At 35.9% G+C, this 72,089-nt stretch overlaps 2 protein-coding genes and 1 pseudogene across 2 annotated transcripts; 2 read left to right on the top strand and 1 right to left on the bottom strand.

Moving 5' to 3' along the window:
- The first annotated feature begins 27,614 nt into the window (after nt 1–27,614).
- On the top strand, nt 27,615–29,626 carry LOC149174132 (uncharacterized). Its single transcript, XM_089422540.1, has 3 exons — nt 27,615–28,683; nt 29,032–29,285; nt 29,450–29,626. The coding sequence occupies exon 1, from the start codon at nt 27,979–27,981 to the stop codon at nt 28,681–28,683; it is 705 nt and encodes a 234-aa protein (XP_089278666.1). The 5' UTR covers nt 27,615–27,978; the 3' UTR covers nt 29,032–29,285; nt 29,450–29,626.
- A 10,631-nt stretch (nt 29,627–40,257) lies between these two features.
- On the bottom strand, nt 40,258–42,640 carry LOC149174131 (putative pectate lyase 5). The gene is made up of 4 exons (XM_089420750.1): nt 42,415–42,640; nt 41,253–41,283; nt 40,462–41,095; nt 40,258–40,365 (listed from the first exon to the last, which is right to left on the bottom strand). The coding sequence occupies exons 1-4, from the start codon at nt 42,638–42,640 to the stop codon at nt 40,258–40,260; spliced, it is 999 nt and encodes a 332-aa protein (XP_089276876.1).
- A 17,095-nt stretch (nt 42,641–59,735) lies between these two features.
- Nucleotides 59,736–61,188, top strand: LOC149174130 (transcription factor WER pseudogene; annotated as a pseudogene).
- The last annotated feature ends 10,901 nt before the right edge of the window (nt 61,189–72,089 follow it).

The following is a 72,089-nucleotide window of genomic DNA, read 5'->3' as shown; positions in this document are numbered from 1 at the left end:
AATCATCCTTGGTGCAACAAAATAGTCTCATCCATTTATTGCAAGATCTGAAATTCCAATTCTGATTTGATACTAGCTTTATCAGAAATATGGAATTTATGTGAATGATGGAAGAAAGGAAGTCACGCCTCATATTGTTAATATAACATCTTGTACCATAGAAAATTTATCTGAGTTCAGAATATTAGTAGCTAAAGGTGGAGGGAACTTGGTCATAGTTTTGAACATATCATGGAAAGGTGTTGTATCCTTGCTACAACTAGAGTTTGGCAAGGAGATTATGGCTAGCAGGGTGAAAATCTCAAACATTATTTAAACGTTGATATCTATGGCCACTGAATCATTGAAGCTTTCAACAAAATTATGGACACTACAATCACTAGTTGACAACATCAATTTTCATGTTGGAAGTAATGCTTCCATGTCATGTGTCATGTGATTTACAAGTTTTCATTATGAGTTTCGAGGTGTCAATATAGAAGATGTTGTTTTTTGTGTATGAGTAGTTGTTGTGTCACGTCCGAGTTGTAGATCCACTTTCTTAGGATCTAGACTTATCGAAGTCAGTGACTTATATATATGTATATATAGAATTTGGAGTGTGATTTGTGTTGTGTGTATTTTTTTTCTCTCTCATATTTCTATCATTACATTCTGTCATAGATATTGAAGCGAGATTTTGTCATATCATGAGCTTTCAGAGTCTATCATGATATCATATCATGTGTCTTGTCTTTGTGCTAAGGAATCAATAATATTTGATGTTGGAAGTAATGCTTCCATGTCATGTATAGTTGTCATTGTGAATCCCTAGGCATAGATCTAGAAGATTATGATTCCTATGTTATGAGTTGGAGTCATGATCTAGACGTTTCGAAGTCAGTGTGTTATGTCTTATATATTTGTAACTGATGTGATCAATAATATCAAGTGTGATTTGGTGTTGTGTGCAAAATCTATCTGATCTCTTTCCATTTTATAACATGGTATCAGAGCAGGTTCTGGCCTAACTCCCTGAGGGAGAGCCAGGAAAATGTGAGAGAGCCTTGAGTTTATTGCTATATAAATAGATTAGAGTAAGAGCGTTGTTTTATGAGTGTTTGTAAAATCTATAATCCTTTATAAATATTTGTGTGTGTATTGTGATAAAGCCATAGCCATAACTTTTCTTATCTCTGAATATTATAATCATCATTGAAGACTATTTCAAGCACAAGATCTGAAGGTGCCAAGGTCAAGATGAACGAGTATTCGAGGTCTGCACTACTTCAAAGCACTGGAATCCAAATTTGTCCTTTTTGACATTCACGGTGTTATTGATCCTCTGGTCCCATCTATTTCCACATTATTGAGAGTCATGACAGCCCCAAAAACAATCCTGCTCGTGCTCTGCTTCTCTTTTCAGCCATTGCTTATGGAGATTCAACTTATTTCGAGGGGACCTGCGTTTACACAGTGCACATTAGGACAGGCAACATATGGACAACAGGAACGAACTCCAACGCTAGTCTCGCTCTGGTAGATCCGCTCGATGGAGAGGTGTTCAGTGCAGAATTGGAGGATGACCAAGCATCCAGATTTCAGATCTAGGCACACGAAAGAAGGGGACGACCTGCTTGAAAGCCTAGCATCAGATATCTAAAACGCTGCAATGTCAACGACTTTCAATCGCTGCGCATCAACAACAATAAATAAATCGGTAGATTGCCAGACCGCTCAATAAGGTTTTGCTCGGGGGAAAGGTGTGTTTCTCGTTAATGGTGGCCTTATCAGCATCGAATGTTGCAGCCAACGATAAAAGATGCTAGAAAACGACTTCTTCACATCAAAGCCACCACATTATCGCGAATTTTGGGGTGGATCGTGGATCCGTGTGAGATAAGGCCATGTTGTGCCTTCGGAAATAGTCAAGCTGTAAAGCGCAGGAGTTCTAGAGACGATGGGCCAATCATCCATCTGAATTACTTGATAATGTCATTTAGTGCCCAGAAGCTAGTGGATCGTTTGATTCATTCCATCCAGATAGCCAAAGCCGCCACTAGAATACGAAAGGGCATATAATGGGTTCGATTTCACTATTTTATAATCCATGTGGTAGATATTTAATGATTCTTGGCAGCAAATTGTGTTGAGAAGATAGTGTGTGAAATTATGTTGATGTTTGTGGTGGTTCTATTGATTTTTTATTAATTGAAGATTGTGGGATGTGGGGTGTGGGTGTGGGTGTGGGTGTGAGTTGTAAAAATATTTTGGCTTTTAAATAAGAAATAAAATAAAAATGATGTAGAACTACAAAGAACATGCCAACGAACAGATTAATGTGACCTATCATGCTCCGGGAGCATTAGTTACAGACAGTTCTTAATAAAGTCAAGTTGTAGAATTGTCTGCTAAAGGCATTCTGTATCTAGAATGCTATCCTAGAACATCGATGAAGGTTGTGGAGGGCCGTGGATTCACAGATGGTGGCAATTCCATAGGATGGTTTAGTATCGAGACTGACCCATTGCGCTCTAGGAGGTTGAGAAGCGTCAATTCTGCAAAGTTCATCAACGACGGTCAGAGGCGGTTACGTTTTAAATGGAGGTCAAGTGACAACACGAAGATGTGGTAGTGAAATAGCGGTGCTTGCGAGATTCCAAAGTAGATGTGGGAACTGAAAAAGACCATATCAAACAAATCTGACAAAGATTTATTTATTGTTGTAATATGTGTGTTTAATGTTTTCCATGTAAGCATTAAGGGAGAGTGTTGGAAGTAATGCTTCCATGTCATGTGTAGTTGTCATTGTGAATCCCTAGGCATCAATCTAGAAGGTTATGATTCCTATGTTATGAGTTGGAGTTATGGTCTAAATGTGTCGAAATCAGTGTGTTATGCCTTATATATTTGTAACTGATGTGATCAATAATATCAAGCGTGATTTAGTGTTGTGTGCACAATCTATCTCATCTCTTTCTATTTTCTAATATCTTGAAATCTACATACATCTTAAGCATTGGCAGAAATTTTAAAGGCCACATCTTTAATTTTTCTATGTTTGTTACTAAGTTCCCGTGAAGCAGGGTTGGAATTTCAATGGGAAGTTCTTGACATTCTGTTTCCAAACATTAACGGTGCATCATCAGAGGAAACATTAATGGTACAACATCTTTCATTTTTCTATGTTCTACCAATACTTGCGATGTTCTAACCACTTTAGATGGCCTCGTTACCATTGATGACTCAACTTTGGATGAGGCACTATGAGAATTTAAACCGACACTTCATTTCTTGTGAGTTTATGTGCGGTGGAAAAAGCTCACCAGGTCTTTACGTACAATTCTAAAACATGCACCCCAATCCATTCTGGAACTTGTTTACCCCAATCTTCGTTACCACTGGTGATTCAACCGTGGAATTTAAACCAGCAGTTGGCTTCATTTCTTGTGAGTTTAAGTGCGGTGGAAATACCGGGAGCTGAATGAAACGCTGCAATTAAGGCATTTTGGTAACTATACCATCTATTATTAAGAGAACGACATTGGGCTGGTGTTCATCTTGGCCTTTCTTCTTTTGGGTACTTTGTTGCGCGAACTTCCTATAATGAATTGTGGTGCTTTGTACATTTGGATGCATCGCTGTGATTTGACATTGAATTAAATGATGTTGAACAATTTATGGATGAGTTGAAGTACTTTGTAGTGAAGAAAAGAGCCTTGAACACCCTTTCTATCAGTAAGGAGGAGAAGAATCTCCTCAAAAGAAAAGGCTCGTTACAAATGAAATCGACGAGTTAGTGTAGCGCCCCAGCACACAGGGGAAGAGTATGCAACTTGTAGGATGAATAAGTGAAATAATGAAGAAAACAAGAAACTCAAGGATGAATAACCAAGATAAGAAACTGAATTAGAAACTGAATGTGTTATTCAACAATAATTCTCCGCACTACATTTCATGGGCATTCGATAGTTTTATATCACCAACTATCGTTGCATAACTAATTATTCGGTATACAACTGTCTATTTACAATTTTACCTAAAGTTACTAATTCGTTGTCAAACTAACAAACTTCACCTTGACAACAATTTCATCATCTTCCCTGCAAGCCAAGAGAAGCTAAACACCACCGCAGCTTCTCTACTGTCACTGGCTTTGTGAATGTGTCTGCACAATTTTCTCGCGTATGGACCTTTTTAAGAGCTACTTTTCCGCCATCAATCACATGTCAGAAAATGATACCTTACATCAATGTGCTTGGTTCTGCTGTGATAGGCAGGGTTTGTAGCCAAGTGAATAGCGCTTTGACTGTCACAAAGTACATTCACTTTCTCTTGCGTCCTTCCAATCTCATCAAGCAGACCCTTTAACCAGATTGCTTCTTTACTGGCATCTGAAGCAGCTATATATTCAGCTTCGGTAGTGGACAATGCAAACGTGTCTTGAAGCTTTGACATCCAACTAATTGCTCCACCTGCAAGAGTAAAGACGTAACCTGTAGTAGATCTTCTTTTGTCCAAATCACCTGCATAGTCAGCATCTACATATCCGCAGACTGATCCTTCACTACCATTAAAGACGATGCAATGATCACTTGTGCCTCTTAGATATCGAAGCACCCATTTCATTGCTTGCCAATGTTCTTTACCTGGATTTGCCATGAACCTGCTGAAAACTCCAACTGCATGTGAAATGTCAGGTCTTGTAGATACCATCGCATACATTAAGTTGCCTACTGCATTTGCATATGGTACATGAGACATATACTGCTTTTCTTCATCAGCTCTAGGACTCAAAACTGAATAAAGCTTAAAATGGGAAGCTAAAGGAACATTAACAGGTTTCACATTATTCATAGAGAATTTTTCAAGTACCTTCTCCACATATTTCTGTTGTGATAACCAAAGCTTACCATTTTTCCTGTCTCTGTGTATCTCCATGCCCAAGATATGTTTTTCTACTCCAAGATCCTTCATATCAAACGTCCTAGAGAGTTGAGCCTTTAACCTGTTGATTTCTTCCATGCTTTTGCTTGCAATAAGCATATCGTCAACATACAAAGCTAAGATAATGAATATGCCATTGAAACTTTTGAAGTACACACAATGATCATACTCACTTCTTATAAAGTTCTGGCTCACCATGAAGGAATCAAACTTCTTGTACCATTGTCTGGGAGACTGCCTCAGACCATACAATGATTTCCTGAGCTTGCAAACTAATCTTCTAATGCGACCTCGTACAAAACCTTCTAGTTGTTCCATATATATCTCTTCGTTCAAGTCACCATGTAGAAAAGTTGTTTTAACATTTAACTGTTCTAACTCAAGATTAAGCAACGCGGTTAATGCCAACACAGTACGTATAGAAACAAGTTTTACAACTGGAGAAAAAATCTCATGAAAGTCTATACCTTCAACCTGAGAATACCCTTTTGCTACCAGTCGCGCCTTATACCTTTCAATACTACCATCAACTTTCCGTTTCAGCTTGAAGACCCATTTAAATCCAATAACACTTCTCCCTTCAGGAAGCTCTACAAGATCCCAGGTATTGTTCTTGGCTAAGGAGTCCATTTCTTCTTCCATAGCCATTTTCCATTTCTCGCTATCTGTATCATCTACTGCTTCCTGATAACAAGAAGGTTCCCCATCTTCAGTAACCGAAGCAACAGATGAAGCAGAATCTTCATACCTTTTGGGAGTTTTCCTTTCCCTTGTAGACCTTCTCAGAGCGACTGGTTGCTGAACTGGTTCAGAAACTTGCACTGGTTCAGAAGCTTCAACGGCTTCCTTTGTGTCTTCAACACCTTTGTCTCCAGAAGTCTCTCCTTCCTTTCGACTATCACCGAAAGATCTAGCCTCCAACTGAACTCGTTGACTCGGCAATACTTGTTCCTGTTCAATTCTTTCAACATTTGATTTTAACAAAGAGGATTCATCAAATGTTACATCTCTACTAATGACTATCTTCCGCAATGTAGGATCCCACAACATATATCCTTTCATTGCATAGTCATACCCAACAAAGACATAACATTTCGACTTTGGATCTAATTTTGAACGCTGATTTTTCGGAATAAGAGAATAAGCATCACAGCCAAATGTCCTCAAATGAGAATAGTCACAAGACTGACCTGTCCAAACTTCTTCAGGAATTTTACAATCAATTGCTACTGAAGGTGATCTGTTAACTAAATAACAAGCAGTAGATACTGCTTCTGCCCACAACTCCTTTTGCAAGTTAGCATTGCTGATCATGCTTCTGGCTCTTTCCATAAGAGTCTGATTCATACGCTCAGCAACACCATTTTGCTGAGGAGTATAAACAGCAGTTTTGTGTCTAACTATGCCCTCATCCTTACAGTATTGTTCAAATTCAACAGAAGTGAACTCACCACCATTGTCAGTTCTTAGACATTTAATAGACTTGCATGTTCTTTTCTCTACAATTACTTTAAATTGTTTAAAGACATTTAATACATCATCTTTCCCTTTTAGCATATAGACCCAAACTCTACGGGAGTAATCATCAATGAACGTTAAAAAATACAATGCACCTCCATATGAAACAACAGGGGAATGCCCCCACAGATCAGAATGAATGTAGTCTAAAACATCTTTACTATTATGATTTCCAACTTTAAATCTCTGTTTACACTGTTTTCCATACACACAATGTTTACAGAAATCTAAATTCAAGGATTTCAGACCTGGAAGAGATTTACGTTTCATCAGTATATGAAGACCTTTCTCGCTCATATGACCCAAACGCTGATGCCACAGACGAGTACCTGCTTCTTCCTTTTCTGACGCAACCGCTGCTTCACTGACCTGAGTACTTCCTTTTAACCTGTAAAGATTTCCGACCTTTTCTACCTTCATAACCACAAGGGCTCCTTTAAAGACTTTCAAGATGCCATCCTGACCTGTAAACTTATAACCATCTGAATCCAACACTCCCAAAGAGATTAAATTTTTCTTCAAATCAGGTACATGTCTAACACTAGTTAATGTCCTAACTGTGTTATCATACATCTTAATCTTGATATCTCCCATCCCAACAGTCTGACATGACACATTGTTACCCATAAAGACAGAACTACCGTTTACACTTTCATACGAGGTAAACCAATTTCTATGTGGGCACATGTGATGCGAAGCACCAGAGTCTAACAGCCAGCTATCAAAACTCTGAGAGACATTACATTCAGGTGAAGTTTCATCTATCATACACAATTCTTCAGCAGATAAAACTTCGTCTACCATACCTGAATCGGCCTGATTCGCTTCGTTCTTCGGGTTTTCGGATTCCTTCCGTTTCCAACAGTCCTTCTTCAAGTGTCCAACTTTACTGCAGTTCCAACATTTTGCCTTACACTTCTTGCCCTTCGATTTCGACCTGGAAGACCCCCTTGGTTTTTCTCCTCTTTCCTTTGAGCGTCCTCTAGCGACCATGGCTTCTGATGCAGCTGTTTCAGTGCTAGATTTCCTTCGTACTTCTTCAGACAGAAGAGCTCCCACGACTGATTCAAACTTCAAAGAATCAGCAGAGCTGAAACTGATTGAAGTTACGAAGTGATCCCATGATTCAGGCAGAGAACACAGCAAGGTTATGGCTTTATCTTCTTCCTGTATTTTGACTTCCATATCTGTTAATTGACAAATTAGTGTATTAAAAACATTCAAATGTTCTGCAACATTTGAACCTTCTTTCATTCGAAGACTGTATAACTGTCATTTTAGATAAATTCTGTTGGTTAATGATTTTGTCATATAGAGTTTTTCAAGTTTTTCCCACAATCCTGACGCCGTAGTCTCTTCAACAATGTTGAAGAGAACTTCATCCGCTAGGCATAACCGGATGGTACTGAGAGCTCGGGCATCCAAGTCCTCCCAGTCTGAAGTATTCATGGTTGCAGGTTTCTTAGTTACCCCATCCAATGCCTTGTGCAACCCTTGTTGCACAAGAAGATCGTTAACCTTCAGCTTCCAAAGAGCAAAATTTCTCTTTCCGGTGAATTTCTCCACCTTGAATTTTGCATTTGACATCTTGGCCATTTTCTAAGACTTTCAATCTTCAGTCTAGGGTTTAAAAAAAAATATTTCAATTTTCTTCTTCCAAAAAAAAAAAAGAAAATTCAAATGCCAACCAAGGATTTCCCAATTGTTGTAACTCTCCCTACTTCAATTTTTTTTTTTTAAATTGAATATTTTTCAGGGAAAAACCTTTGTTTTTGTCAATTCAAAGAAAAAACCCTTAAAAAAAACTTTCGTTCTCCTTTCCTTTAAAAAAAAACTGTCTTCTTTTCCTCACTATCTCACATTCACCACTGTATTCAAAACAATTTCTGAAACAAAAAAAATTTCCTCTTTTAAAAAAAAAAAAAAATACCCGGATTTCTTTTGCTGATCGAAATCCTGATAGCACGCAGAGTAGTCAGCGAATGTCTGGCAAATAAGGAGAAACTTGACAGCCACTAGATTAACACGCAGCACTGAAAAGCTCCTCACGCAGGTCACGCAGCACTGAAAGCAGCCTCACGCAGGTCTTTCAGCGGGCTTGACAGCCACCAGCTTAACACGCAACACTTAAAAAACTCCTCAGGTGTCCACCTCACCGCAATCGAATGCTGAAAAACGTGGGTACTGCAAACGTAACAGGGGTTCTCAACTCGCTTCACGCAGAGCACACAGCTGCACACACAGGTCTGTCTTGGACTCACGCCGCCTTCACGCAGCAGGTGGGTCTTCGCCTTCACGCAGGTCTGGTCTCTTCTCAGCGCAGGCGCAGGTGGGTCGCACCAAGTCTCTGGTCTCTTCTTAGCGCAGGTCTGTCGTTTTTTTTTTTTCAGCGTTCTTTCAGCGCAGGTCACGCTGGTTCTTACAACAGCAAATCATTTTTTTTCAACGTTCTTCTCAGCGCAGGTCACGCCGATTCTTACAGCAGCACGTTCTCACGGCTTCTCATGCGGACAGAAAAACAGCATCACGCCTTCACGCCCAATTGCTCGGCCTTGTTAGGCTCTGATACCACTTGTAGGATGAATAAGTGAAATAATGAAGAAAACAAGAAACTCAAGGATGAATAACCAAGATAAGAAACTGAATGTGTTATTCAACAATAATTCTCCGCACTACATTTCATGGGCATTCGATAGTTTTATATCACCAACTATCGTTACATAACTAATTATTCGGTATACAACTGTCTATTTACAATTTTACCTAAAGTTACTAATTCGTTGTCAAACTAACACAACTGGCCGAACCGCTACGAATTTTGAATGCGATGGAGCCGATTGGTATGGAGTCCAATGAATATGAAGAGTATTCAAGTAAACTTAAAGGAATGTAGATTTAGTAATTTAGTATTGTGCTGGCGTTGCATCTTCTTTCCCATCAAAAGACCATACCTAGTTGTACCTAGCTGTTAAAATGATAGCACTATTGGAGGTACTACACACCTAGGATCTTCATTATTGGCATATGGGGACACTTAATTAGAACATGGGACACTACAACATCATGGGCACTTTTAAGACAAAAAAAATCTTTTGTCTTAAAAAGTCACTTTTTATTTTAATTATTTTACATTAAAATTTAATATCCATTGAATTGTCTTACATATAAAATTTAAGACAAAGAGTTTGAAACAAAAATATTTTGAGACAAAACTTTATATTTAAAACAAAAACAGTTTAAGAAAAATATTTTAAGAAAAAACTTTAAATTTAAGAAAAATACAATTTGAGACAAAAATATTTTAAGACAAAACAATTTAAGACAAAAATATTTTAAGGCAAAACTTTATATTTAAGACAAACCAATTTGAAACAAAAATATTTTAAGACAAAAAGGAGTCTAAGACAAAATTATTTTAAGACAAAACTTTATATTTAAGGCAGTGACCACTTAAGACGAAACTCATTTAAGAAAATTAACAATTAAGACAAAAACATATCAATTTAAGACAATATTATCTAACAACTGCAAAATTGACTCTGACAATGCACCCCAAGTCCACCAGCTTGCAAGCTACTATTGTCTCACGCCTATACCGAGGTTGTTTTTTCACTTACCATTCATGTTATCTTCTATAAAGACAACGATTTGTTAGGTTCTTTATTTTGTGGGGGTAACTGACTCCGAAGAACGTGAAAACTTTTCCTTGCAAGATTTCCTGGACATGAATTCCACTTTTGTCCCTTCGATCTTTGTTGGTACGATTAGAGAAAATTTGTTTGTTGTTGCATTCAACGGTGAGTCACTTTGGTGCTTACTATTGCAGAGCAATTGATAAACTAACTAAATTGTGGACTCCTTCTCCTGGTTATGTGATTAAGCCTCAAGTTTAAATTTCCCTTAATATGCATCCCCTTAGACTTTGGATCTATCTTAGGGTAATCATCTGCAAGAAAGATTGCAATGTGGCTCGATTACAATTGGGTGGGGAGTTGAAGTCCTTCCTTCATTTTTCAGTCATCATTAAACACACAAATCGATAAGTGTACATTTCTTATGTGTATTTCCTTATCGAGTGTGATGAATCTTGTTACATTGTGAATGGTGCAATATCTTGCGTGTTTGTAAATGTAAATGAATGTTTGAGTTTTGATGCTCAATATGTCTTTGTGAGTAGAACGGTGTCATGTATGGCCATGAATTTTAAATTGTGCCTAGAATATGCTATTCATTATTATGTGCATGGTGAATGTGAAATTATGTGTTCATATTCAATCAGTTGATTTCAAAATTTATGGGTATACTTAGTTTAACCAATCCCTATGCTAGTTATTCTGCCAAAACTAAGAATTTAGGTATCAAGAATTGGGCCATGAGTCTCCTTGAAACTTAGAAGGGTGGGCGCACAACATTGTAGTTCTGCTTTATGAACCTAGCCTAGGTTTCCTTCTAGTCCATATACGCTATGTTTTCAAGGTCGAGAGGAAGTGGGAGAACATGACTTTGTTGACATGTTAGAAGGTCCAACACCTAGTGGGCATGCTGAAACCACACCCTAGTGGAACCATGTTGTGTATATAGACACCAACCATAATCCATCGACCCCGGTGATCAAATCTGAGGTAAGGGTAGGGTCTATACACTTGGCCAAATGTTGTTTTATTTTAGGTGAGAATCCTAAAGGCTAAGAGTGTGGTCCAAGCAGAACTGGGCGTGTTGGGAACATTTTTAGCTGCCCATCATTGAGATATTTGTATCCTACAACACCATAAGAGTGTAAAAAATAATATAAATTTTCTACTACTGATGTATTCGAACTGAAAACAAGAGATTACAATTTTCTTCTATTATTTTGCGAAATGGAAATCACAATTTAGAAACACATGCAATGGCATGGAACCATAAAAAAAAAAACACAAGAACACAATTATTTATAGGGAAACCCAACAGGGAAAAACCCTTCCACTACTTTTCATTAATCATATGAGAATGAGAAACTATTACAATGTCTTGCTTCAATCCTAAAGCACACCCTGCACAGTAAACCTGTTATCCTATTGATTGTCCTTCTCTGGCCAACCCTTTGTCAATTCAAGGCCCCATTTTTCTCTTATTTCCTTGCACGATTCCCGAGGAAATTAGCTCCTAAATAATAGGGGAATTCACTATTCCCTTGTGCAAATCCCAAGTAATTGATCGCCTGCCTCAATTCCCAACATGTACACTGAACTAGTGTACAATTAATAATTACAATGTGCCTTTTCCTCCACTTTAGTTTGGAAATTCAAATTCCATGCATGTCTGGGTTATTTTTCGTTGATTCACTAGTTCAACTGAGAAATCATTGAGTTAACAACAATTCTACTATTCAATTGACTTACAACTGACTCAACTAGTTGCTTGAGCTCAGTTAACTGAGTCAAACTGATAATAACTGAATTAGATTGCTAAATTATAGCAACATTGTATGCACAACTCTACTTCTAGCCTGTAACTAGAATTTGTTGAGTAAACAACTAGACAAGGCCATGTCACACAAGTTAACTTCCATCCAAGTCATAATGTTGATTTAGAAAATCAAATTACTAAATTTGACTAAGGAACAAGTCAATTTTAGCCTTTCTTGCTACATTTTCTAACACTCCCTCTTAGAAAGAAAGGGATTTTGAACCACCCATATTGTGCACCTGTGGAATTTGAATTTGCCTGTTGACAATGCCTTTTTCAATATATCTGCATCCTGCTTCTCACTTGGAATATATTGTAACATCATAATTCTCATCTGCACACAATTCTGCAAGTGATGGTACTCGATATCAATGTGCTTGGACCTATCATGAAATACTGGATTCTCAAAGAGTTTGATACAACTCTGATTATCACAATAAATCATTGTCAAATCCATCTGTTGACTGAAAATACCCACAAGTATTTTCCTCATCCATATGGCCTCACATGCTTCTTGACTTGTAGCCATGTGTTCAACATCTGTTGAGTTGAGTGCCACATACCTTTGTTTCCTACTATACCAGGAAATGGCTGGAGACCCAACGCTAAAGATAGCACCCAAAGTATTGTTCTTGTCTGATGGACTCCCTCCCTAATCTACATTAGTGAAGCCTTAGAGCTTCACTCCCTTTGTCCTCCTCTACCATACCCCATTCTTAGTTGTACCTCTGAGGTACCTCAACACATTATTTGTCACCTTCCAATAAAGCTTGGTGGGCATAACGTATGTCAGGACTTGTGTTCACCGGATACATCACAGATCCCACAAGTTGTTTGTAGATGGTAGCATCTACTGCCTCTCCTAAAGAAGCACTCTCCTTCCTCCAATTTGTAGCTAGAGGTGTCTCCATAGGCTTACAATTCTCCATGTAAAATGTCTAATGTATTCGGAGGCATACTTGCCCTGACTCACAAACATCTCACCATCACCCTGTCATACTTCCAACCCAAGGAAGTAATGTATCAATCCCATGTCCTTCATCTTCGAATCACTACTCATCTCCTCTAAGTATCAAGTCATCAACATACAATACCAAGATAAGCAACTTGACATATATCACAATGTGATAGAGGTTAGCATTTGCTTCACTTTTGGTGAATCCCAATCAACTAATATATGTATAAATTCAAGTGTACCATGCTTAGGGTGCTTTTTTGACACCATACAGGGCCCTTTTGAGTCTACACACGTCTCTGAGTCATATGTCTCAAATCCCTTTGGCTTCTCTATGTAAATTTCTTCCTCATTAACACCATCGAGAAAGGTGGTATTCACATCCATCTGGTGGATCTTCCACCCCATATGTGTAGCTAATGCTAGAATGGTTATGATCTAGGAATTTCTTTCCATTGGTGCAAATGTTCCCTCATAGTCCACTCCCTCTACCTCAGAGAAGCCTTTGGCCACAAATATAGCCTTGTACTTCTCGATGCTCCCATGAGCTGCATGCTTCACTTTGTAGATATATATGGAACCAGCTATTGACTTGTTCTCTGGCCTCAGCACCACCTCCCATATAGTGTTCTTCATGATGGATTCATACTCCTCCACCATGGCATCAACCCACACTGGTTGAGAAATTTCTTCCTCAAATGAAGAAGGCTCTGATTCAATGAGCTCTGTAATGAGAGCCATATACCCAATGTACCTATATGGTGACATCCTCTTCCTGTGATAAGATGAAGGAGCTCCCACATGCTCCCGTGCATCTTGTACCAATCTGTCAGCTTCTCTGGTTCTCTTCCTCCCCTCAACGGAAGATTCTGGTTTTGTGGGTGCCTCCACTAGGCCTCTTCTCTACTCCTCTGCATGTGGCTACTCCAAAACCTCCTAAATATCTGCATGAGGCTCCTCCTTAGGAACTATAATCTCCTCCTATGATGGGATACCCAACTCTCACTCTAGAGAGCATCTCATAGCCTTCTCCTCATCAAATTTGACATCTCTCCTCATTACTATCACATTGGGTGATGACAAATACACCCTAAATTTATGTGGTGCCTCTATGTATCCTACAAAGACTCCCATCTGAGTTGTAGGCTCAAGTTTCTTCTTGTTATCCTTAGAGACATGGAAATACACAATAGCTCCAAAAATTCTAAAATGAGATACAACTGGCTTCCTCCCATAAATTGCTTTGGGTGTGATCATTCCAAGTATTCTATGAGGACTCTAGTTTTATAAATAGACTACACTCTTGCATGCTTATGCCCATAGGTGTAATGGCAGCCCCTGATCATGCAACATAGCTCTTTCTACTCCCGCTAGTCTTTTCTTCTTTCTTTAAACTACCCCATTTTGTTGTAGGTTATGGGGTGGTATCAATTCTCTTCTAATACCATATTTGGCACAAAAGTACTTAAAGGTGCTAGATACATATTCTCCTCCATTATCACTTCTCAGGGCTTTCAATTTATGACCAGTATCCTTTTAAACCAATGCTTTGAATTCAACAAATTTTGAGAAAACTTCATCCTTCTTCCACATGAAGAAGATCCAACATTTTCTTGAAAAGTCATCAACAAAAATAACATAATGTTTGTGTTTTGTTGTAGAGGTTGTAGAAAATGGTCCACATACATTAGAGTGGACTCACTCCAAGATTACTCCAGCAATGTTATCTCGACCCTAGAAGGTGAATTTGACATACTTCCCCAATGTGCATCCCTTGCATACATCATATTGGTCAAGGGTGCATTTCAGGAGACTGGTGGTAATCTACTGCATGATTTTTAAGGCCCTATGGTGTAAGTCTCCCATGTGTCTGTGCCAGAGTTCTCCAACATCCCAACTCTGCACTTCTCCTACCTTTCTACTTAGTGCAACACAAGCTTCCACCTCAAGTTTGTATAGGTTGTTCACACAAAATCCAATTTGTTTCACTTTCCTGGTAGCTACATGTCTCAGAAAGGATTTCCCCTTACTGAAAACAACATCATAGCCATGATCCTCCAATACGACTATAGAGATCAAGTTCTTCTTCATCCAAGTACATACATGGCATCTTTAAAATGAAGATGGGAGCCTGAATCCCTCTTAAAGGTTACAGTACCATTTCCTTTGGTATTGTACCATCCATCATCCCCAATTTTTATGTGCATCTAGAGATCATTCTCCTCTATGCTACTAAAGAATTCTTCACATCATGTCATATGGAACTAGGCACCTGAATATAGATAGCACACACTCCCCATTATAGTGTTTTCCATACATGCAATCAAGGTGAAGTCTAATTTGAATTTTGAGGCAAGTGCTTCACCTCCTACACCTCTTGAAGGCTTCTTGTTATACTTCTTGTGCGAACACTTTGTTGCATAGTGCTCGAATTCATGGAAACGAAAACATTTTATCTTGCTCAAGTCCTTATTGCCATTGTTCTAACTAGTCTATGGTTTTCTTTTGGCCTTCTTTCCCTTTCCCTTATTTCCCTTTCCAACCGAGATAAAATTCTCTTCCTCCTCAGATATGGATGTTACTCCGTCTCCAGTGTTCCGTTGAATTTCTTCCTGCACTAAATCAAATCGAAGTCTCTCCCAATTTGGTAATTTTTCCCTTCCATTTACAGAGTCCCAATAGTTGTGTGAGGATTTTAGAAGCCCTAGGAGGGCTAAGATCATCAGTTCTGGAGAGGGAATATTTTCTCCAACTCCTCCAAGCTCATCTCGACACTAAGTGAACCCAAAGAGTAATTTGAAATGGTTTCTCCTTTTTGCAATCATATATTTCTAAGCTTGCCCCTCGATGATAATCCTATTGGTGTGTTAGGATTCAAAGTAACTTTTCCTTCCCCTAATTTTACTTTTTAACTTGAGGAGGTGGAGGATTTTGACAATGACATATTATGTTCTTCTAATCAATGTGAGTAGGCCTTTTACTTAGATGTTCTAGGTAAAACAATTTGTTCATATGTTGTTAGATACAATCCAAGAGGAAGGTCTATAAAGTATAAATAATTGTGGTTGGATAAATATATTATTTTGCAGCATATTTTAGAGTGGAATATTTGGAGGAATCAAATTTATGTGTCATTTTTACTACTTCTCCCACCTTGAAAATTTCTAGAGAAAAGCTTTAGTATCCATCTTGAGGCCTTAAATGACCACATTTTTTGGTCTCAACCTTATTATGGACCTCAATTCCATAATTCACATACCTGTTGATAGAAAAAAAATTCCCAATAATAATTTGTGACTCTTTGTAGATTTTCCCACTGTAGATCACCTGGTAATGCAATGTACTAAAGCAAACACTTGATCTACTTCTAAAGACAATTGAGCGGAAGCTTAATCGAACATGAGCAACATCAAGCATGAATAGATATAACTGAGAATGAGAAGTAATCAACCATAACATAGAAGATATAACATTGGGGAAAGCACCAACCTAAAACACCAACTCTATATTATCATACAAGTGGAAATCTTGTTCATGTTACAAAAAGAATCAACTCTCAAGCTATCCTGCTCTCTCTGTAATCAAACAATACAACTCACAGACTCAATAGAAATAGAATATATCTTCCTCAAGCCCTCCAAGCCTCCTATTTCCTTGCACAGTTTTGATTGGGGTCCAATGGTATCACATGTGTGAATTGGCCTCATCACACTCACTGTAACCTCAGGTCCAACTGCACAATCCTCATGGAATAATATTCCTTCTGCATGCAAGGAATATTCACCAAGGAATATCCTAGCAATTGATAGTACATTGTCCCTCCATCTTATCTCAAATAGGTCTCTGACTGAACTAGCATGCATGAGTTATCCATGAGTGAATCTTCAATTATCTGAAATACAGTAGTTACATGCATGCAAGCATTAACTAACTGAACTCTCATTAATTTAACAAACTGTTAAATTAATCTAACTGGACTTGACTTAGTTGTCTGAGCCAACTAATTACAACTCAATATTACAACTCACTCTTATCTCTTTAACTGATGGATAAATCCCTCAATCAAAGGATAAATTGTTGCATTTCCTCACATAGACTTCAAGATCATAATTCCTCAACTAATTAACTCAATATGAATTAATTAATCAATTTACAAACTACTGTTAATATCAAATTCGAATTTTACTTCCTATGTTTAGTCAGGGACTGACTAAAATAAGAAGGGATCCCAAAATGCTTTTTTTTAAAAAGCTATTTTTAGCACTTTCACTTTTCACCCATTGTAGTTAAGATCTCCAATGGCTGATCTGCTATTTATAGCAGTGCTATTTTTAGCATCTTCTATTTTTAGCATTTCTTGTTGCACATTTCAACACTCCCTCTCAACAAGAAAGGGATTATCAGTAACCCCGATCCTGTCTCTATGGAACTCAAACTTGCATTTTGACAATGCCTTAGTCAAAATATCTGCATCCTACTCCTCGGTCGAAACATATTGCAACATCAGGATCCTCTTGACCACACAATCCCGTAGATGATGGTAACGGATGTCTATATGTTTGGACCTGTCATGAAACACTGGATTCTCAAAGAGTTTTATGAAACTCTGATTATCACAGTATATCACTGTAGGATCCATCATCTGACCAAACAATCCCACTAGAATCTTCCTTATCCAAATGGCCTCGCATGCTGCCTGACTGGCAGCCATGTATTCAACATCTGCTGAGCTAAGTGCAGCTGATCTCTGTTTCATGCTATACTAAGAAAATGCAGCTGAACCAAGGTTGAAGATTCCTCCAGAAGTGCTCTTCCAGTTTGATGGACTACCAACCCAATCCACATTCGTGAAGCCTTGCAGCTTCACTCCCTCTGTCCGTCTGTACCACAATCCGTACTATGTAGTGCCTCTGAGATATCTCAGCACATGCTTCACTGCCTTCCAAAATAGCTTGGTAGGCTGAACCATAGCTTGACTCAGCTGGTTCACCGCATAGCATAAGTTGGGTCGTGTGTTAACCAAATACATAAGTGAACCCACCAGCTGCCGATAAACAGTAGCAGCTACTACCTCACCTGAAGTAGCATCCTGCTTCCTCCAGTTCCCAGCTAGAGGAGTCTGCATGGGTTTGCACTTCTCCATGTGAAAGCGCCTGCGTATCTCATTGGCATACTTGCCCTGAGACACAAATACTTCCCCATCTTTCTGCCACACTTCCATGCATAGAATGTAGTGCATGAGGCCCATGTACTTCATCTCAAACTCTCTTGCAAGGTCCTCCTTGCAAGATTTGATCAACTGATCATCACCTGTCAAAATCAGATCATCGACATAAAGTACAATAATCAATGGCTTACCTTCTACCATGATGTGGTAAAGGTTCGCATCTGTTTCACTCTTGGTGAAGCCCAACCTGGTGAAATAGTTGTCGATCCTGGTATACCAAGCATGGGGTGCTTGTTTCAGCCCATACAGTGCTCGCTTGAGCCGGCAAACATGCGACTCACGATCTAAGGTTTGAAATACTTTGGGCTGCTCTATGTATACCTCTTCCTCAATCTTCCCATTGAGGAACGTCATCTTCACATCCATCTAATAGATCTTCCAACCTATCTAAGCTGATAGAGCTAACATCAATCTGATAGATGAGTACCTTGTTATGGGAGCAAAGGTCTCATCGTAGTCGATCCCCTCAACCTGTGAGAAACCTCGGGCAACAAACCTTGCCTTATGTTTCTCAACACTACCATAAGCTGCCTACTTTACCTTGTAAAGCCATCGGCAACTAACCATTGTCTTGTCCCCAGGTCTAGGGACAACATCCCACAAACTGTTCCGTATTATAGAATCGTACTCTTCTACCATTGCATCAACCCAGATTGGTTGCTGCACTGCCTCCTGAAAAGAAGAAGGTTCGGTCACTACACACTCCCCAACCAGGGCCATGTAGCCAGTGTATCTCTTGGGAGATCTCCTCTGTCTGCGCTGAGAGGATGGGCTGCCCCACATTCTCTCTCACATCTAGCATCAATCTATCAGCTTCCTGCGAGCGTTTTCGCCCGTCTATGGAAGACTCTCCAGGAGTGGTGGTCTCCACTACTGGATCCTCTGCATGTGGCTTATCCACATCATCAGGAGGATCCTCCTCCTTTGGAACTAAAAGTTCCTTATCACCATGCAACTTGAGCTCCCTCTCAAGTGACACTTGCATGGCTCTCTGCCCGTCGAACTTCAGATCCCTGCACACTATGGTCCTCTGACTGGTAAGCAGAAACACACGATAGTTGTGTGGTGTAGCTGTGTACCCCACAAGTATCCCCAACTCAGCTATTGGGTCTAGCTTCTTCCGAGCATCGTTGGTCACATGACAGAAAACTGGTGATCCAAAGATGCGGAAGTGACTCACATCTAGTTGCTTCCCCGAAAAAGCCTTCATAGGTGTCTTCATCCCCAAAATATGATGAGGACTTCTGAAGGTACATTGTTGTATTGCATGCCTCAGCCCACAGATGAAGTGGTAGGCCTTGGTCATGTAACATTGCTCGAGTTGCTCCAACAATAGATCTGTTCTTCCTTTCGGCCACCCCATTCTGTTGTGGGTTATGAGGTGTCGTCAGTTCCCGTTTAATTCCTTCTGCTGCACAGAAGTCTTTAAACTACTGGGAAACATACTCTCCACCATTGTCGCTACGCAATGCTTTTACTTTCTTTCCTGATTCTTTGTCTGCCAAGGATTTAAACTCATAAAACCTCAAGAAGGTTTGATCCTTCTTTTGCATAAAGTAGATCCAGCATCTATGAGAAAAATCATCAATAAAAATAACATAGTACCTTTGCTTCGTGGTGGAGGCTGTAGATAATGGTCCACATACATCTGAGTGAACTCACTCCAGGATTGCTCCAGCTCTACTATCCCGATCCTGAAAGGAAGCCTTAGCGTACTTACCCAGGGTGCATACTTTGCATGTATCTGTTTGCTCCAGTTTTCCTTTAGGTAAGCCGGTAGAAATTTGTTGCATGATCTTCAAGACCCTGTGATGCAAGTAGCCTAGTCTTCTATGCCATAGCTCACCAACAACTTGGCTTTGGACCACCTCTACTTTGGAACTCAATGCAGCACAGTCATCTACCTCCAGCTTGTAGAGATTCTTTACTCAAATCCCAATTCGCTTGGTCTGTCCAGTGCCGATATGCCTCAGGAAAATTTTCCCTTTACTAAAGACTACATCATAGACTCTATCTTCTAGCATAGCACCAGACACAAGATTCTTTTTCAAACCCGGTACATACTTAACAACAGATAGGGTGAGAGGAGCACCATGCTCCCTCTGAAATACAATAGTACCTTCACTTGAGACACAGTACTTTCCATCATCACCCATCTTGATCCACATCTAGATATCCTTCTCCTCCAATGTATTGAAAATCTTCTTGTCACCCGACATGTGGAAAGAAGCTCCTCTGTCCAGCTAGCAAACACATCCCACCGTGGATGAAACCATGCATGCGATAAGCGAGAAATCCAGCTCAAACTTTGAAGCTAGTGCATCACCATCAGATCCCTTTGAGGAACCTTTCTTGGATTTCTTCTGTGGACAATTCATAGCATAATGGCCCACTTCATGATAGTGAAAGCATCGCACTTTAGACTTGTCAACCTTCTTCCCACCATGAGAAGATTTGGATTGGGACGCCTTCCCTTTCCCTTTCTTAGCTTTACTTGCTAAAGCTAGAATTTCTTCATCATCTTGTTTTGATGAAGATCCAGCCCGGGTGCTTCGCGTTATCTCCTCTTGCATCAGATCCAACCAAAGCCGTTCCTAATATGGCAGTTTCTCTCTTCCATTAACCGAGTCTTGGTAGCTATGCCAGCTCTTAGGAAGACCGAGGAGTGCAAGACTCACCAAGTCATCATCAGCAGTCACAATCCCTACGCTTCCAAGCTCATCCCTGCAGGTGGTGAACTTGTTCAGGAACGTAGAGATTGTGTCGCCCTTTTCGCACTTGATCTTTCGAAGTTTATCTTTCAGCCCCAACTTCCTCTGATCGTTGCTATTTTGATAAAGATCTTTCAATGTTTTCCACATCGAAAACGGAGTCTGCTTGCCATGGAGGTTTGAGACAATGTGATCTTGAACTCCCTCCAGGATGATTCTCCTAGCTCTAGCCACACACTCTTTCCAATCCGCCAGTTGAGTAGCATCAGTCGGCTTCTAGACTTCTTGATCAATGAAGTCCTTTAGATCGTTATCTTCTAATACTACCTCCATGCGATCCTTCCAGGCTATATAATTCGAACTGCCATCAAGGGCATATTCGAGTCTCAAACCACTGAACGCCATAGGTGAAATAGATGTGATAGGAACTCAATTCAATATTCAGAAACCAAAATACGAACTTCTCCTACTTGTATACTGTTCTTCCTTGATCACCTTTGCTCTGATACCATGTAGATTTTCCCACTCTAGATCACCTGGTAATGTAATGTACTAAAGAAAAACACTTGATCTATTTCTACAAACAATTGAGCGGAAGCTTAATCGAACATGAGCAACATCAAGCATGAACAGATATAACTGAGAATGAGAAGTAATCAAGCATACATAGAAGATATAACACTGGGGAAAGCACCAGCCTAAAACACCAACTCTGTATTATCATACAAGTGGAAATCTTGTTCAAGTTACAAAAAGAATCAACTTTCAAGCTATCCTGCTCTCTCTGTAATCAAACAATACAACTCACAGACTCAATAGAAATAGAATATATCTTCCTCAAGCCCTCCAAGCTTCCTATTTCCTTGCACAGTTTTGATTGGGGTCCAATGATATCACATGTGTGAATTGGCCTCATCACACTTACTATAACCTCAGGTCCAATTGCGCAATCCTCAAGGAATAATATTCCTTCTACATGCAAGGAATATTCACCAAGGAATATCCTAGCAATTGATAGTACATTGTACCTCCATCTGATATCAACTAGGTCTCTGACTGAATTGGCATGCATGAGTTATCCATGAGTGAATCTTTAGTTATCTTAAATACAGTAGTTACATGCATGCAAGCATTAACTAACTGAACTCTCATTAATTTAACAAACTGTTAAATTAATCTAACTGGACTTGACTCAGTTAACTGATCCAACTAATTACAACTCACTCTTATCTCTTTAACTGATGGATAAATCCCTCAATCAAAGGAGAAACTGTTGCATGTCCTCACACAGACTTCAAGTTCATAATTCCTTAACTAATTAACTCAAGATGAATTAATTAATCAATTTACAAACTGCTGTTAATATCAAATTCGAATTTTACTTCCTATGTTTAGTCGAGGGGCTGACTAAAATAAGAAGGGATCCCGAAAGGATTTTTTTATAAAAGATATTTTTAGCACTTTCAATTTTCACCCATTATAGCTAAGATCTCCAATGGTTAAACTGCTATTTATAGCTCAGCTATTTATAGCAGTGTTATTTTTAGCATCTTCTATTTTTAGCATTTCTTGTTGCACATTTCAACACTCTATGGTATGAGGTCCCAACTAGACCTCACAAAATTTGGTATGAGAGGACAATTCAAATTTTGGCTCAGCTCCCATGCTTAGTTGTGTGTAAGTACTATGAGATGTGTGTGATCATTACAATGATGGGTGCACCTATGGGATTAGTAGTTATACTGAATGCAATAATGTAATAATTCTAACCTATTTAAAGGGGGAAATTGATGAGAAAATTTGAGATGGTGAGTAGAAAATTACATATATCCACATTTAAGGATTGTTTATTATAAACCTAGAAGACATTGCACACTTAGCTTATCAAAACAAGACATAGAATAGGTATTGACCAAACCAATAAGTACCCAATGTAGAAGGAAACCAAATCGAAATCAAGTACAAGGGATGATACTTCCGAAGGATCAAAAATGCAATTCTTCTTCTCCAACAAGTCCTTATTAAATACCTTTTGAATTTGAAATCCATTGCAGGCGAGTGTCAGATTCATTATCTAGTAATTGAGGAGAACGTTAAAAGTATCTAGCCTATCCATTGGTTCTCGTAGTTTATTCTTCACCTCTTTAAACGTGACAATTTCCTACTCAAGTATAAAGGATAGCTCATATGTCTTTTGTTTCTTATTATGATGTTATGGCTGCTCTACATATTCTCCCATTTGGACATTTTCGGTAACAAGTTGATGAAATAGTTGTTGCTTTGAGTCCAATCGGTCCCCACTTTTTCTTAGGCAAAATAGTTGTAGTTTATCCATAACTAAACTTATGCAATTAGTCTAGACAACTTCCTTTTCTTTCTTTTTTCATAACATGGTAATCTCCTTCCTCATTCTCTTCCACCTCATAGAAGTTTCTCTAGAGACAACATGAAATAGTTGAAATACCTAAATATCCAATACATATTTTGGATCATATGCTAGTTGAGTCGGTTTAAGTTATTGTGTTAAGGTAAAATGGCCCTTCATTTTCATTGATTTATAATTGTGTATTTTCTTATGTGTTCTTACGTTATCTTTTTAAAATATACATATTTCAATTTTTTTTTTAGTTTATAAGTTTAAAAACATAACACATACATATCATCATACAATATAAAAACATGGGAAGTATACTTTTTACTCATTTTGCATAGGATACAATGTATTGCCTTTGGGTAACAAATATTTTATTGGGAAAAATATCCTTTGGATGTATAAATTTATACGAGGAAGAAACACTCTCCTTTGAATGGTATTGGTCGTTGCATTAATTCAAATACATAATTGTTCAATATACTTAAAACAAAATATGATCTCTCAAAAAAGTTTCTTATACCCATAAAGCATAGGTTAAGTTCAAATAGAAAATGAAGTCATAAATGAAGGAAAATGGGTAGTAATTAGAAATGGAAAGCTATTACTAGGGATAGAGACCATAATGATACTAATGATTTGGAATTAAGGACATTATCAACCCATTTTAAGAACTGGCAAAGATTTACGTGGGATAAAATTTGTTTGCTAAGTTTTCTCTTTATGGAGCAAACATTCTATGTTTTGTGAAAACATGAAGTACATATTATGACCTAGTGATATAGGCTTGTATGTCATTGGGAAAGGTAGATCTAATATGGAATGTCAACCTTTTTAAAAGATAAGAGGACATGTTTCTTCTTGTTGATATAAAAACCAAAACCTAAAAATTGCGCTACGTAGGCCAATGACAGGCTAAGAATTAGAAACAAATATTATGAAAGAATAAGATAAAAAGATATTGGTAAGGGAAAAATTTATTTTTTAGATATAGTTCCAACATTATTATTTGAGGGAACAGTATTTAAAGGGCTTCCATGAGGATAATATTTGCAAATATGATGATACACTTACATGATTATCTAATTTATCTATAATGTTATTTCCAGTTCTTCTGATGTGGGTTGGGATGATCATCAAAATGGAAGGAAGGAGAAATGCTACTCATATGAGTAGGATGTCATGTATCAAAATACAAGACATTCTTCTAGTTTAGGTGCATTCTAAGATTCATTTGATTATGTTTATACCAAGTTGAGAATCTCCCATCCCATAAGTTTGGTCTGGCCTTAAGTCTAGGAAATCAATAGTACATCTTGCAAGGCTTTCAATTTTACTATGTTATTACTATTATATCCCTCAAAACATATATAAATGTAGATATGGGATCCCAAATTATCCATGAAGATGCACCCATATCCCACGTTGCCTGGGTTACCTATCCAAGCGTCGTAAAAAAATGAGCTTTAGAAAATTAAGGGGAGGACGGATCTAAGAGGAGGGAATGTAAATTGTAGCAGAGAAGAGAAGGGGGAAATAATAATTCCTAAAATACATAACTAACTATAAAGTAGCAAGACCTCCTCACATAAGGTGTGCTAGTCTTTGTGTATTGAGTTATGCATGACAATTGATTCCTTTACATTATTTTGAACTATGATCCAATGAAAGTAGTGGACGGAGAGATTCTTGAATATGTGATAATTCCTCTCTTTCCAAATATCCATAAGAGGACACTTAGAAGGGTATTGCAAATGAGGCTCAAGTTAGGATTGTTAAAAGGGTGAGCCCTCCAGTTGTTAACAATGCAAGTGAGACTAGATAGATCACGATTTTATCTCTTCATGCTAGCTTGTAGATTTCTCAATAGATGTCTAGAATAGGGAGAAATCTTGCAGAAGTGCTCCACATTTCAGCTTCATGAAGGCACACATAATAGCAAGAGATGTCCCTATGATTTCATTTTGGAATGTTAGTCCAAGTTAAGGTTTTGCATTTAACTAGGGGCCATAGGAAGGTGGAAATTTTCAGTGATGGATTTCTTTGATAGATGCTACTAAAAAAGGAATATTTTATAAATTCTCTGAATCATAGTTCCAAGTTATAGTCCTCATGAATGGAAGGCAATCCACCTAGTTGGTAACCCCATTCTAGTTATCTACTAAGTTGGATATCAAGATGATTCTTTACTATATCTTCCACCAAAATTTTGGCCACGCCTCTTGAACCATGACTTTGTTCCATCCTCCACAACCATGCATGGAAATGAAACAACTACAGCTCGAACTTCCATCATTAGATGTTAAAGAAAATGTTTTCATTGAATTGTTTTAGCAGTTCTAAGGTCAATGTTCAGAAAATTTATAATTGTAAACACAATTGCACCTTTGTCATCTGTACTTTGTGTAATAAAAAAATAGCTCCCTTCTTGGTCTTGAGATGGAGCACAATAGTAATTGGAAACTAAAATACCAACTAGTAACCATAAGGGAATTAATAAGATTTTATATCGAGAGCTCTATGTGCTCTTTTGCAAGAGCATTTACCAATTGAACTAATCCTTACTGCTACTAGCTCTTAACTAAACCTTTGACACTTTATTATTAAAATCAATGAAATAAAAAACATGTATAATTAGTTGTTGATATAGTCCAATTTATCAAATAACTTAACAATCACAATATCAATTAGTTAACAAGGGAAATTTTTATCAATGGCATGAGGACAAATATTATTGAAGTATCTTATTTATATGGTGTGCATGGGAATTGTTTTATACCTTAATGAATTTTGTTTTTCCATTTAGTCCAATAGGCTCCTTTCTTAGAGAAACATATCAAGCACTAACATTTATTAATGAATTCTAAATATAAAAATCTCCAAAGTGGAATGATATTTGTTTATATTGGAATTGTAGTCCACTAATTTTACCTATTAGGATTAGTAAAGGCACTTCAATAAATTTAATATATCAATTCAAATTACACAAGTGACACAATATAAAGAGAAAAAATTAAATTAAGGTTGGTTATTATCATATTTGCATTGAAATTATGCATTGGTTTTTTGGTTAAGTTGGGAGAAAGAAATTTACTTTCACTATGGAAAAGGGGCAAACAAGAAGTTATTTTTTTTTGCAAAGAAATTCCAAATACATTATCACATTAGTTTAGTGGCTGTCATCTATTAATATAAGTATGCAATTGACAAATGGAAATGGCATCCAAACGAGAGACCATGAAATTAACAAACCTTGGACTTTGTGTGATATCTCTACCTTATACCCTAATTTTCTTAGGAGTTTCTCCTATGATATGGTGAAGCATGTATCCCAACATAGACTAAATTAAATTAACACCCAATTTTGCACTAGTGTAGATATTATATCTTGTACCAAATGGAAGTAGTCCATAGTCATGGCCCTCCATATCAACATTTTCTTCAATAAATATCTTAGGCCTGAAGGTAAATGGGCTCTTCCATATAGTTAAGTATTTAAAATAACTTACATATTTACATGTATATTAGATCCTTTAGATATATTATGACAACCAATCATCAACATTTTATTCTTTTCTATGCAAAATCATTAGAGAAGTGGGTGGACATGCAAAGAGCATTTTTTGTGATATATTAATGAACTATAGATGATGAAAATCAATGCCACTCATCACTTTATCTAATTTGTCTTGTGCTAAAAATATAAACATACCATTCCGTAAATGAAGATATTAATAAAACCCCTAAAAAACTATTAGTGAAAATGATCCCAAATAATAAGCACAACACCTTTTAAATCATACATTTATTAAGTAAATTAATTAATTTTTTATAATTTTAAATGTGAATCATTATTATTTAATTTTTTTTAATATAATATATATTTTAAGATTTAAAAAAAAATTACAATTTATTAATAAAAACAAAACTACAAATAGAATTAATCTATTTATTATTTTATTTTTTTTACTTTGTAGTAATTTGTAACAAACCCTTCAGATTTTTTTTAGTACCTTATGTCATACCCTAGCGTTAAGAAATTATGTTTATTTGTGATCTCAACTAATCATTTAAGTTTCTCCTTTTGTATGGTTTATAGTGCCTCCTTTACTCATATATTGATCTCTCCTAAAATACCATAGTTCACATTTATTTTGGGCGTAAGTTCTATGATCATAGTCAAATTAACAGGGCGTAAGTTCCATGATCATAGTCAGATTAACAGCGAGCGAGTGAAGATATTGTCAGGGTTTTAGAGTCGGGGGGAGGCGTAGCGAAGAGGACAAGAGGTGACGCATTCGAATCTCGGAATTCCATTTGAGAACAGCAGGGCAATGGAGGCAATAGAGTAGCAGCATCCCTATCCCAATCAGCAGGAACACGAGGAGCAGGCCGGCCAAAACAAACCGAAGTCCACGAAATCTGCGGGTGTGAAATGGATTAAAGAATGGGTGCTCAAGAGAATGTTCTCAATAATGGGAAGTGTTATTTTTTGAAATGGGTAACAAAGGATACCTTGAAAACCCTGAAAGAGAAACAACAAGAGAAGGAATCGGAGCCCGAAACACTTCCTCCAAGGGTTTTTCTTTGCAGCTATGAAGGTTGTGGGAAGACTTTTACAGATGCTGGAGCTCTAAGGAAGCATTCACATGTGCACGGGGAGACGCAACATGTTTGTCATTATGAAGGATGTGGCAGGGAATTTTTAGATAGCTCCAAGCTGAAGAGGCATTTTCTCATCCATACAAGAGAAAAGCATTTTAAATGTCCACATGAAGGTTGTGGTAAGGCATTTTCTTTGGATTTTAACTTGCGTACACATATGCGAACACATTCACAAGAGAACTATCATATTTATCTATTCAAAGAATGTGGAAAAAGATATGCACATGAATACAAGTTAAAAGCTCACATAAAGTCTACACACGAGAAGAATTTGACAAATGCAGTGAAGTTGCCCCCTCAGACTGAAAGGGAGTTTCCTCATCCAAAAGCTCCAACTTCACTGTATGGCTCTGTCCCTTTGGATCGTCCATTTCCCTGTCCTTACGAGGGTTGTGACAAGTGCTACATACATGAGTATAAGTTAAATCTTCATCTCAGAAGAGAACACGTAGGTTATGCTATCGAAAAAAATGGAAGACATGGAAATGATAGCGAAGATGAAATGGATCAGGGAAGCGACCAATATGGAAATGGTAGGAATACTGGCATGATGACAGGTTCCGGGCGAGGGAGACTTCGGGTTAATTCAAAGACATCTTCTGCAACAAATCTTCATAGAAAGTTTTTGAATGCAGCAGTTGTTGATTTAAATACGAAAACCAGTTCCAGAGCAATTGTGGAATCAAAAGATCCTCGGAAGGGACATCCTCGAGAAGATAGTGAAGAGACAAAAGAAGAAGACCAGGAAGATACAGATAATGAAGGTTGGGGCCATGAGACAGAAACAGATGATGATGATGAAGATGACAATGACAACGATGCTAATGCTGATGAAGAAGAAACAGAGGATGACATTGACTAGGTAATTAATGTAGGTGTAAATAATTGTTACAGGCAAGAATCAAGTCGTGTAAAACAAATTTTCTTTTGCAAGTGAATACACATTTTGAAATGTCATACAAGAAAGATGTGAGAAATAAGTATCTTAGAGGAATAGGTCATAATTAATGTGTCGACTTTTGTTGATGAGGGAGATCATCAAATAGGACAGCTATGAAGAGAAGATCATTTATGCATTTTATCAAGTGTGCATGGATTTGACTGTTAAAAGTCGATTGGATTTTCTTATCTGGCATACTTAATAACATTAAAATTTGTACACAAGTTTCCCTCCACATAACAAATACTCTCGAATCCCTTGTGTATACAGCTGTCAGGGTTCCTCGAGACCAGTGTGATGCTCGATCAAGGGCTTCCATGAGTTTCTCTGGAACCAACGGCTCACAAAAGATGTAGTAGTTAGATGAACTACCCTCCTCCTCTACCGACACTACTCCCGAGCCAGTCTGCATTTTCCAATATGGAGGTTTAGCTCTACAAATCAAGTTAGGGTTTCGGTGCTCAAGGGCTTTCCCTACTGTGCAGATAACCATGTAGGCTATAATTTCAGCAAAATACTCCACTGTAAGTTTCCCTATTCTCAGATATTGTTCAACCCTCCAAATTTTCCTTTCATGCTATTGTTCATTGTTAATGTATTTACAAGTAGGTTGTAGGTATTTCCGTCGCTCAGACTTATTGGGAAATTTTCTTTTGAGATTCTTCTAATTTTCTTGCTAAAACCCCAGGTGATTTCCTTCCACTCAGGACAAACATTTCTATGTTTTCTTTTGTTAAAGTCTGTGGTTGGGTTGAGGGTGCTCGCTCCTTGTCCATGCTGCAGATGTTGATGCAATCTCCACACAGGTAACCCTTCATCCTTACTCAGGTTTGACAGCATATTTGTTTTTCTCATTTCCTATATATTTTCTGGAAAGACTTCTAAGCAGAAGGTTGTGCAGGTGTGCAACCTTGTTAAGACAACAATGGGTTCCTTACAAGTGATTTGTATGTCACTATTTGTTTGTTTGTTTTTTTTTGTTTTTATTATTTATTTCGAAAATTAGAACCTTACTTGGGCAACGAATCTAAATATTCTCCTTTGATTTCGAAGACACCTCCTGAGGGCAAGTTGGGGTTTATTTTCCTCTTGGCACCACGAGACAATGTCTATTCAGCTTATGGTTCGACTCCCAAGATTTGCAGGTGCAATCATCTTGCCCTGACTGGGGTTTCTCTTATTGGAAACTCACAACATCCAGCTAGCTTGAGCTTAGCTTTATCACTTCCGTCAGCTACATTTACCCATTTGTTGCATGGGAAAATACATTTTGAGGAACCTGGAACTCCAGGTGTCCTCTGTTGTAGTAGAACAGAAAATAAAATTGTAACCCATAACCACATTTTGATTTAATGTATGGAATGAAATTTTGGTTCTGTTTCTTGCAATACTTGTCCTTTAATAACAATGAAATTATGGTTTGGAGGTCTTATACATGTTTCTTACTACCTACTGATATCTGAAAGAAGGCGACATTCTATTTTAAAGTTAGCATTAGTCAAATTTTTCAGATTTTGTGATCTTTGGGTTTCATATCTAATTTTATAGATAGTTCTCTGTTTGACCTTGCAGAATAGGCTTATATTTTACCGGAGATCCTTGACATGTCCCTTGAAATTTTGATTCGGCCCCATGATCTATTTTATGCCAGTGAGTCGAAAGATTTAGATTGCTTTGCCACATATTCATTCATGACCAAACACTATACCACTAGTTCTAAGAATCTTGTGGTTACTATCACCACAATAAATGTATATTGTATTTTAGAGGAGACAAGAATTGTATATGTCCCTTGAAATTTTGATTCGGCCCCATGATCTATTTTATGCCAGTGAGTCGAAAGATTTAGATTGCTTTGCCACATATTCATTCATGACCAAACACTATACCACTAGTTCTAAGAATCTTGTGGTTACTATCACCACAATAAATGTATATTGTATTTTAGAGGAGACAAGAATTGTATATTGCCCTTTGGGACACTCCAAAAATATTTTCATGCACCCTATTTCTCTAACACTCTAGTATGCTTTATGACCTTAATTCCCATTCCATGTTCATCCATGTGGATGCACTTTATGATGTTCTAGGACAACCTAATGTCCTTGTCAACTCCCTCTCATCTTCATTGTCATGTTTTCTAGGACTTGTGTATCCAACAAGAAATTTGGGAGATGAATGCCATCAAGGTAGAAAATCAAGGGGTTTTCAAGTCATTTATTTAGGGTTCCCACTAGCATAGTCCCACCATATGATCCACCCAATCCCTAAATTGGGGTCTAGTGCTATTTCAATTAATTATTAGATGGTCATGGTGGGCCATAATTCCAAGTTAAATGTTATGACTCTTCATAGGATATTATTGGAGATACATGATGAGACACCTCTTTGGCTTAAGGAAGGATTTTGACTTCAATATTGAACCATCAACCATATCCTCAACATTTGTCCCATCAACCATATCCTCAACATATCGAACCAACAATCAAGAAGACAACTGAGGTGAAGCATGGGCATCCTCTCTTGCCCACGTTATTCAGGATATATATCAATCTATGAATGCCTCTACACTCCACCAACTGTTCATCAATAAAATTTTGGGTTTTCCCACTGTCCACGAAGATGGATACACGTTGTCCCTACATTGTGCCTTTGATTGCCAAAATTGCAAAATTGGGATTTTCGATGTCTGAAAATGCAAAATTGGGAATTAGAGCACTCAAGGGTAGCATTCTCTGTTGGATTATTTTAGACTTACACCCAAATTATGCACAAACATCTTAAGGTAATCCCCATGAATAGAAAAATTTAATAGTAATCCTCATTAATTAATAAGGTTACCTTAACTATTGATGAAGACACTAAATGATTAAACAACCACACACATTATATCACTATAGATAAGGGTATTTTCAAACATTTTTTAAGGCCAAATTGATATTTTGTCTTAAAATCCTAAATTATTATTTTAATTATTTTAATTTAAAAATTAAAACCATTTTAATTGTCGTAAGTTAGAAATTAAGACAATTCGTTCGATTAACTTATAAATTAAGACAATTCGTTCAAAGAGTAGTGGAAAAATTATGAAAAAGAAGAGGGAAGTAAACACAATGAGGGTTGGAGATAGGTAATTGTTACAAATAGGTCAAATGAGGAGCAGGAGGTTGACTGGTCGACTCTTCCGACAAAAGCATTTTTGCATTGTTTCCCCTCTTGAATTACAGGGACAGGTCCAACCTCACCTCCTATAGCAGGGGTTTTTATAGGGCTAGCCTCGCCACCGTTTGCAAGGGTTTTGATAGGGCTAGCCTCGCCTCCATTTGTAGGGGTTTTTAGGTTCTTCGTCATGCATATGGACTCTATGATTGCATCTAACAAATTGAGTTGCGTAAGCTTCTAGGGAGATAGTGCCAGGAACATGTTCATAAACCTGGAGGCATAGGAACTCCAGGAGATGAATGTGATGAATGCGAAGATGTGTTGTGACCCCATGTATGCATCGCTTTCCATGCTAGAAACCCTCCTCTAGGGGTTCAAGAGCTTGCAGCTAGGGCTAGATTTATGCGAGAAAATTTTGAGTGATGTCATAAGATGTTGTGGCCCTCTATTGCCTGAGCTTAAGCAACTCTGGATGTTAGGGCTAGGGGACGTGGATAGGGTTGTTGTCGGGGCACTTATCAAGCATTGTCACAATATTTCAGAGCTTAGATCCTTCAATTGGATGAACGCTGATGAGACGACGCTATAAAATGTGACGTCTCTTCGGTTTTTGTCTATGGCAGGTTCTCGGAACATCAAGTGGACAGTGGATTCACAACTGTGGGTTAGTCTTCCGAAATTGGTAGCGGTGGATGTATCACGCAGGGATATAACCCTAGATGTGACTTTCAGGTTGTTTCTTTTTGAGAGCTTAAAGGTTCTGTGCGCATTGAATTATGGAGAGCAGTCACTGCGCTTGTGATGTTTGTGGTGATTGATGATGAGACTGTAATTGTTGATCCTGCGAGGGTAGAAGTTGCAATGCATGAAGGCAGTATCGGGTTCCATTGGATCTTGTAGGGTCGTGTCGAGAGGGGTACAACCAGAAGCAACAAAGGTACATTGCCCTTTGCATGAATTTCTTAATATTACTTGTTCATAAGTGATCCTATTAAACAAAAATTCCCAATTTATAGGTCAGTAGGTCTCTTTTTGCCTTGCAGTACATTGCCCTTTGCATAAATTTTTCAATCTTACTTGTTCATAAGTGATCCCGTGAAACCAACATTCCCAATATATAGGTCAGTCGGTCTCGTTTTGCCTTGCATTCTGCACAACTTTCTCAATTTACTTTTCCATGGATGATTCTATGAAATCAATCATTGCTATTAGCTGCACTTGTTAGTTGTGTGCAGTTGGAGAGTCAGTTTGCTTCAACACTTGTCCAATTACATGTTGAAAGGCTCAATCAGGCTGTCCACAAGTGAATTTTATGTGTTCTTCTATGGGCCATAGAAAATTTATTAGTCAATGTAGATGTTGCTAAAGTGTCCAATGCATATGTTGCCAAAGCGGTTGCTATGGAAGGGGGCATTAGCATTTTCATAGTCTTTTGTTAGGTCCCCTAATAGATGGGTTGTTGAGGAGGCTGTGGGGGACTGTCGAACCTGTCTGTAGGAGAAGAGCACAAGGTGTTGACTATATTCTCTTTGTTTATTTTTTAATCTAAAAACTAAAAATTAAAAAGTGAATCTTTATTTTCCCCTTTATCAATCACCATGCCTTCATTGTGCATGTTGGTGGTGCTGCCTACTGATTGTATGCATTGGAAGTGCAATGTAAATTATAGTTGTCATTATTGATGGGCAAAACTAGGATGTTTGACTAAATACTAAATTTTGGTATCATCCAAATAATAACAAGTTTTCTTCCTCCTCTCCAAATAACCCATGAAGCTCATGTTTTTTTTTCTTTCGCTCAGGGTGCTATTGCAAAGGTAGGTGGCATAAGGAAATTGGTGGATCTTGTATTCAAATGGCCTTCTGGCAGGAAAAGGGTTATGGTGAGCTACAAACTTTGATTTCCAGAACTTGACACATAAAACTCTGAAACTAACAATGATTTGTATCTTTAAGAGTTCTCTTTTATGATAATAGAGTTGTGGTAAATCATTCTAGCACATAGATAGGTCTTTTTTTTGTCTCTACTTCGCACAAAAAGTGTGCAAATAAACCTCATAGTCTCGAATGATGTCTTGATGGAAGATGTATTTTCTCTACTTTTGTTTGAGAAACAAATATTACTTACTTTGTATAAGATTCAATCTCTAAATAGATTTTGAAGAGAAATGAAAAGTAAGCCAGACTATTTGAATTCATTTTAGGGACACTCTTTGCAGAATGTGCCTATCATTACTCCTTTCAGGTTTTGAATCATTAAGGATTGGAGCAGGAAAAAACAGGAGCATGGAAAAAAAGGGAAGAAAAACCTAGGTAATGCAAGGAGAGAGTTAGCAGCTGGGGAATCGGTTGTACAAGGGTGGGAGCCTGGCCTTGCCGAGACAACATAAGGAGGGATACAACAAAGCAGGTATATATATATATATAGCCACAGGTTAGTGTCGAAAACCTATAGAAAATTTAGGGCAATAAACTCTCTCTGTTATTGTTGTCTTTGCGTGTTGCTGTAGGCAAGGATTTTAGCAAAAAGTTTGTAACTAGTTCCCCTGTTGTTGCATATCTTATGCCATTTGCACATCAAATTTCCTTTCCGTGGTACTGGATCCCCTGCGGTCGTGCTGTTTTCATAACGAATTTCCTTACTGTTGTATCAAACCCCTTGCTATTGCATATCTGTTACTATTTTCATAACCGATTCTGTGGGGTTAATTAACCTTATGCTACAATCTTTTACTGTTTTCATATCGGATTGTGTGGGGGTAGATAACTCTTGGCCTCAACAAATAGGATGCACCAAGAAAATTTCCATGCACAGGTATGTGCAAGGCTTCACAACATAGAAAGAATCATTCCAAACCATCCATGTCAAAACAGAAAGAGCTATGCCCACAAAAGCATAGCCCCCATTGGTAACGAGCTCTAAAATTTGAAGTGCATATAATGACAAATTTAATAGCCAACCGAGGACTGAATACTCAATGCTTCGGGACTGAACTTCCCAACTGGACCTGTCGTGAGATCACAGAGGACTACATAAGTTCCAAAAATTCCAGAAAGGGAATATATAAGTTCAGAGAATTTATATTGTAGATATCATAGATAGGTGTCTAGTGTGTGAGGACACCTGGGATATACTCAGCTAACTTGTCCAGTGCTTCTATCCCTTGCTCATATTATGTGCCACTTACCCCAATTGTTTTCCCCATATGCACTTAATTTATCATTAACAAACCTCATAAAGTGCATGGTTCAATGGATTGGTGTTGTGTTCTATGGTGGTCTTTGTATGTCAGGCTGTGTACTGAGGTATTTTTGTAGCATAGATTGTAAAGAAACATGGAATTCTTAAACGGGTTGTTGTAAAGGAACATGGAATTCTTAAATGGGCTGAATTAAAGGGATAGACTGAACTGTAAACTAGTACTGGTCTCATGGTGGGGATAGAAAACCTGAGTAAACTTAGGGTGCAGAAAACATATTTGGAATCCCTGTTGCCTAGAGGGTGGAGACATTGATCTTTGGAATCCTTGTTGCCTAAAGGGTGGAGACATTGATCTCTGGAGCCCCTTTCTGATTAAAGGGTGGAGACATTTATCTCTGGAGTCCCCTACTGATTAATTGGTGGGGGCCATACATCCTTGGAGTCCCTCAACAACAATTGGGGGAGGAGATTGCCTCTAGAATCCCAGTAAAGGTCTAAAAAGCTGTATAGGGTGGAGGCAGTATAAACCTCTGGAATGCCTGGTTTGGTCCCAAGCTTGAGGGTGGTAGCTACATTATCTGCAGACTGTCAAAGGATGGGAGGAGAACTAGGGACATTATGCTCATGGAATCAAACAACTTAAGATCAAGGTCATGTTAAGACAAGTACTCTGCTATTGGGGGGTGGTTAAATTTGTATACTGGTAACTTGACAGAATTTAACTTCTGTTTTGGGTGATCTAGTAATGCTTATATTATGTGTTTACTGTGGGCTCTTGATAAATGGCCTTCTATACTTACAATTTGAAATTCTTTGCATATAGACAAGTAAGATAGCAAGTGAATCTTGCAACCTTAAAATTCTGAAGCCATCCACTTGTGTCACACGGTCTCTATATATAATCTGTGGATGAATTCCTATTGTAATAAGAATTTCACATGGGATGCTACTACCTCCCCTGTACCCATAGTCTCAACGTATGCTGGTCACTTACTGCTATGAAAGTGGCTAATGAAAAAATGTTGCTCTTCCCTTATACTATATCTAGAACTACCAATTTGGGCTGCGCTCAATTCCTGTAGAAGTTGCAAAACAGTTCACCATGGTTGACTGCATTTTGCTTGAGTTTCTCCTTGTATAGTGACAGAGCTTAAGAAAATTCCTTTGTACTGGTTAACGATCTCTAGAGTCACTTTGGGGATGAAATTTGGAGTGTATAGTATGCGGTGTAAACATGCTATAGCTGTATGGGTGGACCATATTGTCCTCACTGTCATAGGAATTCCAGCATGGGTAAAGTTGCTCGATAAGCCTATATATGGTGGAGGCCATTACCTTCATTACTTTAGCGTCCTTGGACATAAGTTATACATTATTTGTAGATGATGAAAATTTGTTGACATGGAGTGTGACCCCCTCTTGTTGAGTTAGTGCAGCAAGTAATGTAAACGATGAGGAATTGAGTCCAAGAAAGACCTATCGGGTTTCTCCACTGCATGATTTTGAAATCTATTAACCATTGCACTCACCACAAAATTGCTTATGAAGACCTTATACTCTCGTGAAGACCAAATCTGGTCACATTGTTATAGAAGACACTAATCAAATCACAAGCTGACTCATCCCCCTTACAGATATCTATATATGGATCCCTCATCCCAGAGATCCAGAGGCTAGAATTTTTCATATTGAAGGAATTGTTGTTGGTTTCTTGAGACAAACATCAGATTGTTGGGTGATCTAAGCTTTGTTTGAGGTGAAGAGGGGCTTCTTTGCTGGGAGGTTGATGCTGGGTCAGAACAACTAGTTGTAACTCCTCTTGGCTCTTTTCTTGTTTATCAATAAAAGCTATTTGAGTTTTCCTCCATGCTTTTGTATCATTGATGCTTTTTACATTTGTATGGTCATTTTAAATCTGATCCTAGATTGTTTATGATTATAGATCCATGTCTTTGTATAGTGCTATGCTTCTATGATCTTACAGGTACTTTATGAAGCTGGGCGTGCAAGGGAGCAGGTAGCTGAAGGACTATCAAAGAATAGAGGGATCAAATCAGGAGATTAGCGCAAGACAAAGGTTGGTCTTTCTGTTCCTCTCTATCTATAATTCATAAAGGAAAAACTAAATTAGCTTTTCTCTGTTTGTTTCTAAGGCAACTATCACACCTTAGTGGGATAGAGCAGTTCTATATAGACACTTTTCCCTGTTACACACACTGATAATGGTTCCTAAGAATGAGACCATATGAATAAGATAGATAATACTTAATAATGCTTACATCTTAAGGGGGTCTATATTTGTAATGATTTAGGTGATGTATTTCTTCATTGATTAAAATGCTAGTGTTGTTAAACTCAGCTGAATACTAAACTCTAGGATCCTGTTGGTCTGAAAATGGATGGTGAGGGTCTGAACAATTTCTTGGCGGATTCCCACGGTGACATGAAGACAATCTGTAACAAAGTCCTTGCGGCGCTGAGATATGCGGTGAACCCGGCCAAGATGATTCTACAACCCTCAGGTTGTGTTTATGTGGACGATACTACCGATAAATGGTATACATACATTCGGGAGCTGAGACATGCTTGCCATTTTCTCTTGAATGTCGTTCGTTTTGTTTTATCACTGTATAAGGTGTTGTCAGAGATGGAAAAAGACTCAGAATATTGCTCTACTGCATGGAAATCTAAACTCAAACTTGAGGTTGAATCCTGGATAAGTATTGTTGAGGCATGTGCATTCCTGCAGCTCTTGGTTTCTTACAGAATTTTGAAGGAATTTAAGGATGATGACCTTTGTGAGATAGTCTTTCACATTTTCTGTCATCCGGAGTTTTTCGAGCTCTGCCATGCACTTCAAATCAGTCACAAAATACATTTTCTATGACCCGAAGTTTTTTGAGCTCTGCCATGCACTTTAAATCAGTCATAAGATACTAGGTTGGTGGACATTTCTTTTTTTTTTTTGGTTTCAGTCGACCTTTAGGTTCAGTTTAGTTTTTGTATTTAGGAAAGGTTTTCTTAAGATTCCATTGTCAGTTCTTGCTGTATAAAATTATGAAATTCACTATTTTGTGGGATTTCATGTGTTTTTCCCATTTTTCTTTATGTACTGGTTTGTTTGAGTCATTATTTGTTCTGAAAGCAATATTTGTTTTGTTTGCATTGAGGCTTATCAGTTTATAGCATATTTTTAGATCTTGCACCTTCTCAGATGTGGTAATTTTGTCTGCTGGTCAAATTGACACAACTATGTCTTTAGGGTGTTGAGTCAACTTGAGACCTCGGTGACATGTTAAAGTTCATTGGTTTGACCAAATGACTAAAACCCACTCGAGACCTTGTAACCTGGTATAGCTCACTACTACACATGACCTGCAAAATAACCTGGGATTTTGACAAATCCCCGTGGATCTTTCCATTTGATGTTTTCAACTAGGAAGATATGGTAATTCTCTGGTTCGGGGTGGAACAGTGTGCTCGAAGAAATGAAAATGATGGCTACCAGTGAGACAGACAATTGCTTCCCATAATAGGCATAACATATTAGCATGTTGCAGCGTTGTGTGTCATGGCACAGTGCTTGCATGATATGTTATGGAGATGGAGTGGTGAGGCACATGGCTCTCATGTGAGGGCCCACATGGTCCATTGAGGTCATCTACTTTAAAAATTTTGATTTGATATCTGATTTTTACTTTCATGAATAGATACAAGCTTTGGTTTCTTTAAAAACTTAGTTTCGAGCTGGTGGTTGTTCGCCCTTGACTAGGCTTTGATATGCATGCCCCACAATAATTGTACAGAACTAGTAGCCATCTAGTGCCTTATAAGTAATGGAAGATCTACTTCAAATGTTGCCTAGTTGCTGCAACTATCTAATATCTCCATCATCCCTGTGGACAACACTGTTGTAGGGTGACATCTTGGTTATACATTTCAGACAACACCCGATCGCTTCTCAATACAATACTGTGTCTACTCATCACACTAGGTTACACTTCATTTTAGGATCATCACTTATACCAAGTGATGTTCCAGCCATGGGATTAATTATCTTAGTTATCTTCTTCGATATGAAATCTAACTTCCCATAAGTGTCTGTCAAACCATAGCCTTGTCTCTAATTTAGGATAAAGCCCACAGACTTTCATATCTATCATTAGAGTTGGTAGAGGTTGATCATAGTAATAGAAATCAAAACATTTCATCGATATCCTCTGTCCACAAATTGTGGGATAATTTTGAGGAACATATTTCTTATGGTACCCTTGTGCAAACCAGGGGGTAACATCTTGCTCCTATTGGGCACACACGTCCTTCTTGGGATCACTTGAGAATCCCAAACTCTCAAGATAAAGCTGCCAAAGTGAAGTCCATAATCCAAAGTAACCAATTCATCATCTCCAGACTGCAATATCCATTTCTGGTGTGTTTGATGATTGTTGAAAGTAGAGACACATTAAAATCCAAATAAAAATATTTTGGGATCCCCATCACCTCTGGACTGAATGGTCCATTTTCAACAACTCTCGTATTCCCAACAATTTCATCGTAAGTAACAACATCTTGAGAATGTCCATTTCTTCCATAGAGAAGAGAGATGGCAACCAAGATTTCAGGGTCTCTTTGAGCAACTTCAGTGGACTATTTGATTAAACAGTCTGCTCCTCACTAAAATTTCCAGTAATCTTTATTGCCAAGCCATCTATGATATATGATAACTAAACATAAACAAATTCATCCCATTCACCCTCTCCTTTTACCTTACAATTTGTTTTGAGAAAACCTTTCTCACACTTTTTAGAACAAGAAAAATCCTATCATTACATGTTGTACAGTGCTTTGAACTTCTACAATTTCCCTGATTGAAGAAATTACATGTTTGTTGAAGAAATTGTCAAAGAAAAATGCTATTATTCTACAACATGAATAGCATGAACATGGTGAAGAATGTGAAGTCCATTGTCCACTTCTTCCCTCTCTACTGCTCCAAAGATGACCAGACGTTGCGAAATGCACCATTCCATTCCTAATATGATCAATGTAACCTTGTGAAATCCTTCTGCAATTATGGCAATACCATGACATCACAGAGATTCAGAGAGGTTGATTTCATGTGGGGAAGAGAGTTTACCTAGGCATCCTCTGGATAAGGCCTTCACGAAAGTAATTAAAGGCGATCGTTACTTGCATTATTACATCTTGAACATAGCTGTCGCTGTGACCCAGAAGCATGACCTGCATAGAAATTACCATTTCAGCTTTTTGTCTATGACAAAGATTAATAGACAGAACTGTAAATTAGTTGAAAGGAATCCAATGGCAGTATGAGACCTCGTTATGGTGAGTGAAGTAATTATTTGATATGGTGATGGCAGTGGATCCCATAATTGCATCAATTAGGCCGTCGTTACAGTTGGAAAGAGAACAATGGTCTATCCAGATATAGCGTCCTCCAAAAATTGAAATGCCATCGCCATCTGTCAGCGTTCTCCAACCATAATGCTCAGGGGAATCCCTCACCAAGGCATTTCCTGTTTGAATGTGGTCGTGGATGCTGATACCATGAATGATGATGTTGGTCACATACTGTATCGTTATGCAGGCACCGTGGGCATGGACATCGGCACGTCTGCCATCAATGGTCTTGAAACTATTCATGATGAGCTCTTCTTTGTGCTGAATGACCATGTCACTCTCAAATATGATCCAGAGCGGCTCGTCTTGAATAACAGTGTAGCGGAGAGTACCAGGTCTGGGATTCACAACATCATTGTCACTGGAATAGGTTACTACATAGTATTGACCGCCCTTTCCTCCCATGGCATTCCGGCCAAAGCCAATAGCACAATCTGCAAGCTTTTGCCTGTTCATTTGCCAATTTGGTTCACAGCGCCAGCAATCATCTTTTGGATTACTGGTTCCACAGGACAAATAGCTCAGCTCTCTTCGAGAATCATTGATACTTCTGCATCACACTCCACTCCCATGCATAAAATCAGTAAAATCTTATAAGCAATACTCTGCATTTTAGATACTCAATTGAAATCAATTAGTATAGATGTCATTCTCATCGTTTTCAAATATATAGCTGGAGATGGAATAAATTTAAATGGGGCATGCACTTATGGACCAATTCAACTACTTGTTCAGGACCTATGTTACCAGAAACGAGAAAAGGGAAACGAAATGAGAAACGACAACGAGACGAGAAACAAAGTTTGGAGGTTTCGCATTCAAGAAACGAGGAGAGAGAAAAAAACAAGAAAAATGTGAAAAACATAAAACAAAGCATACATCATCTGCATTCTCCAATAATGTGCTCACATAGACCATTCTCGAATATTCATAGTGAGAAACAAGGCTTGTGTTGCTTACATAGGTCATTCGCAAATACCCATGTTTGATCCTTTAATAGTGAAGAAACCTTTGGCATTGAATTCAAGCTTGATTTGACCTTTCCATTTCCACTTGATTTGGACCTAGTGAGAGTGGGATTTTTTTGAAGGCCATATCCCTAGAAATTTCCTGATGAGTACATGATTTGGCATATCATGTGTATATTCTCCTATATTATTTGAGCGGACCTCAAATTTGGGCTATATTGTAGTATTTGGTAAGCAACTACTAGGATGTAGTTTCCCTAGTTGGGTAATAGGATGGTGAAGATTGAATTGAGCTCCATTGGGATTAGGGAATTGAGCCAAAAGTAGAGGGTTGTTTAGAACTACTACTACCTTCAACTATCTTGCTATAGGAAGAAGTGTTGCTCCCTCCACTGACATTTTGCATAGAAAAAGCGGAAGGGTTGAAAACCAGAAATGCTACAACTAGACAAAACCTAAAAAAAAATACCATCAAACTTTCAAAACTTTATCGTTAATCCATTATAATAGTAATTAATCTTTATAATTATAATAGTAATTAATCTTTATAATAATAAAAATAATATATTTTGTAACAGTGTGCATTTAAATTGATAGTTTTGTATAAAGAGACAATTTTTAAATATTAAATACAATAAAATTATATAAGAAATTCTACACTAAATACACTTTTAAATAAAACCAACACAAAAATTAAGAAAAAATAATTAAAACATTAAAGCAACACATCCCAATGATATAATTTTAACAAACAAAATCCCTAAATAAACAATGTTGTTAAAGAAATTTTACACTAAATACAGCAGACCATGAAACCACCTCTAAAAACTATCCACAAAACCAACCTTCATTTTTTTAAATTAGACTCAACGTTACAATGAAACCAACCTTACAAACAAACCAGAGCAACGTAAACCAACCTTTGCCTTTTCTTTTTTTATTCTGCTCAACGTCCAATTGGAACGAACCAGAACAAACGTTTTTCTAAAAACTGTGTCAAAAAACCATTCGTTTCCGGAGAAACCTGTTTCATTATTGAAAAACGAAAACGACCGTACAAAATGGCGTTTTCTGTACTGTTCCGTTTTCTTTGCATTTTTCTTCGGAAACGAATGCTCCCGTACCATTTCTGGTAACATAGTTCAGGACTCTACTGAAAAAAAAAAAAAAAAAAAAAAAAAAAAAAAAAAAAAAAATCTGTTTCTGTTGTCATGTCTGCCCTGTTGCTTGTATAGTGGGGTGCCCTCTAGGGAAACCCATGATGTTGTCCACAATCAGTGAGTTTTTGCTGCGAAACAATTTGGAGCCAAGATTTGAAGGCAGACTATTACCGCAAGTAGAAATAAAGAATATAACTGACTCTGGATAGTCATTTTCATCCTAGAAACTCAAGAAATCGTAGCTCTCAATGTAGAAAAATTTTGCACCGTGTTTATCTCCGAGAAATAGTCCCACAAAGAAGTATCTTTCTTCTAAAGATTCTGCACCCTGTTTATCTCTGAGAAATAATGCCACAAGGAAGTATCTTTCGTCTATACTCACAGCAGTGCTCTAGGGCTACAACAACTGTGGATTCTGAAAACATGAAAATGGCTAGAGATTATAAAATACTAGTGTTCTCCCAACGGGGGAGAATCTGAAATTCAAGGATGTGTGCTGCTGTAAGCGTGGAACAGTGTCCTTATCTACAATGCTGGTATACCAGTCTTGAATTGAGATTGGGATTTGGGATTTATGTTTCCTTTTATAATTTTCACAGAGCTCTACAGATTAATTGTATTAAATGATGTTGATGTCTGGTCGGTCTGTAAGCCCATTAAATTAAAATGAAAAAAATTGATGCTAACAGAAAAAGACTTAAAGTAGCATCCCAGAATTGTTTAATCAGCCAGAGGTTTATGCCTTCATAACTTTTTAATCCTTTCTGGCTTACTAAAGCTAGGATGAAGATGTTTCTCTCGTAATACTGTAACCATTCTCTTGGCACCCAGTGAGAAGAGCAGGGAAAGACCATTCTGGCAACTAATGCTCTGGGAAGAAATCATTATTCAGAGGAAAAGGTATCGCTTACTGGTTACTTCTTTAAAGTTTTCATGGGTAGGTTTCTTAATATTCCAGTCAATAGTTCTAGCGCCGACTTGCCGATCTTTCAATCTTTCGGATGCTTGAATTGTATACCGAGGGACCAATATAGAGATAGAATAGCAGTTTCAGAGTTAGATAGGCCGCCTACAGAGTTTAGATACACTAATGCGGTTATTCATTAGGTCACAGAGAGGTCATGCGGTTATTCTTTAGTTCACAGCGAGGTCATGGCCGATCTGATTCCGAGGCATCGAATTTGCGTGAAATATATTTTGCGTACAAGAAACATATAAGAAACGTTGTATCTGTTGTTGGGTGCTTGTTTCTGTGAGAAATGGGTTCGATTCCTCAATAAACATGATCCTTGATATGCAGGCACAAAGAAACCATGAAACGAAGACCAGACTTAGGGCTTGGAGCTGTCCTTTTATCTCTGATTTGGCCCACTGTCAAATCACAGAACTAGGGCCCAATAAATAGCCCTCTTGACTGCCCTTTTACTCCTCCAAAAGTCAATTCTTAGGGCATAAAATGTACAACCCTCTTATTGTGACAAATCTGCCACTTGTCCACAACACTTAGGGCCACCCAAATAGCCACTAACAGTCCAATCACTGTACTTAGTCTGCTTTAGAACTTTCCAAAAACAGACCTACAAGCCCTAGCAAAACATCAACATGAAAGACATACAACATACCTCTCTAGGACGCCATCATCTACCCTCAAATACTTGGCCCTATGCACAATATATTCTAAGGTTTTTGGCCCTGTCAAGGGCTTTCTGTAACAACTACAGTGCTGCCCCAACTCGGTCTAATAGTCCTCAAAGACCTACGCAAATCCTCCTCCAAGAGTGCCAACCCTTAGGGTCTTAACCATTGTCTACTTCTTTCCTCTCTACTACTCTAAAGATGAACAGACTTAGGGCTTGGAGCTGCCCTCTTGTCTCTGATTTGGCACACTGTCAATCACAAAACTAGGGCCCAATAACTAGCCCTCTTGACTACCCTTCTCCAAAAGTCAATTCTTAGGGCATACACTGTACAACCCTCTTGTTGTGACAAATCTACCACTTGTCCACAACACTTAGGGTTACCCAAACAGCCACTAACAGTCCTCTAACCACTGTACTTAGGTTGCTTCAAAGCTTTCCAAAACTAGACCTACAATCCCTAGCAAAACATCAACATGAAATACATACAAATACCTCTCTAGGACATCATCATCTGCCCTAAAATACTCAGCCCTGTGTACAATATCTTCTAAGGTTTTTGACCCTATCGAGGGCTTCCTCTAAAATCTACAGTATTGCCCCAACTCGGCCTAACAATCCTCAAACACCTATGCAAATCCTCCTTTAGAAGCCCTATACTCATGTGCTACAACTTGGCCTTTATATTAGAGTTGTTACAGGCTTGTGTTACAATACACAAGATATTTCGGCCTATTCACAGAGAGATTACACCTCAACACATGCACATAATCTGCCTCTCCAACTTGGCTAGGCCCAATCCAAACACAAGAAAGATGGGTCCATAGCTCTTTAAAACATTTTGGACCAGAACAATGCATCAAAATGAGTGGGCCCATAGCTCTTTAAAACACTGAAACAGAGGAGGGAGGGAAAATGATAGTCCATAGCAATGCTTCAAAACAAATGAGCCTGCTATTTTTGAAAACAATTGAAATAGAGGGAGGATGATGGTGGTGATATTAACATGTGCATCTACTAAACGTACTTCACTTATATCAATCTTTGAGTTGAGACTTGAGAGGTTGTCTGGTTGGCATCCTTTGGATGAACTACACACAGAAACAGTTACACAATTTGGAAGAGTATGTTCTTCTCACCAAAACATGTAATGATTTGGATAAGTAGTCAATCATAAAAGGACTAATTCATAAATCCTTTAAACTAGGCCTTTTAAAATGACCATATCAAATCATCAAAATTTAATAGGCATGAATGAGATAGAGAACATTCTGTTGGATATTTGAATTCATCCAATTATAATATTCTATGGGCGCTCTGAGGATGAAAGCAATCACAGATCATTCTCAACAAATGTGTCTATCAGTTTTTTGTTCGAAAGGTAAATTAATGATGGATTAATGGAGCGAGTGGGGTCTAGGACTCGACCAAATTAGCTTTTAATTGCTTTCAGATACCTTTCTGGTGGTCATTCTGGTTCTCTCTGGGACTGGCACTGGCAGATCAGAGTGCTTTTGTTTGCTTCTGGTGTGTGTGAAAAGGGTATAAGGTTGGGGTTTGAGGTTTTGAGGCCTTATACTGCAAGTTCTAAAAGGTTGGGCACTATATAGATCTTTTGAGATAATTTAGATTACTACAAAACTAAAGATTTTGCGGTGTATAGAGAGCTGAATTTTTGCATCTAGAATTCAGGGATTGAGGTGAGTGGACTGCAATATTGTGCGGTAGTCTCATAAGGTGAAGAAAAAAGAAAACACATCTAATGAGGGATTTTGACATCTGTTATCTGAGGGTACAACAATGTAATATTTCCCTTTTGGAAAAAAACAATTCTCTGCCCCTCAATTTGTTGTGGTTCACTGTGTTTGTCTTTAATGAGTTTTGTTAAATAGTTTAGGAGCATATGGTTGTAGGTTCATTTTCTTCATTTAATTTAAAATGCATTACTAGAGCACTTGCAAGGCACTCCCACACTCTACCAAATAGCAAGATAAGCTTCAGATTTAAACTTCAACAATGAGTACACATTCAATGGTTACCATTCCATGCAAATTAAGCATTTTACACAGTGGTGAGTTTACGAACCAATACAACACCCCAAATGTGTTGTAGGTGTTTCTTTAGTAATTCATTGCCAAACAAACCAATACCATGGATAAATGGGAAATAAAGAATTTCAACATGCTAATCTGATGTGTATTGATCTGGAGTTGCATTATAGACTGATATCAAATTTGAGTAAAAATAGAGCTTGCATTTCACTTTATAACCATGCATAAATCGGAAATAAAGAATATCAACATGCTAATATGTTAGGCCCCTATACTACTAGTGTAACCTCTTATTGTTATTAGTACAACCCACTTATTATATTGATGTACCCATGTAGTGCCCATATTGTTACTATTGTGCCCCATAGAAGCCCACTATTGTTATTATTGTGCCCTTACATTATTATTGTTATGTCGGCTCTGATTATGTTATGACCCCTTAAACTCCTATATCTAGAAAGGAGGTCTTTTCATTTGTATCATCGAAGAATTGTTCATTTATGTAATGTAAAGGAGGTTTCACCCTCAAAGAGGCTGAATTTGAAGGCGTTGATCTCTCTATTCTATCTTTTTGTGAGTTGGTTTCATAACATTTGGTATCAGAGCTTTGGATTCTAGGGTTTCGCTGCTCCAAACAGGTCATCATGGAATTTTCACTATAACTTTTTTCTGCGATGTTTCAGAAGCTAAAAACAAAACCCATTTGAGACTCCTGAATTACATTTCAAATAGGTGACCTAGGGAAAATCGTCATAGCTTTCTCTCTGAGCATCGGATTGAAATTACGTAAGAAGTTATAGAAAGAGGACGGACTGTAGTTTCTTGTAGATATTTTTCAGAGCCAAAGATCGAAACAGAGACACGTGGCACGTCATACAAGTTTTCTCTTCTGGAAAGGTCTATAATCAGGTCATCTTGGGAGATTGTGCATAACTCTTTCTTGGAGAATCCAATGTGGATCAGACTGGTGGCATTAGAAAGAGGACACGGAGGGCTGCTACAGGTCACAATTTCAGAACTTAAAGATCTGAAAGTACATAGTTGTAGTGGTTTCAAGATTGAACTATTAAAATCAAGAAAAAGCAAGATGAGGAAGTTTGATGGCAAGGATCCGGTAAATTGGATACTTCAGATGGAGCAATATTTTGATCTACATGGTGTACCACTGTTACAAAAGGTATGTATTACATCTTCATATTTAGAACTGGATCAATTTTTATGGTATGAAGGGCTTTGTTCTCATAAACAACTTGTTACGTGGTTAATTTTCACGGAGGAAATGATAGCACATTATGAGGATACAAAGAGCAACACCTTCTTTAGAGAAACACTGCAACAATTGGAAAGAGTAAAAGGGCTTTATGACATAGTGGAAAGCAAAATTATGGAAACCAAGAAGCATACCCCTTACAACATAAAGATGGAAGTGTTGTTTCTCCTAGCCTTCCACAACCTACAAGGGTTACACCACAACAATTGGAAGAAAAAAGAGAAAAAGGGCTTTTTTACAATTGTGATAGCAAATGCACTAAAGGTCATAAGTGTGCTGAGAAGAAATTATTTTACATAGAATATAAAGAGGAGGAAGAAAAGGATCAAGAAACATCAAAAGAAGAAGATACACGCCAGGACCCCACCCCAGAGAAAGAAGAAATGAATCAGAAAATATCTTGTAAAGCATTGGCAAGATTTACCACTCCTCAAACTCTCAAGATAGAAGGACATATCAAGAAGAAAAAGGTGCAAGAAGTGAAAGATCACATCGAGAAAGAAGAAATGAATCCAACCATATCTTGTAATTCATTGGTCGAAATTACCACTCCTCAAACTATCAAGATAGGACATATCAAGAAGAAAAATGTTCAAGAAGTGAAAGATCACATCGAGCATCAAGAAATGAATCCGACCATATCTTGTAAAGGATTGGAAAAAATTACCACTCCTCAAACTCTAGAGATAGAATGACATATCAAGAAGAAAAAGGTTCAGGCAGTGAAAGATCACATCGAGCATCAACAAGAAGTTCTCCAAATTTTAAAGGATAGAGCCACTTCGGTGCAAAATCAAACGAAACAACATGTAGATCAACGTCGTAGTGAAAAATGTTTTGATGTAGGTGATTGGGTATTTTTACTGCTACATCTCAAGAAAGCTATTTATGAGAAGGAAATGTTAGCAATACTACATGCGCTTAAAAAATGGCGACCTTACCGAATGGGAAGACTCTTCAAGGATGATGATGTGGAATCATTTTTTTGTGTTATTTCTATTATCCAACTAGATTGGATGAACGAAGCAAGGGATGAATGGAAGAAGGACGAAGAAGTATGGCCACTTATTCAAAAGTTGCAAAAGATCCCAATTCAAACAATATTGCCAGAAATTGAAGAGGAAGGAAAAATCATATTGGAACCTGGAGCATTCACAGAAAAAATAACCTGACAGCTACGAAATCGATCAATTTCAGAGTATCTCATCAAGTGGAAGAACTTACTCGCTGAAGATTCCACATGGGAGGACAAGAATTTTATACAGAAACATCAAGAACTACTCAAGCGTTGAGGACAACGCTTTTTGAAGGAGAGGGGCATGTTAGGCCCCTATACTACTAGTGTAACCCCTTATTGTTATTCGTACAACCCACTTATTATATTGATGTACCCATGCAGTGCCCATATTGTTACTATTGTGCCCCATAGAAGCCCACGATTGTTATTATTGTGCCCTTACATTATTATTGTTATGTTGGCTCTGATTATGTTATGACCCCTTAAACTCCTATATCTAGAAAGGAGGTCTTTTCATTTGTATCATCGAAGAATTGTTCATTTATGTAATGTAAAGGAGGTTGCCCCCTCGAAGAGGCTGAATTTGAAGGCGTTGATCTCTCTATTCTATCTTTTTGTGAGCTGGTTTCATAACATAATCTGATGTGTATTGATCTGGAGCTGCATTATAAACTGATATTAGATGTGAGGAAAAACAAAGTTTTCATTTAACTCAACCATATAGACACAATAAATGAGATAAAGGGAACCTAAAATACACGACGAAATTCCAAGGCAGCAAGCAGTCTTTTTCTTTATGCAAACCCCTATGTGAAAAGTGGAAGAATTCCTTCAATCTTTTGTCACTTCCCTGTGTAAATATCAGTCTGCCTTTGAGATAGTTCCTACAATCCTATAGAAATGAATACTTTTCCCAGAACTCAGTTTCAATCCATGAAATGATGGCATACACAATTAGCAGTAGATGTACAAATAGTAGGGTGCTTGGCTTCCAATATTCACTGAAATATCCCCTTGGAATCTTGGTTCTGCTCCTTGTTTTTGCACAGGTCACACATCCAGCTAAATGGATGCCTCCAGCAAGGTAACAAGGTCACTAGAGGCCCCACACAGTTGTGAAACTCTTGCCTCTTGCCTCAAGATAATCTCTAAAGAATTTCTGATCTGGTCATGACTGTAAATGTGTGACAGTGAGGCCTTTCTTGAGGCAAATGCAACCCTTGAAATTACCCAAATAATTCCTCCACAACTTCAGTTTTTTGGCACACGCAATGGTTCTCTTAAGGAAGAATTACAACTGTTGATGTGAGATGTTGAGGTGAACTAAGCCGGGGACTTTCCACCTCAATACAAAATTTTGAAGTTCTCCATTTGAGAATTCTGCTAAAAATGTTGATGTGAACATCACATACAAGTCAGATCCCACCCAATGGGCCATTTAGGAAAGGGGCGGTGGTGCTTGTTGGTTTTTTAGAAGAGCCACTTGAGTATATGACCTTGTCTTCAACAATATTTACCACTTCTCCAGAACCTGATATTGGTCGTCCATTAGGTTTCCATCACTCTCATATTGAAGGTGAAGGTAGAAGTCACCAAGACAAATGCCCATAGTTGAGCACCTCCTTGCCTAAAGACTTATATAATAGGAAACCAATCAATGATATACCTCTTTTTACTTTGGTTCATTGCGGTGAACATGTTTGATTCTAGGGTTATTTCTTTATGAAGTTATTTACATTATCGAAATATCTAAATGCAATTTTTTTTAACAAAGTGTATAATGTTTAATACATGTAATTAAACATATAATTTTCAGACATTGCTCTTTTTATTATTTTCATTTCTAAAGACTGCTCTTGTTAGAATTTCCATTTTCCAATTTTCATACAAGGAATTAACTTTTGTCAACTCTATTTCCAAATTTCCACATGAGGATGGTTTATCTTTAGATGGTGACAAATGGCATTGGGTGGTTGGAATTATGGTTTCAGTTACTTTTGTGAAGTTGTTCCTCGTAATGTATTGTCAAAGTTTTACTAATGAGATTGTGAAGGCATATGGTCAAGATCATTTCTTTGGTGTGATCACCAACACAATTGGTCTAATTTCTGCTATTCTTGCAAGTACTCTGTACTGGTGGATAGATCCTACTGGAGCAATTGTGGTAAGCAGTTCTTTGACCTTTTTCTTTACAGTTCATAGTTTGCAACTTTTCACATGTTATGATTATCTATTTTGTTGAGTGTGCACCATGGTTTCTTGGCATTGGCTACTGAAGAGTAGTTTGTCTTCCAATATGTCATCCTCTCCTTTTTATAATCAACGTCCACTTGTTTAATAAGAAAGTGCTATTGTTTTTTTCATTATCATGATATATCTTTGCATTTAGTAGCAACATAGATGACATTTTTAGCACATGTTCTCGGTCATCAGTACTCTTCACTGTCATAAACAATGGTTGGTGTGGAACTCCCAAGCCATAGAGGGCCTTGAATAATTGTGGAGCTAGGATGGAGCCATGAATCTATCCAGCTTAAAATTCAAAGGAAAAACATATTCCAGGTCTATTAACTTTTAAGTAGGGAGAACTGATTGCAAAGGTGCAAGAGAATATATCCACTCCATTTCATTTCTTTTGCTTTGATAATGACTCAATCGTAGATTTTGGATTAACAAATCATAATTCTGTGTTTTATGTTTGGAAATCAAGACATTTTGTTATAGAATTTTATATGGGTGCATATACACAATAATAGGCACGTACATGTGTAGAGAAGGAGATGAAGAAAAATAGGTGTTAACATGAAATGGAATCCCAACACAGGGATATGCCACTGTAGCAAGATAGTATGTATGCATGAACATTTAACTGTACACTAATATAAGATTTTGGAATTTTTTGCTAGAGATATAATACGCCTCTCTTTGCACCTTTTGGGGCAATTGCTAGTTTTAGTAAGTTAAAAATATGGTCTTCATGATTATAGTTTTTATAAAGATTATAGATCATGTGTTAGATTTTTTTGTTTTGTTTGTTTGTTAAATCAATGGCTATAAATGTAGTTTTTAGGATTGCCATAACTCTTCACGTAATTGTTTAAAGTGTGCTAGCTCAATGGAAGAGCGTTTGCCTTACAAGCAGGAGGTTGGTGGTCCGATTCCACTGCGCGCTAACATGAATTAATCAACGATTTTGTGGTTTATTTTTAATTAAATGTTTTTTATATCGATTTATTTCAATGGTGAGATATTTATGGATTCATTGTTTTATATTGTCTCTAGAGAGACAAAAGTGATCTTTAAATAAAAATTTTATTGTCTCTATAGAGACAATAGCTAGTATTAAAAACATATTGTGTCTAATCCGAGTGTTGTCTCTAGAGAGACAAAAATGAAATCGTCTCAAGAGAGACAAAAATGAAATTGTCTCTTAAGAAACATTAATACCTGTGTTATATATTGTCTTTATAGAGACAATTTTTTAAGACAATAATCTTTAAGACAATATCTTTTAAGACAATAATTTTGAAGACAATAATCTTTAAGACAATAATTTTTGAGACACCTGCTTAAAGACAATATTTAAGGCAATATGCAAGTTTGTTTGTTTTTTTGTTTGTTTTGTTTTGTTTTTTTTTTTTTTTTTTTTTTTTTTTTATTGTCTCAAGTTAAGACAATTTACTCAAAAATTGTCTCAAATATTGTCTTAAAACCCCCCTTTTGCAATAGTGGGACTACATGCAAGATCTTTTTTGCATCCCTGATTTGCTGCTCCTCCTTTCACTCCGCAACTAGCTAATTCTTCTGCATGATTTACTCCCTGATTTGCTCCTCCTTTCACTCTGCAATTGGCTAGTTCTCTCCGGAACTTGCTGTAGGTGTTGAGTCCTCTCATTGATCACCACTATGGAACATTACCTTGGGATCTTCACCCAATGATGCTATATTATGAGCATTGTAACTTATTTTCTCAATCAATAATTCTTTTTGTTCTTTCGATTTCATTTAGTGTTTTTTCTCTGCAAAGCTATGTGTTCAACCTTTACTAGTTAGATTCATCTGTGCAGGTTTTCTAACACATTTAAAAACACACCCTACACTAGAGATGCCACGTTTTTCTTTCGTAATCCAAGCTCTAATATGATATCACAAATGGAAGTCGTGAGATTGAAATCAAGCAATTCCAGAGCAAGAGCTCAAGTTCAAGATCAAAGTATGGAAACATTAAAGAGGATAAGTTGGCCAATGGTAAGTCATCAAGTTTGATAGGAAGATTGAAGCATCCTCTGCAAAATTGTATTTCCAATATTATGGGTAACTTCTTTACCGGCAGAACATGTTGTAAGATTACGTGTAGCTAGGGTCATATTATGTTATTATGGGAATTATGCGGAATGATGAGGTTAGCAAATAGATTTCAAAACAAAAAAATGAGTTGAGACAAATTTATATTTTTGATTTTTGAGATTGGGGTTGTTAGTCTTTTTATAATATCTTAGTTTTTTTTTTTTTTTTTAATCATTCCACAATTTCTCTTTAAATTTGGAGGTAATAATATTTTTAATATTATCATTATTCTACAAAATGATCTTCTCGTGCACCCTCCAATGGTCTAGCCAAGACTTGAGATCTTATGCCATTCTTGTTTGAGCTAAAGCTTGGGGATTAGGTTAGAGTAAGAAGCAATTTTAGGAAATTTTTTTGCTTCCATGTTGTTTAGCTTCTTCTTCTTATACATAAAATATCTAGTCATAGTCATGCTTTCAATGGGTGAAGGGCTTGCTTCAAACAGGGGACAGGACAAGGATAATGGCAGAAGTGTCCTCAGAGATTGTAAGTTATAAACTGTTTTTTAATATTATCATTAGTTTACAAAATGATATCCTTCTTTACCCCCCAATGGACTGGTGATCCTTATTCCATCCTTGCTTGAGCTAAAAGTGGGGGTTTAAGCTAGAGTTCGAAGCAAAGACACTGTTTTCCTCCCATGTTGTTTAAATTCATACATAAGCTACTTTAGTCATAGCCATGGTTTCAATGGGGGAAGACTTAATTTAATCACGAAGACAAGATAGCGAGGGCTTACTTTAATCACAAAAACAAGAGAGTGAATATTTCTTTTAATCTTGAGATTGTAATCCATAAACTTCTTTTGGCTCTGATTTATCTTCCTCCACAACTCTTTGAAGATAATACAACCCAAACCTTACATCCATATAAAATAATAGAAATGACTATAAAATAAGTTCAATTCACAATTGTAACGTGTTGAATTCACATTGAATACGTTAATATATTAGTTTTAAACCTTGTTATTTACTATTCTTATACCTTAAAGATCCTTAAAATAAAATAAGATACCACCCACCTGTTAAAAATAAACTTAAATTAATCTATACCAAATTAGGAAGTCGTTGTGGTCATTACCTATCTTAAGTTTTGTGGAAGTGTGCAACTTCTAACACATTGGTAGCATTAAATAATTTTTATTTTGATAAAAATAAAGTACGGAGGAAATGTTAAAAGATTCCAAAAGTATGTTATTGAGGTGTTTTCTAGGGCAGTATGGAAGAGATGTTAACTTTTTGATTAAATCAAATTACATAAAAATAAAAAATAAATTAAATTAAATAAATAAAAAAATAATATAATTAATATAAATATTATGAAATAGAATTTTCGGAATAATCACATAGTTGTTTTGGAGTCCACGTTTTTAATTGGATCAAAATAAAATAAAAAAAATAAAAATAAAAATAACAAAAGAAAAATAATAAAAATAAAAATGGCCCATGGTATTGATCCATGGTATTTATGTAGAATTTAAAGGGGGAAATTAAACCAACCTAGATCCATCCTAACTCCTGATCTACCCAAAAAGATCAAATCGCTTGATATACAAACTTCGGGATCAAATATATTAATATGCAAACCTTTTTTAAAATTAAGCAACCTTAAATTTAACCAATATCTATACGAAAACTGTCAAAAACTACAAAATCTCAAAAATGTAGATAATAGCCGAAATAACTGTGGGTGATTATTGGGATAAAGAAACTAAACTTTTACAACTTTTACACGCCTTGTAGGGAATGCCAAAATATATTTTATTTTAGCATAAAATCTTTGATGAAAAAGAGATATGCCATGTTATATTTGAAAGATGGTCCATGCGGGGACATGTCAAAGGACAACGAAAACGCGTGAAGTAAAGGTGGGTGATTATTGCCATAAGGAGACGGTTACCCCATGCGTCAACTTTTACAACTTTTCCCAGCAACTCTTACCCCATGCCTCAACTTTTACAACTTTTCCCAGCAACTCTTACCCCATGCCTCAACTTTTACAACTTTTCCCACCCACTCTTACAGGCATTGTAACTTTTACAACTCTGTGTAGTTCAACTTTTACAACTCTTTCCTCGAAGTTGCATTTGTAGTAGAACTTTTACAACTCTTTCCACCAAGTTTTTTTTCACAGGCGTTGTAGAATTTGTAGTTGAACTTTTACGCCTCTTTCCACATTCTTTATCTTAACAAATCGCATTCTTGGTTCTGTAGACTGAAGCTTTCAGTAAGGGTAGCTTCCATCTACAAACTCTGCTGAAGGAACGTAATGATTACTGCCTTGCAGCTGTAGATCAATATGAACATCATCATTAATCAATATTATGTGTTATTCTTCCTTTAACCTCCATAAAGGATCATGTGTTTCTGCTGAACTGTACTACTTCCCTGAACGTCCTTACATCGTCCAGTACGTTCCTACATTATTCTTTATTTTCATGATTGCAATCCACAATCACACATGACATCCAATGTCTATCAGTTTTAAACATCAGCAAATTCAAGTACTATACAGATTTTAACTTTCATTTATGATTTGAACATATTTATAAATGATTTAAGCTATAAAGTGGATAACGTTTGCCAAATTCACAATGATCGTACTAATTAGAACCATATTTGAAGTTCATTATATAACAAATTTTCATTCAGGGAGGAACTTGATATAAATTTCATAAAAATATAAAATTGTTATGAATTTGAAGAAATTTCTATTAAGGAAAAAAAAGTAAAGATTAAAAAAATTATAAGAGAAAAAAGCTACAGCCCATGGAGATGTTATTATTTAAGAGGAATTCAAAGCTTAAAAAATTATAAAAATTCATGATAAGGCAATAAAAATGTTATTTTTTGGTCATGGATGGTTATTTGAGTATAATTAATTAAAAAACTATATAATATAGGATAAAGATTATTTAAAGATTATATTAAGAGTGTTAAAAGGAAATAAATTTGTATATATTTTAGTGAAAAAATTAAACCTGCCATATTTAATAAAAAATAGAGATTGAGAAGAGTTTAAGAAGTTATGTTTTTCTAATTGATTTTTTTTTGTGCTAGTTGCACGATAAAGACTTGCTTTTTTTCTCCATCTGACTTGCTTTTTTTCTCCATCTTAAGTATTCAATGTTAGTACCAATTGAATTCATTGTGTGTTTATTGATGCTTCATTCTCTTGTTTTATTGAAGTAACACCTTTTTGGCCGATGAATCCCCAAATGATTAATTCCAAAGTATCCAAATGTATTTTTGCTATAGCAGTGTACTTATTAGAATTGTAGTCTTGAGATTCAAGCTTCACTCTTGTTTGTTGAGGTATCAAGGAAGGATTTGAATTGAGATTTCTATGTGTTGATAGCATCCTCATGCCTCTATAGAGCAAGACATGTTTCCCTTAATTCCTTGAAATCCATTTTCTTTATGTGTGAATACCCAAGTTTTAAGTTACAAGACTATAGGGATCCATTTGCTTTATATGTGAATGTCCAAGTTCTAAGTTACAAGACTATAGGGATCCATTTGCTTTATGTGTGAATGTCTAAGTTCTAAGTTATGAGACTATAGGGAAGATAACTCCAAGGAGAGGGATTTAATACTAATTGCCTACATCAAACTTGTTCTTGCTTGGACTATTATCCAATTTGGATGCACACACAACTTCTAAAATTGAAGAATCAAAGAAAAATTCAATACACGGAGCCAACAAGAATAATACCTCTGAGATGGAAATGAGAATGGAACTTACCACTTGTGGTGAGAAAGGACTAAACCAAAGTGCTAGAGCTCATCGAAACCAAACTTTGCACCCCTTCCTAGAAAGTGAAGAATGAAAATGAATTTATCTTGGAGTGAGAATGCCATAATCCAAACTCGATTGTCTTGATATTTGATGTTGAGCATTCATTAAACATTGCACGAGTTAATAGAAGTGTGTAATGGGAATGGTCAAATCTTAGCCCCTATGGTGGCTAAGTGGGAGAGGCTTGTCATGCTCTATGCTATGTGATTTAATAGAAGCATGTAACACAGATGGTCAAGTCTAGTCAACAATGGCTCTATCATTGATATATAATGTTCCGTTGTTTCTCCTATTGACTTTTGAGTCCACAATCATGTTATGTTCTAAAAAGATATGGCACCAATTCACCACTTCAAACTCAAAGCAATACTACCTTATCTTTATCCTTTCCAAAATGGAAGAGCCACCTGAGTCTCTTAGTTTATTGTTTCTCAAAAAATATGGTATCAATTCACCACTTCAAAGTCAAAGTAGCATTGCATTATCCTTTTCAAAATGGAAGAGAGACTTGAGTCTCTTAGATTAGTGTCCTAAAACATGTGCTTGATGATTGCAATATAAGAATAGCACAATGAGGTTTTTTATTTGAATCTTATTACTCATATTGAATGTTTACTAAATAATATAGACTTCAACTTTCATGGTGTTAAAATTCCATTGATAAGTATAAATTCTTTTCCCCAAAATTAATAACCCTTTTCTCATTTATTTTCAAGAAAAAAATAATATAAATTTAACAAAAATATAACATTTAGTTTTATCTTTAATTTGATAAAAAAATAATAATTCAAACTTATATCATGATTAACCTTATATAGAAAAAATAATGATTAAAATTGTTTAGATAATCTTCGGCAAAATCAAATAATCAATCGTTTGTCGACGCGTTTCGAACCAACCAGTGTGGTTCATCGTCAGTACAAGATGAACCACACTGGTTGGTTCGAAACGTGTCGACAAACGATTGATTATGTGATTTTGCCGAAGATTATCTAAACAAGTTATGGATCACAGAAGTCTAAATTCCTTAATGATTAAAATTATATAAAAAAATAATAATTAAAATTATATAGAAAAACAATTTCATCTTTCACATAAATACAATAAAAATATAAAATTTAATATAAAAAATTTAAATTTGATAAGCTGCACCCTGATTTAAGTTTCATCGATAAATGAGAATGTCTTGTCTTTCATATTTTTACTTATTCTAAGTCCCAAATCTCTCAAAATTAATCAAAATTTCAAAATTATAACCTTTTATATAATCAAATCTCAATCCAATTACAATTTAGTACGGCATAAATTTCTGGGCGATAATTAGGAACGTACATGGTTGTGAGTAATGTTTGACAAGTGGGAATGTCTGGCCATATGATTATATGGTATTGCTTTCTCAAAATCAGAGATCGTTTTGCTTCAACCATTCACAACAACTCTTCTTCCTTCTTTTTTGGGCATCTAGAAGGTTTGAAAACTAAGACTAACGACCAGAAGGTTGGAAATGAATATTTGGTGAAAAAAATGAGCTGCTGTGACATAATATGGCTGCTCTCAAATTGAGTCCACGTGCACATGCACCTTCTTTTCCGTGTAACTACGTACAGCGATTCGTATATATCTGTACCGAATCCACGTGAATCCACGTGCACATGCAGCTGGTTTTCTATGAGAACGTTGACACGTAGTGGTGTTTAAATACATAGTTGCTTACAAAATTGATGATGCATAGTTTAACGAGGCAGGAGTTGTCTTGGAAAGTTATGGAAATTCCAGTCTTATTTATAGAAAATTCGGCAAGGATTTTGGTAAATCCAAGTTATAGTTGTTAAACTTCAAAATTTTAGCTGTCTTAGATGTTTTTAATGGTGCTGAATCTATTTCCACCATCAAAAACACAATTTAAACAGTGCCTCTACAAGGTTTTTTGAAATTTTTTTGTCTGGATTCCGACCACTTTTGGTCATCAAAACAATTCCTCCGCCTAAACTACTCCAATGTCCAATTTCTAAAGATATAGTTCACTAGATTCCACCTACCCACATTAGGTCGTGGTTTCTAAAGATATAGTTACTCGAATTCCACAGGTTCGTCACATTCATACCAAGTCGCTGTGTCCAAATACCCCACATTAAGTGGTGGTTTCTAAAGATATAGTTACTTGAATTTCACAGGTCCGTCACCCATACCAAGTGGTGGTCTCAAAGATATAGTTGCTTGAATTTCACCCGTAATCAGTATTAATGATTTATTTTAGAGTTTTTTTTCTTAAATAAAATATATTTCACATAAATATTATAAAACAAATTGTAATTTCTCACACATAAACCTCAAAAAACTACGAATAATTAAAAAAAATCCAATTTACCAGAAAATCAAATTTACGGGAACCACCCTCACATAAGAATACTACCCTAACATAGAAATACTGGAGTGTGTCCTCCGTGTGTCCTCCTCGAGTAAGAAAATCGCACGAAAAAGTCGCTACAAATAACATACTTTTCATGTGACGGCTCCACATAATCTGTTCAATGATTTTCGATTTACGATGGTTGGCCAACCAGTTAATGATTTCAGATCTCCGCGATCTATTCCTACTCTGTCACGTCGTAATTTTATGATCCAATCCTGTTTCCTAAATTGATGATCCGGACGAGACAGACAGACAAGCTGTTATTTTCTGTAATCTGATCAATATTTCTCATACTAAGAAGCATTGGATCCGATTTCGCCTGTCCTTTATTACATTTACTGGAAAATCACTATTTACCTATTTTTCGTGTACGTTTACAGTGCTCATTGAGCTGGGCACACTGAACATTAATATTATTTAATTGTTATTTTATTTCAGTTCCATCTTAGAGTATAAATTCATATGCTGGGCTTTAGCAGAAGCAGACATATGTTAGCACACCTGGTTCTAGGCTCTACCTTGGCCATAATGGGACGCAAGCCATGTTATAATGCAAAAGATGGTGTAAATAAAGGCCCCTGGACAGAAGATGAAGATCTTCGCTTGATCCAATTCATAGAAACTCATGGTGAAGGAAGCTGGTCTGCTCTAGCCAAAAATGCAGGTAAGCATTCTGGACAAATCTGCATTTTATATTTTATATATTAGTGTAGATCTAATAACATAAATCATTTATCTCTTAGCTATTATAACCATATATACTTATAGTGCATGAGTTATTAACATAGTTATTATAATAATATATAGTGAATGGATTTCTTGGGTTATTTTAATGGGCGATTGTTCTTACAATGAAGTCTTATTTGCTAAGAAATTTCAAATTAAAATCTCTCTATTTACCTGTCCTGTATCTGTGAAAGGTGTGTAAGTACGGGTTATAATGGTAGGTATAAGAATTGATTCAGTAAATTAAAATCCTTCCATTTATCTATATTTGCAAAAAGGTGTAAGTCAACAATGAGATGTTATAATGATCACACTAAGAATCAAAGGGGATGAGTAAACAATTAAATATTATAAAAATCACCCTATATTGTCATCAATATCAAGCAGACCCAATTACCAATTCCCCTAACCATTAAAAAAACAGTGAATAGTGCATGTATTGGTGTTCCCTGAACATTAATAACATGACTGCGTACAGGTCTGAAGCGTTGTGGAAAGAGTTGCAGGCTTCGTTGGATGAATTATCTTCGGCCAAACATCAAACATGGTAACATTTCACCGGATGAAGAAGACCTTATAATCAGACTTCACAAATTGCTGGGAAACCGGTAAGGAAATATCGATTTTCTAGTAGATAATGTTGTTTCAGATATATTTTTGATCCATATTGAACCGTTGTAATGGCAGGTGGTCATTAATTGCGGGGCGTATACCGGGCAGAACTGATAACGAAATCAAGAACTACTGGAATACTCGTTTGAACAAGAAAGCCAACATTGACAGATTGAAGTCCGTTAGACCGACAGAGCCAAATGTTAAGGAAGCGGCTGTCAATTTGACACAAACATTAAACACCAATCAGTTGAGTGAAAGACACGAAGTTATTGCTCAAGAGTTGAACAAGGGATCGACATTTTCCAATTTTATTGAATCCGAAAACTTAATGTGTCCCACGAAACAAAATCCAAGCTCCTGTTTAGATGCAGGTACTGTATCGGCAGAGGTGAAGTTGTGGAATCAGTTGCAGTTGAATTTTATAGTTCCTTCATCATGGGCCAATTCGAGTTTCCTGCATATTGATGACTCTAATGTTGATAAGCCACTTAGTTATAATGAGGAAAATGGCCATCCATATTCTTGTACCTTTGATACTGTAAATTTCTGTCAAGATTTGCCCTTCCCTGAAGTTGTCCCCACAGATACTATGGATGACGAGTTTGCAGATTTCTTCAATTTTATTCCCTGTCCATATTGATCCGCATCCATATTGGCACTGTATTCAAAGGATGACTGGGCAAATTCGGATGAACACGAAAATGAAGAGGGATTGAGAGCTCCAGTCTGAAATTAGAATAAGATGTTAACAGCATAATTGTCTCTGTATGTTTCCATGGAGAGCAGGTTCTCAATTTGGAGTGCAACATATTTTGGTTTCATCACCTATTGATGTATTGATGTTTTGTGAGACGAGGAAGTAGGAAGTTATGAGTGTTCCGCTGATTTTAAGAACCTATATTTTTGGTTTGGTTCGGAGTTGGATGTGAAGAGCTCTGAATGTTGTACAGAAGTTAATTGTATATGATCTGCAGAATTTAATTGTATATGATGATTAACTTCCAGTAACATCTTGATCTATGTTTTCAGGGAAGTGAAATACAAAAAAATATTATATTAATATCAAATTGTTAAATATATGTTAAAATATTTATGTTATCTAATAACTTATTCAATACGAATTGAATAACTTATTTAAAATATTATATTAATATCAAATTATTAAATATATGTTAAAATATTTATGTTATCTAATAACTTATTCAATACGAATTGAATAACTTATTTAAAATAAATTGAGGTTGACATTAAATTTAAATTTACCAAAAAATTAAATTATGTTATTTAATGTTTATATTATAAACTAATTTAATTATTTTAATTTTTTTTTCTTCTTCTATATTTTGATTAGTTAAATCAATTTAGATCTTATTGTGTAATGATACTAGTGTACTAGCAATTATCACTTCATAAAGCTCAAAATCAATTCCAAACATACTCCACACAATATATGGAAATGTGGATGTTTAAAACAATAATAATTTAAAAACAAAACCAATTTATAATTTAAAAGGCAGAACCGAATTTAATAACACCAATCTAGAATAGGATAAGCATCCATGCTAAGACTTGAATACAAATTAAATAGTTTTAATATTTCCAACATTAAACATGTGTTCACTTTTTATCACATCTTTCCCTGACAGGTTTATGATAGGGCTTGGTTGAGATTCGGCCAAGGTGTCAAAGGAAAAAGGAGATGAGTTTGATAAAATAATGATGTATTATATTTTTAGAGTTTATTTATTCAATGAGTATTTTATTTTTCATTACTTCAATACGGCAAACATCTCATCAACTTTTATTGAATACTTAACCAATATATATAAATTAAATATTATGTAAGAATTGATGGTATGTTTATGAAAAATAAAAAAAATAAATTTAACAATCTTTATTATTTCGAGAATATACAACCAAATTATTGATATTATATTATATTAGTTAAAAATTAATTGATTACACATTTTGTAAGAATTGTTGGTATTATGGGTTATGGGTGAGATACTCGTTTTATCCAAGCAACACAATGACACACTTGTCCGTTCTTGACATTGATAATGAAATCTCACAATTCAATTTCATTGTTAATGTCGTATATTTAGTGTTAATGTAGTGCCTTTTGTTTTTACTTTGACAGACTACCAATTACAACCTCGAAAGTATTGACAGAATAAAAGTGTGATAATCTCAAAAACCAATTAAAACAAAGTGCGTTAATCTCAAAGACCACTTAAATATTTTTAAAAGAAACTAAGGAAATACAGAAGAAATTAAATTGTCAGAAATTACTTCCATTACAGAGAAAGAGTTGCATTTTACCAGCAACTTCACCGTATCCGAGATGAAGTTCTCCCTTAAAGAAATAATATTTTCTTAAATATCACTTTCACATTTATTACATCTATAACATAGTAGGATCAGATTTATCACTTGAACCAATTGGTTTTGTAGATGTGTTGATGCCTCGAAAATCGCTGCAACAACATTGGGGGATAACCACCCGGTCCGGACCTTAAAAGCAGCTCCTTTTCCGTTTGGTGTGGTGGCTCCAACTGTTCATCTAGGTCCAGTTACCTTCTCCCTATTGCTATTGGTTTATAATGTATCCTTAACTACCAATAGACAGGGACATCAGATCACTTCTTCTTGCTGATCAGGCAAGAGAATGACCCTTAAGCTGATTTGGGTTCAGCCAAGCCACAACTAAAGTTTTGCCTCTTTGAGGAGAGGACTTAAAAGAATGTATAATTTACTCTAAATGCAAGCTTATTCTATGATGCAAGCAAAAGAAACTAATCTAAATCGTATCTTAATTAGGCAGATATGGATCTAACCCAACTAAGAGCAAGATAATTAAAGTATTGGGATTTAGATATGTCTTGTTTATAATGAATACCAAGTCAATGAAGTAGTTCAATTAACTGATATTATGGATATCAAAACACATCCTATTGAGACCTCTTAACTGAAATAATAAATCAACAACACTCAGGAAGTAGTTCACATAAATGATATTGATTATCAAATCAGCAAATCCAATAACTAAACAATAATATGTGGAAATAGTTCACAACATATTACCACTCAATAAATCAGTTTTAATAAGGCAGATTTCTGAGTAAATAGTTACTCAGAATCAGAAATTAATTCATAAGAACAGAGATACATGATAACAACATTGAGACAAACTACCCATATTGACAATAATGCACAAGCATGAATAAAATGAAACATTCATGTTACCATAAAAATGAAACTGATATTTAAAACAGTAGTATTAGAAATACCAATTTATTGCATCCATTTCTCTGTCCTTGGTCTCCAACAGCCCTTTACATTGCTTGAATTTCTGCCTTCAAAACTAGAGCCACAATAGTGCAAGCTTTGTTCTTCATGCATAATTCAATATACAAAGGGAAAATCATCAATAATCCCCAGATCTGAGATTTTTCACTCCTCCCTCCTACAACTCTAAATTCCAATTACAATAGTGCTTTCATGGAGTCTAAAATTGCAGAGGAGAGCAGCCCCTTGTTCCATTCTGCAATCTGTTATTTATAATATTTGTAAAAGAATTTTTGGAGAGGAGAGTTTGTTCAAGAGAAATCTGCTAAATCCAATTTTAATTGCTCATAATTCCAATCTTTAATTGTTGTAGCATTCTTATTGCTTGAGCTCCTTTTCTCCATATCTTTTCCACTGTTTTCCTACAAAAGAAATCAAAATAAATTAAAATGCAATCAAAATATCATTTCTGGCAATTAAATCAAACCCAATCAAATTCTATTTAAATAAATAATAAAATATAAGCTATGTATTGATGCTTGGAATGATTTGATTGGCAAAGGATATCATTGGCCAATGGATCTGCAATTAGAAGAGGCTTTGGATAAATGAAATTGAAGCAAATAACTCAGAAAATTGATTTTGTTTTTCAAAATTCGAAGCCTGATCTTCTGCCTGATTTTTGCCCCAATAAATGAGTAAATCTGTTGGTGAAACCTCCTCCAAAATGTTCTCCTTGATTTTATCTTTCCAATGAGCCGTCCTGGGCCTCATTTGGCCAAGTATAACTCAATCTATGAGCTTCCAAAGTTGAGGAGTCAAATCTGACATGAATCTGGAAATTTTGTTGCTGGGCTAAAAAAACTCAAAATTATCATTAAAAATTAAATCCTAAATTAAAATTCTAATTAATTGTTAATTTATGAATTAAACTAATTTTTAATGAACTATTTATTAATCTAATTAACTGATATCTAAATGATAATTAATCAAATTAATTAACTGTTATAAATTAATTAATATGATTAGTTTAAAATTTATTAATTAAATAATATATATGAATTAATTTAAATAATATAATATATTACATATTAATATAGAAACTAATTAATATACATTATCCTATACTACTTCTAATACATATATAAAACACTAAAACTAACATATTACCATAATGTTAAATAACTAACCTACACCATACATTAAATATACTAACCTCACTCTTAATATATAAAAACTTTAAAACATAACCATATAAACCATTGAATCATTAACAATTCATATGGTAACGCAAACCATTCCTAAAACCATCGAATTAAGTTATTGGCATTGAAGTCAAAGATTTGACTTATCGCATCGGAGGAGGAGTGGTGTCGGGGTATATAACTTATACCAAATAAAAATTCCCGATGCGATTGAAACGATTAATGCTCCATTGCACTTTGGTTATCGGCGATCGGAGGTATGAAGGCTTATCGGCATTTCGCATCGGGAGGATGGAGAGGTTCATACAAATGTGTTGCGAATAAAAACTTGCGATGCGATATCGCATAAACTCCCGATGCGATTATTTATTTATTTTTTATATATTTTTTTTTGTTTGTTTTAAATTTTAATTTAATTAAATTAATTATATAATATATTAATTAATTTAAAATTTAATTTTAAACTTAAATTTTCATTTTTTGTTTTATTTTTATGAACATAAGTTTCTAAACGATAGCTACTTGGAAAATAAACGAAAAATAAACTGCAGCCACTTGAATGTTTAGATTTTTGAGATTAAGATTTGATTTGGCAATTGGAGTGAATTTCTTAAAACCCCGATAATTAATAATTTAGCTGCATGACTTAAAATGAAAAATGTTAGTAAAAACTTGCTACGGGTTAATATTTAAAATGAATGCTTTATTGAACTAATTTATTTACAAAATGCGATATTGTACATTTTATGCATTTTTAACCCAGGCTAGATAAATGATGAGACTTCAAAGGAGTGCCATTCTCAAACCAGTTGACCAAATGAGGCGAAACAAGTGTCAATGGGAAGCTTATAAAAAATCGATTTTAACAAAGCAATCAAAACAAGAATCCAAAGAAAACTAAAAATTAACAAAAGCGTAGGGCAATCAACTAAAATAAAAATCCAAAAAGGTGTTTAGCCAAATTTTTATAGAAAGGGTCCCCATTATTTGAAGTGAACACATCAATAATGGGGGGTTGTGTTTTTACCACAACAATGGCGACACGCGGGAGAAGAACCAGTTATCTCTGTTATGAATGAGATTTTCCTAAAATTAAAGCAAAAATAATTAAAGAAGAGAAAATTATGCTTGAAATTCTTGACTAAGTTTATTAATCTGAATAAAAACAGGAATCATCTAATTGTAATTTTTCTCAAAATTTCTCACGAATTAAAATATTTCAAAACTCTATATCAATCCTTAATTAGTTGTAGAGATAAAGCAAGTGTCACTGTACAACTTAGCTTTTAAAATATACTCTTTTGTCATAGGTAGAGCCACTGCTGCCAGCAAACATCTATAGTTTCGACAGGGTTACCTTTTAATCATAAATGATTCAGAATCCTATCTGTTTAAGAATTATTGATCTAGAGATAAATCCATTTATATATGTATATATATATATATATATATATATATATATATTTTTGTTATAAATCTTAAAAGCCATTGTCCTAGTATGGTAGCCAGATAGTTGACAATGCCATTCACTGGTTAAAATTGGACTGAACAAGCTGGCTCGTGATGAGACCCCTTGTCTTATAATTGTTTGCAATCATAAGCCATTACCCTGGTTTGTTTAGCAGTGTTGGTAATGTCAGCCTATTTTCCCCTATGATCATGGTAAGCAGGCTCATGATGAGACCTCTTATCTTTTAAGTTTAAATATATTTCTGGATTATACTCTAGAAAATAAGACTCTTTGGGACAGGGAGAATCATTGACTCCTTAAGAGTTACGAATGACAATTTCAGAGTTAAAGGTGCTTTGCTGTAAAGTGTCTTTACTTGGTTAAAAATAACTTTTCTTGACTGATAATAAAACTTTGAAAGATCCTAAGGAAATTTTGAAATCTCAAAATGATTACAATTTGATGAAAAAGAAATTTTCAGATTTTATGATACTTTGCCAACTTCTTTTGATTGGTAATCTCTTCCTTAAGTATGTCTACCTTTATAATAAGAAAATCAAACTTTACTAAGAGATTTAAGAAAAAGCTAATAGGTGACTATTAACAATTTTTTTTTTTTATGTATGCTGACCATTGTTAGGTAACAAGAAGACCTTCCATATAAATCACGGCAAAGTCACCAAAATCAAAACTGAAAACCAAAAGAAAAGAAGTCTTATGCTAAAATGAGAAAAGAAATCAGCAAACAAAAATAAAAACAAAGAAGTCTCTAAAAATGGAAAGGAAAATCCAAGTCTCGCAAGATAAACTCAAACAAGAATGTTTATACCAATGTCTCCAACAATATGAAGAAAAAGAAAATAAGCATGTAATCTTTCCTTCTTATGTTGAGATTTAGAAAAACATACCTTGCAGAGTTGTGAATGCTTTAGGCTTTTAGATAACAGTGATCGTAAAATTCAGCCACAATGAATAATTTCTTTTTGATATGAGTCTTCTTGTTCCCAAGCATCATCTTAATCATTTTCTAAAAGAAAAGGAATGCTTAAAGAAACAGATTAAAGGTTCAGAAACTTCCTGGCGTAGCTGTTTCGATGAAGATTATCGCTGCTTATCGAAATAAAGCCAGGAGAAGAGTATGGACTTTGAAAATATGATTCGGCAGAAGATTGAAAAATTTTGTGAAGAGCTGCAAAGCAGAGTTTTATATCAGCATAATTTAAAAACAAAAAATGAAACTAGAGTGATGAAATGGAAATTAATGAAAGTGGGTACATGAATCTTACCATTGGATCATTGCTTTTGATCTTACCTGAAAGGTATCAGTTTCTCCAAAGTGGCTGACTTCTTATTTTAATTATCATTAAAAGCATGAAAAAGTCAAACTAACCAAAATCATATAACCCAAAATCATTATTTATTTTATTTAAACTAAAGCAAGCAGTAAACAAATGGAATGCTTAGCGCTTAAGGGAATTGAAATTAATTGAAATGCATTAGAAACAAAAATGAGAATTTGCAGCAATGACTGTTTCTCAAAATATCATTAGTTTCATATAAATTCCAAGATTTTATAAATTGTCCAGAATCAAGACCAAATTCAAGATAATAAAATTTAAATATGAAGATAGAGAGGTCTTGAATTCCATTTTTAATTATGGAATTATATATTTAAACTAAAATGTATGAGAAATTGAAATAATTTGAATATGCTGCAAATTGGTTATTAACTGCTTTCTTACCATAGTGGTTACCCAAGCTCGCTTTTTAAAATAACACATTGCCGTATCGGATGATTCGTATCAAATGTCTCTTCACCATGCTTGAATTTTAATTTGCAAGACTTCACTTTTGTTGCCATGCCATATATCGATTAAATGTTAATGGCTCAAAGGCATGCATTGGGAGCTATTGCATCGGAGATTGCAATGGCAAATTGCTGATAAGAACATGTGCAATGAAATGAAGCGGTCGCATCATTAAAGAAATATTATATCGGGGATTAGAAAATATTTACATTGTGCTTCCCGTATCGCAAAACGCACATCGCAGATTCAGAGAAGTGACGTGAGCATAAAAATGTGATGAAATGATTGCACTATCGGCGATGCGATGGATGTCGTAGCTAATCGGCAATCGGGAAACTTTGGGTACCCGATGTAACACAGTATATTTTTTGCGATGACGATATGCAATGAAGAGCGGACCCGATTACTTTTTATGATGGGATTTTAATAACATATCGGATCCGAGACATCGGCCATAAATAAAACTGCAAGGAAGCGATTGCGATATCGGCAATGTTATGCGCACGATATAACAATTCTCAATATGCCGATATGTGATGAAGAGTGGACCCGATAATTTTATGATGAAAATTTGATAACATATCGGATCTGAAACATCGGCCTCCTTTAAAGTTATACTCCTACTATTATTGCGATTGAACGGACGCGATATTTTTATGAATTTGATTTGAATTTCATATCGGGTCCGGAATTATGTGTTTATCGCAATATCGGTAAAATCGATTATCGGCGATTCATATTCATGGAAGTATACTTTACTTGGAAAACTCCGATATGTGAAATGCAATATGGCATATGAGTAAGATAATACATCGGAGGTCTTTGATGAACAATTTTTTATCAAAAGAAATACTAAAAAACTACTTCCGATGAAATCTTATGATGTGAATGGTCTTATGATATTTCTTGAAATTTCAATTGGGTTTTCTAATGAATGAAAGCAAAATTAAAAATGCTTAAATTCTAATGCATCACAAATAAAATTTCCCTGAGCCTATTGCAAATTTGAATTGGGTTTGCTGCTTACTTCAAGTTTTGAAAACAAATGAAAACCTGCAAATAAAACATAACACAAATCAAAAATAAACTAAGGAAAAGATGAGCTAATAATGGATGAGAATAAAGTTGTAAATACGTACCTGAAAGGAATTTGTCTGTAAATTTTACCTGATAAATCCTCAAATTCTTCCTTTGATTAAAATCATCTCATTATTTATTCTAATTCTAAGTGTGCAATCAGCCTAAATGAAATCAATCATTCATGTTCATGGAATATAGAATTTACCAGAAATAAATATTAAGCTATGCTTCCCTTTCGAAGTGAAACAACAATTTATTACCTCTGCTCATTCCGAATTAATCTTGAGAAAAATCTGTATTGTTATAGTGACTGTTCAATAATGCCTTCAGTAAATAAAGATGATGCATTTTACAACATCAGATAATAAACTAAAGATTAGAATGAGATTAAGCCACTAATTGTAGAAAAATATCAAAACAGATTTGAATGTGTGCACTTGGCAAAATGGACATCCTTAAAATCAGCTTTTAGCAAATTCCGAGGAAGATAATATGAACTCCATATGATTACCGTGAAAGGTTAGACTGACTAATAATGATTGAATTAGAATTAAGCTTATGATAGACAGTCATACATTTCATGGGATAATGGGATTATGAAGCTTTTATATCCTTAAATCCTTAACGTATGAATTTCCAAAGAAAATCTTAGAAGGAAATCCCGAAATGAAGAAAAGTGGCTTTGAGGTAATCGATACCAAGTGCAACTTTTAATTGAATTTAATCAAGACATTATTCAAAATAAGCAGAGTTAAGGTATTGCTGCAAGAAATTTTAAAAAGCAAGCAAGAATTAAAACTTTCTGATAAGGAGAAAATGTTCCAGTGAACATACATGAGAATCGCTGATTGCTTTGTTTTATTTTTAATCTACAGAGCTGTTGAAAATAAATTAACTACATAAAACAAACAAACTAAATTAATTCTACTCCTATTCTAACCATATACATGAAAATGACTAGGTATAGTCATATTTCCAGTGTAGCCATTTTCTCATTTTTATTCCCGCATTTATGTACAGTTCAAATGTCAGTAATAAAAATACAGATTTGGCTAAACTAAGGAAAATAAATATGAAATCAGAATGTACAGTTATTGTTAGGAATTTAATTGAAATCTCTCTTTCTTGAAATTTCCTTTCCAATTGACTACCAATTGGATCATAAAAATCTGGATGGATTTCTATTAAGGATTGAGAAATGTTCAAAGGAAGAGATAACAGGCCAGATTGTGAAGATGAGCTTTTAAATTCAAAGGCCTGAAAAAAATTGTTAGTGTTATGTACAAATGTTAAATCATTGTCAATTTTACTTGAAGGAAAAATTTCCAAACAATTTTCAAATGAGTCAATGAAAAATGGATGGAAGCCTTTCAAATAAAATGGCAATTTATTAATTGAATTGAATTGCTGGCCAGATTGCAAAAATACATTCTCTTGTTGACATTGCCTTTGAAAAGATAGAAGCTTTTGATGAAACATTAGCATTGATATAAATTGGAATATTAATATCTTTTGATGCTCATGATTATAATATGAAACTTCGATTTCCCAATCGGACAATGCATCAATTAAGTGTTTGATAATAAGGTGTTCAATATGCCAGCGAAGAGTGTGAAAATTTTGTAAAATAAAATCAGAAAATAAATCTAAGTTTAAACAAAATAGTTGAGGAAACAAAAATAAAATGAAATCACTATTTGTACAACTAATGTTACAGCACAATTGGAATCGTTTTGAAATAATTTCATTTTCACAAGGAATGGCCAGAATTATGGAATTTGGGTAATTTTGAATTCCAACTTGTGAAATAGAAAACGAATTATGATTATGAATAGGAATGAGAGTTTGATCCTTATGATATGAATCATAAATTGGAATGTTTTCTTGAATAATGAAATCATGAAAATAATTTGCTACTCTAAAATGAGGATTAGTTGGGATAATTCCAAAATTGAAGCGTTCCTCATTTTCAGATGTTATTTGAATTTTCTCATGAGGATTCTCTTGAGAGGAATAGAAATCAACATCCTCAATGTCAGAGTAATTATCATAAATGACTTCACAAGATTTTCTACAATTCCCTTCTATCTCATCCAATATATCAAAACAAGGAGGAACAAGAATTTCTGGTTCATTAATGGCAAAAGAATGATCGATTATTATTTCTTTATCTTGATAAAAATTTAATGGTAATTCATTTAAATCATCCTCTTTAATTTCTGAAATATCATTAATACCAGGAGGAAAACTATTACCATTATTGAAAATATCAGGATAAAGGGAAAAATGTGAACCTGAAACAATGCATTTAAAACTGTCTCTGTTTGAGAACTCTTGTGCATTATGCTCATTGTAAATTTCAGATTGCAGATCATTCCTTTGCGTACATATGCTTTCTTGAAGAACGTTGCTTTGTTGCTCTGATTTTGGCATTTGCTTATCATGGAGAAATTCAGAAATTTGTAGAGCAATTTGCATTTTGATTGCTGCTTGTACTTGCTGATTTGCGATTTGATTTTCCGAATTTACTTCAAAGTAGCTTTTAGATTTCAAGGCGGCTTTTTCCCCAAAATTGCTATTGTTGTCTTCTTGCATTTGAATGGAAATACTTTCCAAGCTTTGTAAAACCACTTCATCACCATTTATTTGCACATCCAAATTGGGATTCTCATTTGTATTGGAAGGGGATGGAACAAAGCTTGAATCAATT

The sequence above is a fragment of the Pinus tabuliformis genome, chromosome 4_1 (assembly GCF_031772625.1).
Source record: "Pinus tabuliformis cultivar Carrire ecotype Pingquan chromosome 4_1, CPIR1, whole genome shotgun sequence".
Classification (NCBI taxonomy): Eukaryota; Viridiplantae; Streptophyta; class Pinopsida; order Pinales; family Pinaceae; genus Pinus; species Pinus tabuliformis.
Note: the sequence above shows the minus strand (reverse complement) of the source record. Positions and strands in the feature narration are given on the sequence as shown.

What these genes read in the sequence shown, in the direction of transcription:
- LOC149174132 (XM_089422540.1), top strand. Translation starts at nt 27,979, where the DNA reads ATGCGAACACATTCACAAGAGAACTATCATATTTATCTATTCAAAGAA.
- LOC149174131 (XM_089420750.1), bottom strand. Translation starts at nt 42,640, where the DNA reads ATGGTACGGGAGCATTCGTTTCCGAAGAAAAATGCAAAGAAAACGGAA. An exon ending in GTAGTTGAATTGGTCCATAA is followed by an intron (nt 41,096 to 41,252) that starts GTGCATGCCCCA and finishes AGTGTGATGCAG; the next exon opens with AAGTATCAATGATTCTCGAA. An exon ending in ACTTCACTCACCATAACGAG is followed by an intron (nt 40,366 to 40,461) that starts GTCTCATACTGC and finishes ATTTCTATGCAG; the next exon opens with GTCATGCTTCTGGGTCACAG.